We start from the raw sequence: 72,089 nt of genomic DNA, 5'->3' as shown, positions 1-72,089 counted from the left end.
CGCTTTGTCATAATGGGGTATTGTGTGTAGATTGATGAGGGGAAAAAACTAATTTAATCAATTTTAGAATAAGGCTGTAACGTAACAAAATGTGGAAAAAGTCAAGGGGTCTGAATACTTTCCGAATGCACTGTATGAAGTGGGTTAAACTGTATGTAAACATTATTAAAGTGACCAACGTTCATTGACTATGTACATAGGGCAGTAAGGTGCAGGGTTGAGTACCGGGTGGTAGCCGGCTAGTATCAGTGACTAAAGTTCAGGGCAGGGTACTGGGAAGAGGCCAGCTATTGGTGACTATTTAACTGTCTGATGGCCTGGAGATAGAAGCGGTTGATGCACCTGTACTGTCTCTGCCTTCTAGATGGTAGCGGGGTGAACAGGCCATTGCTCGGGTGGCTGAGGTCCTTGATGATCTTCTTGGCCTTCCTGTTGCACAGGGTTCTGTAGTTGTCCTGGAGGGCAGGCAGTGTGCCCCCAGTGATGCGTTCGGCTGAACCACCCTCTGGAGAACCCTGTATCCACTTGTAATATTCCTGTTACTTCCATAGGGTAACAATAACAGCTTGGAGTTAATTTGCGAGATGTCTGTTATTTATATAACCATATCCACCTTTCGTATGCAACCTGCAGATGTTGTTTGTACTGCTAAAATGAAAGTAAGCTAGTATTAGTTTATATTCCTTTGTGCTTTAGCCCAAGGTAATTGACATAAGTGGAATTGTTACAGAGAGCCAAACGTGAGCTATGACCAGAATTCGTATAGATGATAAATGAGTGTGGTGATTTCTGATTGGGTTTGGTATGGGAAGAGTATGCACTGCACATTTTTGCGTGTGAACCTTTGGCACCTGTCCAGGTGTAAGAGCATGCAAAGCAGAGAGGAACTGGTAACAGAATGAGCAGGAATTGAGCTGTGTTAGGTATGTTTGTCTCTCTCTGTGTGCGTGCGTGACGCAAATCCGATGCACCTTCATATTTTACCTAGCAGAGCACATTGACAGCTTGAATCATGCTACTATAAAACGATCAACCCTGCCAAAACAAATACCACATATGAATGCTATAAATCCAATGCTATAAATTCATCTTAATACCATAACTATAAACCATAGCTTTTATTATCATTCACCCTCCAGGAAAAGGGGTGAGACAAAATTCCATTAATGCACTTCTTTTTGATCTACTGCTGGTACACAGTTACAACACATTTCTTGTTTAGAGTGGAAATCTGCTACTGTCATAGGTAGATTTCACAGATCTAGCATCAGCTTAACCCTACTAAATCCTATCCTTAACCATTGGTGGGATAGAAAACAAAACTGACCTGAGACCTGCATCTAGCGATAACTTCATCCTCCTCTGGCTTCATCCAGAGGAAAATGGAAAGTAATTCCCTTTATGTGAACTGCATCAGCAGTTTTTCTCTTATGTCAGTCAATGATAGTCAGTCAGTTAGCCCATGTCAGCTAACATTTTTTAGATTGATAAGTAAGTTTAGCGGCCAGCTATCGAAACTTGTTATCATGGTCGAATTACTGGCTGGGGGGCACCCATTGATTTTGTTAGTCAGTCTGACTCAGATATTATATTGAAAACTGCAAACATTTCTCTCCAGCCTATGGCAAAATGTGTAGAATTGCATGAAATTAGCTGTAAAACTGCTAATTTTCCTCTCCGCCCCATGACAAAATGAGTAGCATTGCATGAAATTAGTTATGGATGTGGGTACGCAGACCCACGAGCAACTGCGGCTCCTCATGATGAGTTCAGATTTTTTGTGGCCCTTGCCCCCATCAAAGTTGTTCATCCCTGAGTTAGGTAAATGAGTAGTCCGTTTGGAGAGGGGGATTGTAAATGCACATAGCAATTGTTTTCGATGATTTTTCCTTATGATCCCTGAAGATGAATGTGCAACCATTCATATGGCAGCAAACTGAAAATCATATCAACATGTATTGTGGCCCCTTTTAAACAGTGAAGTAGGCTATAAATACTTATTCGTTCCTATGTAGAACATAAGGCTTCCACAAGAGAGCGCTACTGCTGCCGATCTTCTGCCTTTTTGGGAATGGTTTTCCATGACAGGCCACTGTCCTTCATCTCCTTCTCCACGGTTCTTTGCCAGGTTTTCTTTTGGGCGGCCACGCTTTCTTTTCCCATCTGCTGTCCAGTGAAGGGCCGTCTTTGGGAGTGCAGACTCATTCATTCGGCATAAATGACATCTCCGTCTTTTGTTTGTTTGGGTTATTGTGATGTTTGTCTTTGAGTGTAGTTCTTCATTTGATATTGTGTTTGGCCAGTAAATGCCCAGTATCTTCCGGAAACATTTGTTTTGAAAAGTCTCTAGTTTTCTAGACAGTCTGGATGTTACCTTCCATCATTCAGAGCAGTACAGAAGCAGACTGAGCGCACATTACTATTGAACAGTCGGAGTTTGGTTTTGATGTTGAGTCGTTTTGATTTCCATATGGTTTTAAACATGCCAAAACTGTAGATTGCTTTGATGATACGGGTGTTGACATCCGTTTCTGAATCTCCATCATCAGTGACCTTGCTGCCTAGGAAGACGAATTCCTGAACTTCCTCCACCACTTCTCCATTTATGTTTAATGTGTGTGTCATAAGCCAGTCAATGGCTATAAAGAGCTGTGCCGTTATTCAGAATTTTTATTGTGTGCCCTCATCATTTGCGTGGATGAATTTTAGAGACCTAAGCTATAGTCTTCTGTAGGGCTGTACCTGCCCAGTTGATGTATGCACTTTAGAATGTTTAATTATATACCCAGGCTTTCCTCCGTTTTATTTTACAATTTGTATTATGTTAAATATTAGCCACTATCGGGAGCCACGGTCAGTAATACAGTGCCTTCAGAAAGTATTCACACCCCTTGACTTTTTCCACATTTTATTGTGTTACAGCCTGAATTTTAAATGGATTAAATTGAGATTTGGTTTAACTGGCCTACACACAATACCCCATAATGTCAAAGTGGAATTATGTTTTTAGACATTTTTTGAAATTCATAAAAGAATGAAAAGCTGAAATGTCTTGAGTCAATAAGTATTCAATCACAATATGTTGCATGGACTCACTCTGTGTGCAATAATAGTGTTTATAATGATTTTTGAATGACTACTTCATCTCTGTACCCAACACATACAATTATCTGTAAGGTCCCTCAATCGAGCAGTGAATTTCAAACACAGATTCAACCACAAATACCAAATACATTTTCCAATGCCTTGCATAGAAGGGCACCTATTGGTAGATGGGTAAAACATTTAAAAAGCAGACATTGAATATCCCTTTGAGCATGGTGAAGTTATTAATTACACTTTGGATGGTGTATCAATACACCCAGTCACTACAAAGATACAGGCGTCCTTCCGAACTCAGTTGCCGGAGAGGAAAGAAACCACTCAGGGATTTCACCATGAGGCCATTGGTGACTTTAAAACAGTTACAGAGTTTAATGGCTGTGATAGGAGAAAACTGAGGAAGGATCAACAACATTGTAATTACACCACAATACTAACCTAAATGACAGAGTGAAAAGAAGGAAGCCTGTACAGAATAAAATATTCCAAAACATGCTTCCTGTTTGCAATGAGGCACTAAAGTAAAACTACAAAACAAATGTGGCAAAGAAATTAACTTTATGTCCTGAATACAAAGCATTATATTTAAGGCAAATCCAACACAACACATCACTGAGTACCACTCTTTATATTTTCAAGCATGGTGTTGGCTGCATCATGTTATGGGTATGCTTGTCATTAGCAAGGAATAGGGAGTTTTTTAGGATACAAAGAAACTGAAAAGAGCTAAGGACAGGAAACATCCTAGAGGAAAACCTGGTTCAGTCTGCTTTCCAACTGTCACGCTCTGGCTCCGGGACTTTGTATGTTGAGCCAGGGTGTGTTCGTTTTGTTGTGTTTTGGTTGGTTGTCTTTGGGTGTGTTGTCTTGGTTGTTCGTGTGACTCCCAATCAGTGGTAACGAGTGTCAGCTGTCGGCTCGTTATCTCTGATTGGGAGCCATATTTAAACTGTGTGTTTTCACCTTGGGGTTGTGGGTTTTTGTTCCATGTTCTGTCAGTGTCACAGAGGACTTCACGTATCGTCATTTGTTTTGTTGTTTCGTGGGTTGCTTTAATTGAATAAAGTCAACATGTTCGCTCAACACGCTGCGCCTTGGTCCGCTTCCTTAGACGATCGTGACAGAAAAACCCACCGTACCAGGACCAAGCAGCGTGTCCAGGAGCCAAGGGTATGGACATGGGAGGTGATTTTGGACGATAAAGGGTCCTGGACTTGGGAAGAAATCCTGGCCGGGATGGATCGCCGGCCATGGAGTGAGGCAGTGGAGAGGCGACGGAGAGAGGAGCAACGGCGTCAGCAGGGCCATCGTCGGAAGGACGAGAGGCAACCCCAAAAAGTTTTTTGGGGGGGGCACATGGCTTGGGCGGCTGGGCAGCAGGAGGCTGCCACAGGGAGACGTGGAGAGAAGGCTACCGGATTACGGGAGCCATTGGCGAGTAGAGGGAGGGAAGTTGTTGTGGCACGGCGTGAGAGACTGATGTGTGTTACCAGTCCGGTCCGGCCCGTTCCTGATCCCCGTTTAAAGCCAGTGGTGTGTGTTCCCAGTACGGTCCGGCCTGTTCCTGCTCTACGCATCAAGTCTACGGTGTGCGTCGACAGCCCTGCCCGGCCTGTTCCTGCTCTACGCACCAAGTCTACGGTGTACGTCGACAGCCCTGCCCGGCCTGTTCCTGCTCTACGCACCAAGTCTACGGTGTGCGTCGACAGCCCTGCCCGGCCTGTTCCTGCTCTACGCACCAAGTCTACGGTGTGCGTCGACAGCCCTGCCCGGCCTGTTCCTGCTCTACGCATCAAGTCTACGGTGTGCGTCGACAGCCCTGCCCGGCCTGTTCCTGCTCTACGCATCAAGTCTACGGTGTGCGTCGACAGCCCTGCCCGGCCTGTTCCTGCTCTACGCATCAAGTCTACGGTGTGCGTCGACAGCCCTGCCCGGCCTGTTCCTGCTCTACGCACCAAGTCTACGGTGTGCGTCGACAGCCCTGCCCGGCCTGTTCCTGCTCTACGCATCAAGTCTACGGTGTGCGTCGACAGCCCCTGCCCGGCCTGTTCCTGCTCTACGCACCAAGTCTACGGTGTGCGTCGACAGCCCTGCCCGGCCTGTTCCTGCTCTACGCATCAAGTCTACGGTGTGCGTCGACAGCCCTGCCCGGCCTGTTCCTGCTCTACGCACCAAGTCTACGGTGTGCGTCGACAGCCCTGCCCGGCCTGTTCCTGCTCTACGCATCAAGTCTACGATGTGCGTCGACAGCCCTGCCCGGCCTGTTCCTGCTCTACGCACCAAGTCTACGGTGTGCGTCGACAGCCCTGCCCGGCCTGTTCCTGCTCTACGCATCAAGTCTACGGTGTGCGTCGACAGCCCTGCCCGGCCTGTTCCTGCTCTACGCACCAAGTCTACGGTGTGCGTCGACAGCCCTGCCCGGCCTGTTCCTGCTCCTCGCACCAAACCTACGGTGCGCGTCGCCAGCCCGGTCCGGCCTGTTCCTGCCACCCGCACCAAGTCTACGGTGCGCGTCGCCAGCCCGACCCGGCCTGTTCCTGCTACTCGCACCAAGCCAGGGGTACGAGTCGTCGGCCTGGTCCAGCCCGTTCCTGCTACTCGCACCAAGCCTAGGGTGCGAGTCGTCAGCCTGGTTCAGCTCGTCCCTGCTACTCGCACCAAGCCAAGGGTGCGAGCCGTCAGCCTGATCCAGCCCATTCCTGCTACTCGCACCAAGCCAGGGATGCGAGTCGTCAGCCTGGTGAGGCCCGTTCGGCTCCACGCATCAAGCCTAGGGTGCGTATCGTCAGCCAGGTCCGGTCCGTTTCTGCCTCACGCGCCAAGCCAGGGGTACGCGTCGTCAGTCCAGATCCTACCAGCTGGGTCGGATCGGACCGGGGCGCTACGGGGGGATTGAGGAAGGGTGGTGGTCAAGCCCGAGCCGGAGCCGCCTCCGAGGAGCAACACCCACCCAGCCCTCCCCTGTTTGGGGTTTTTGAGGCGTGATCGCAGTCCGCGCCTTTAGGGGGGTACTGTCACGCTCTGGCTCCGGGACTTTGTATGTTGAGCCAGGGTGTGTTCGTTTTGTTGTGTTTTGGTTGGTTGTCTTTGGGTGTGTTGTCTTGGTTGTTCGTGTGACTCCCAATCAGTGGTAACGAGTGTCAGCTGTCGGCTCGTTATCTCTGATTGGGAGCCATATTTAAACTGTGTGTTTTCACCTTGGGGTTGTGGGTTTTGTTCCATGTTCTGTCAGTGTCACAGAGGACTTCACGTATCGTCATTTGTTTTGTTGTTTCGTGGTTGCTTTAATTGAATAAAGTCAACATGTTCGCTCAACACGCTGCGCCTTGGTCCGCTTCCTTAGACGATCGTGACACCAACAGACACTGGAAGACAAATTCAACGTTCAGCAGGACAATAACCTAAAACACAAGGCCAAATATACACTGGACTGCTTACCAAGATGACACTGAATGTTCCTGAGTGGTCTAATTACAGTTTTGACTTAAATCTGCTTGAAAATCTATGGTAAGACTTGAAAATGGCTGTCTAGCAATGATCAAAACATTTTTAAAGAGTGATGTGCAAATATTGTACAATCCAGGTGTGCAAAGCTCTTAGAGATGTACCCAGAAAGATTTACAGCTGTAATCACTGCCAAAGGTGATTCTAACATGTATTGACTCAAGGGTATGAATTCTTATGTACAGTTGAAGTCGGAAGTTTACATACACTTAGGTTGGAGTCATTAAAACTCGTTTTTCAACCACTCCACACATTTCTTGTTAACAAACTATAGTTTTGGCAAGTCGGTTAGGACATCTACTTTGTGCATGACACAAGTAATTTTTCCAACAATTGTTTACAGACAGATTATTTCACTTATAATTCACTGTATCACAATTCCAGTGGGTCAGAAGTTTACATACACTAAGTTGACTGTGCCTTTAAACAGCTTGGAAAATTCCAGAAAATGTTGTCATGGCTTTAGAAGCTTCTGATTGTTTTGTTTGTATATTTAGCAGACGCTCTTATCCAGAGCGACTTACAGGAGCAATTAGGGTTAAGTGCCTTGCTCAAGGGCACATCGACAGATTTTTCACCTAGTCGGCTCGGGGATTAGAACCAGGGACCTTTCAGTTACTGGCACAACGCTCTTAACCACTAAGCTACCTGCCTGATAGGCTAATTGAAATCATTTGAGTCAATTGGAGGTGAACCTGTGAATTTCAAGGCCTACCTTCAAACTCAGTGCCTCTTTGCTTGACATCATGGGAAAATCAAAAGAAATCAGCCAAGACCTCAGAAAAGACATGTGTAGACCTCCACAAGTCTGGTTCATCCTTGGGAGCAATTTCCAAACGCCTGAAGGGACCATGTTCATCTGTACAAACAATAGTACGCAAGTATAAACACCATGGGACCACGCAGCCGTCATACCGCTCAGGAAGGAGACGGCGTTCTGTCTCCTAGAGATGAACGCACTTTGGTGCGAAAAGTGCAAATCAATCCCAGAACAACAGCAAAGTACCTTGTGAAGATGCTGGAGGAAACCGGTACAAAAGTATCTACAGTGAGGGAAAAAAGTATTTGATTCCCTGCTGATTTTGTATGTTTGCCCACTGACAAAGAAATGATCAGTTTATAATTTTAATGGTAGGTTTATTTGAACAGTAAGAGACAGAATAACAACAACAAAATCCAGAAAAACACATGTCAAAAATGTTATAAATTGATTTGCATTTTAATGAGGGAAATAAGTATTTGACCCCCTCTCAATCAGAAAGATTTCTGGCTCCCAGGTGTCTTTTATACAGGTAACGAGCTGAGATTAGGAGCACACTCTTAAAGGGAGTGCTCCTAATCTCAGTTTTTTACCTGTATAAAAGACACCTGTCCACAGAAGCAATCAATCAATCAGATTCCAAACTCTCCACCATGGCCAAGACCAAAGAGCTCTCCAAGGATGTCAGGGACAAGATTGTAGACCTACACAAGGCTGGAATGGGCTACAAGACCATCGCCAAGCAGCTTGGTGAGAAGGTGACAACAGTTGGTGCGATTATTCGCAAATGGAAGAAACACAAAATAACTGTCAATCTTCCTCGGCCTGGGGCTCCATGCAAGATCTCACCTTGTGGAGTTGCAATGATCATGAGAACGGTGAGGAATCAGCCCAGAACTACACGGGAGGATATTGTCAATGATCTCAAGGCAGCTGGGACTATAGTCACCAAGAAAACAATTGGTAACACACTATGCCGTGAAGGACTGAAATCCTGCAGAGCCCGCAAGGTCCCCTGCTCAAGAAAGCACATATACAGGGCCGTCTGAAGTTTGCCAATTAACATCTGAATGATTCAGAGAAGAACTGGGTGAAAGTGTTGTGGTGAGATGAGACCAAAATCGAGCTCTTTGGAATCAACTGGGGCGGCAGGTAGCTTAGTGGTTAAGAGCGTTGTGCCAGTAACCGAAAGGTCGCTCGTTCTAATCCCCGAGCCGACTAGGTGAAAAATCTGTCGATGTGCCCTTGAGCAAGGCACTTAACCCTAATTGCTCCTGTAAGTCGTTCTGGATAAGAGCATCTGCTAAATGACTCAAATGTAAATGTAACTCAACTCGCCGTGTTTGGAGAAGGAGGAATGCTGCCTATGACCCCAAGAACACCATCCCAACCGTCAAACATGAAGGTGGAAACATTATGCTTTGGGGGTGTTTTTCTGCTAAGGGGACAGGACAACTTCACCGCATCAAAAGGGACGATGGACGGGGCCATATACCGTCAAATCTTGGGTGAGAACCTCCTTCCCTCAGCCAGGGCATTGAAAATGGGTCGTGGATGAGAATTCCAGCATGACAATGACCCAAAACACACGGCCAAGGCAACAAAGGAGTGGCTCAAGAAGAAGCACATTAAGGTCCTGGAGTGGCCTAGCCAGTCTCCAGACCTTAATCCCAAAAAAAATCTGTGGAGGGAGCTGAAGGTTCGAGTTGCCAAACGTCAGCCTCGAAACCTTAATGACTTGGAGAAAATCTGCAAAGAGGAGTGGAACAAAATCCCTCCTGAGATGTGTGCAAACCTGGTGGCCAACTACAAGAAACGTCTGACCTCTGTGATTGCCAACAAGGGTTTTGCCACCAAGTACTAAGTCATGTTTTGCAGAGGGGTCAAATACTTATTTCCCTCATTAGAATGCAAATCAATGTATAACATTTTTGACATGCGTTTTTCTGGATTTTTTTGTTGTTATTCTGTCTCTCACTGTTCAAATAAACCTACCATTAAAATTATAGACTGATCATGTCTTTGTCAGTGGGCAAACGTACAAAATCAGCAGGGGATCAAATACTTTTTTCCCTCACTGTATATCCACAATAAAACGAGTCCTATATCAACATAACCTGAAAGGCCGCTCAGCAAGGAAAAAGCCACTGCTCCAAAACCGCCATAAAAAAGCCAGATTACGGTTTGCAACTGCACATGGGGACAAAGATCGTACTTTTTGGAGAAATGTCCTCTGGTCTGATGAAACAAAAATAGAACTGTTTGACCATAATGACCATCGTTATGTTTGGAGGAAAAAGAGGGAGCTTGCAAGCCGAAGAACACCATACCAACCGTGAAGCACGGGGGTGGCAGCATCATGCTGTGGGGGTGCTTTGCTGCAGGAGGTACTGGTGCACTTCACAAAATAGATGGCATCATGAGGAAGGAAAATTATGTGGATATATTGAAGCAACATCTCAAGACATCAGTCAGGAAGTTAAAGCTTGGTCGCAAATGGGTCTTCCAAATGGACAATGACCCCAAGCATACTTAAAAGTTGTGGCAAAATGCCTTAAGGACAACAAAGTCAAGGTATTGGAGTGGCCATCACAAAGCCCTGACCTCAATCCTATAGAACATTTGTGGACAGAACTGAAAAGGCGTGTGCGAGCAAGGAGGCCTACAAACCGGACTCAGTTACACCAGCTCTGTCAGGAGGAATGGGCCAAAATTCACCCAACATATTGTGGGAAGCTTGTGGAAGGCTACCCGAAACGTTTGACCCAAGTTAAACAATTTAAAGGCAATGCTACCAAATACTAATTCCCACTGGGAATGTGATGAAAGAAATAAAAGCTGAAATACATCATTCTCTCTACTATTTTTCTGACATTTCACGTTCTTAAAATAAAGTGGTGATCCTAACTGACCTAAGACAGATAATTTTTACTAGGATTAAATGTCAGGAATTGTGAAAAACTGAGTTTAAATGTATTTGGCTAAGGTGTATGTAAACTTCCAACTTCAACTGTAAATGAGATATTGATGTACTTAATTTTCAATAAATTTGCAAACATTTCTAAAAACATGTTTTCACTTTGTCGTTATGGTGTATTGTAAAAATATATTTTATCCATTTTGAATTCAGGCTGTAACACAACAAAATGTGGAATAAGTCAAGGGGTATGAATATTTTCTGAAGGCACTGTATGTCATTGCCCTTTTAAGAAGACATTGCCCCTTTAAGCGCTCTGTTGCAGCTTCACTTAAACCATGCTTCAAACTCTGCATTTGTAAAATAATTGATGCCACACATGCAATTGAAGGAGTAGAGAAATACATTTGGTAGCAATGTAAAACTGGGATCCCCCTCTTTTATAAACAAAGGCCAAAACTGCTTTCAAAGGTGTTTTCCTGCTGATTGCATTAAGAATTGTTGTTCTTTGACTGCTTGTCAGAATACATGTTCCCTCCTATGGCTCTCCCAACTTGAATGAATCTCGAGAGGAATGTTTATCTCGCATAGAACACACAACAAAAAGCAGACGACTAGGCTAATAGGTAAACTATTCTACTATGGGGTTGTCTGATTTTGTTTTAATCATATTAAATGGCAAAAATAGTAGCACTAGAAAGTAACATCCTGAGTGATGAAGTATATGCTTTTAATTACTTTTACATTTATAACTGTTACTTTAGTGTTTGTTTTCTTCAATTTGTAGCTTACATTTTGCATCATTCCATTCCGTTTACCTTTCTTTCCTCTGTCACGTCTGTGTAGTTGTTCCTCAGGGTCGCTAGCATTAGTGGATCACAATTAGGCTAACATTGTGCAATAATTTCGAACATGTAGCCTATTTTAATCATTATAGAACTCAGACCACATCTAGGAGGAGGTTAAAGATGCACTATACAGAAATCGCTCTGCCATTTCCTGGTGTCTAAGATTGAAATAGTTTGCATAATTTCAGTTTGTGACAAACCAAGCAAGTATAGTGTAGAGAATCATTCTACCATCTAAACTGCTGTGAAAAATATTTTCTATAACCAAAAATTGTATTTTCAGCTGTTTGAAGCTGGTGTACAAAATCTAAAGTAAAAGAAACAAAGACGAAATTGAACGGTAAGCATAGAAATAGCACACATAGTCTACAGCTTCTCACGAGTTGCTTTCAAAGAGAATCACAGATCCATAACTCACATTTCTATGTGACTTTGGTCGGGTCACCCAAAAAGTTACATATTGTAGCTTTAAAGGCTATTATAGGAGGTTGACGATGTCCTTGAAATTGAAATGGCTTGCATTTGTCTGGAACGTATACATTGTTTTATGTGATAAATTGACGCTCTCTAGTGGACAAAACGAGAAATATATTTCTCTGAAAACCTACAGCTCCCATGATGCATTTCTTTATTGCCAACAACATTTCCGCATTGACGGCATGCAGAGTAGCTAGCTAGTAACTTGTTTCGCCTTATAAAAGCTTTACTAACATTACATTTCTGTGTAACCTGTTGATAAAGGCTGCAATGAACAGTAAAGGTATTAAGGCGATATTGCTTGACTTGGACAACACGCTCATTGACACAGCGGGTGCCGGTGGAGTGGCCATTCAAAAAGTGAGTTGTCAGGCCATTTCATGACAATTTTTTTTATTTATGTTTTAATTGTGGATTAAAGTAGGCATACAGATACTTGATAAAATTGGCCTTTGGTTTGTTCAAAACATTCCATGGGTTTTTTGGTACACATATTACAACCAGCATTGATTTCCTTATTTCCCAGGTCACGGAGCTCTTGAAGACATTAGGCCATGAACACATCATTGACATTTGTGACAGATTTAAGCACAAGCTCTCTCACGAGACCTTTGACCCAGCTGGTGGTAGGACAATAGATGAGGTGCGGATCGGTCACTGGGAGGAGAGCATCCAGGAGGTTATGGGTGGGAGGCCCAGCTCCAACCCCACCCTTGCCAGTGAGTGCTACTACCAGTGGAAGAACACTCGCCTGGAGCTTCTAACCATAACACCTCCTGTACTTACCCTGCTGAAGCAGCTGAGGACCAGCCACAAACTGCTGCTGCTGACCAATGGAGAGACCCAGACACAGAGGGAGAAGATAGTGGCGTTGGGGTGTCAGGGGCTGTTTGATGCTGTGGTGATGGGGGGAGAGCATGCAGAAGAGAAGCCAGCCCGCTCCATCTTCACCCATTGTTTTGGCCTGCTGGGGGTGCAGGCTCACAACTGTGTTATGGTGGGTGACTCCCTGGACACAGACATTGTTGGGGGGTTTAATGCAGGGGTTAGAGCCACAGTGTGGATTAATAACGGAGGGGTGTGTCCACCTGAGGGATCTGTCAAACCAGACTACACCATTCCCTCTGTGCTGGACTTACCTGAGGTGCTGGCCAAGTTGAAATGAAACTACAGGGAACAATGTCTAAACCAATCACATGAAGATTGTTTCCAAAGGCCTGAGTTAATGAAAACAGGGGTTTCTTGTAAAAGGGATTGTAAAAATCTAAATCAGCTTATTTTCTTTCATATTTGATCTGGATGAAAGACAAATTACTTAACAGCAACAAACATTTTCTTACCTACCAAATTATGTTTAATTGTTTCTCTACTCTCTAATGCAGACATTTATAATAATTCTGTCATATTTTGTTATCTGTTGGGTGTACATTAGACAACGTTGATTAATGTGACCAGTAGGGAAAATGTGTTTTGACATTTAGACTTAATTAGAAGTCGGAATGACAATCAAGACGCATTCAAGTTGATCAGTTGTTTCTGACATAACCAGCACCTTGAACAAGACACTGCTGTGCACAGGGCTTCAGCTTCTTATTTCGAGTAAACTATATGTAATACCTACCCCCCCACCATCAAAGTGTATTTTCTTACAGAATTTCACTCTAAATAGACTGATTTACTAAACAATATGTTTTATGCTGATAAATACTTTGTTGAGGGAAAATGTACTTGATACAATTGTGATGTGTTGTCTCACCTAGCCACCTTAAGATGAATGCACTAATTGTAAGTCGCTCTGTATAGAGCGTCTGCTAAATGACTAATGTAAAAAAAAATATCATTCAACCGTTACTGTGCAATATCTTTAACATTTTTGGAAGATTCCAACTATCCTTTGACTCAAGTCTCTTAACTCAGCCATTATTTATAAATCGGTTAGAGACCATTCTGGACAACAAGAGGGGAATCCTCTCAGGCACTTGGCCATTCTGATGATCATTATGGCTTTGGATTTTAGGTAATTGTGTAAACTATAGTAAGTTCTTGCAATCATAACAAATATCATTACTTTTACATATGTGACAAACACTGAAAGATCCATTTGGAGAGGAAGCCCTTCATTCAATGCAACATAACAAGGTCTAATATTTGTACAAATTGACCACTTCCATTCACACATGGGGGAAGACAATTTCTGTGCACAATATAGCACCACTGTCTGTGGCTGTGCATACAGGGTGGGTAGACTGAACAAACTTCACGTCCAATTTGATGTTCATCGCTGACAGCTCTGCAACAAAGTAGCGGAAGCCGTACAGCACAGACACCGTGTCAATGGAGTCACTTTTGCCGCACAGGGTGCAGACAGTCTTGCGGTGGCGTGTGGCTGACCAGTAGGGTGGTGGTTTCTCCAGTAGAGGGGACAGTAGGCTACCACAGTCCACACACACCTGGGCCACCGAGCGGTCAGAGCACTTGAAGAGGCGGTCGTGAAGCAGGAAGGAGGTCCTGTGCGCCAGCAGGGCGTCGCGCTCCATCTCCCCAAAGCGGATGCCACCCTGGATGTTCCTCCCACCCACCGGCTGGTTTGTCACCTTGTCCCATGCTCCCATGGTCCGCACCTGGAACTTGTCGGAGACCATGTTATGCAGCCTCTGGTTGTAGACCACGCTGAGTAAGATGTCCGCCTCCAGCTCCAGGCCGCTGTAGAGGCGCTCGGTGCCGTAGTGGTTGTAGCCGGCGGCGCGTAGCATGTCGCCGAAATGCTCCAGCGCCGGAAAAGGTGAAGGGCGTGGCGTCACGGCACAGGCCGTGGAGGGCGCCCGACTTGCCGGCCATGCTCTCGATGAGCATGCCGATGGTCATGCAGGAGGCCGTGGGGGTTGAACATGATGTCGGGGGTCATGCCGCTCTCCGTGAAGGGCGTGTCCTGTGCAGGCCACAGGCGGCTCAGGATGCCCTTCTGCCCGTGGCGGCTGGCAAACTTGTCCCCAATGGTGGGGTTACGGGGCACTCGCACTGCTTGAACCGGCCCGAGCCAGCGTCGTTGCTGCACACCTTGATGTTGTCTACCACACAGCTTTCTTGACTCCTACGCAAGTGAGAGAAAACAGCAGGTTATAAATTGCATTAGCAGCTGCATCTGGCCAACTCATTATCATAGAGCAGAGAAAGGCTCAAAACTATGGTATGACAATGGAAAGAACATAGTAAGTTAACTCACTTCTAGAAGTTGACAAAGCTCTGTCCGGTGTTGATGTAGCTGTAGCACGGCTCCGATGGGGGGCAGACCAACAGTGTCCAGTTTGTCCATTACCTTGGGATCACCGGGTAGGACACCAAACACCAGATTGTCCTCGCCCTTCTTCTCAGCCAGGTTCACCAGCTAGCTCTGTCTTGTAAACACAGCCGTGACCAAAGCCCCTCTCCCATGATGACTTGTTCAGGATCTGGTAGGAAAAGACAAACAATGAGCATTCATCTACACATTCCTTCTAAACATGCAAACACATAATTAAATAGAACACATTCATTTATAATATACAGTGCATTCGGACAGTATTCAGACCTCTTCCCGTGGTCCTCTGTAGCTCAGCTGGTAGGGCACGGCGCTTGTAACGCCAAGGTAGTGGGTTCGATCCCCGGGACCACCCATACACAAAAAAATAAATAATGTATGCACGCACGACTGTAAGTCGCTTTGGATAAAAGCGTCTGCTAAATGGCATATTATATTATATATTATTATTATATTTATTATATTATTATTATTATTATATATATATTATTATATTTCCCTTTTGTTACGTTACAGCCTTATTCTAAAATTTATGAAATAAATTTTTGTCCTCATCAATCTACACACAATACCCCATAATGACAAAGCAAATAAAGGTTTTTAGATTTTTTTGCAAATTTATAAAGAAATAAACAGAATTACCTTATTTACACAAATATTCAGACCCTTTGCTATGAGACTCGAAATTGAGCTCAGGTGCATCATGTTTCCATTGATCATCCTTGAGATGTTTCTACAACTTGATTGGATTCAACATGTGGTCAATTCAATTGATTGGACATGATCTGGAAAGGCACACACCTGTCTATATAAGGTCCCACAGTTGACAGTGCATGTTAGAGCAAAAAGAAAGCCATGAAGTCGAAGGAATTGTCCGTAGAACTCAGAGAAAGGATTGTGTCGAGGCACAGATCTGGAGAAGGGTACCAATACATTTCTGCAGCATCGAAGGTCCCCAAGAAGCTCTGTCAGGTTGAATGGGGAGCGTCGCTGCACAGGTATTTTCAGGTCTCTCCAGAGATGTTCGATTGAGTTCAAGTCAGTGTTCTGGCTGGGCCACTCAAGGACATTCAGAAACTTGTCCCGAAACCACTCCTGCGCTGTCTTGGCAGTGTGCTTAGGGTCATTGTCCTGTTGGAAGGTGAACCTTCGCCCCAGTCTGAGGTCCTGAGTGCTCTGGAGCAGATTTTCATCTCTGTACTTTGCTCCGTTCATCTTTCCCTTGATCTTGACTAGTCACCCAGTCCCTGCCGCTGATAAACATCCCCACAGCATGCTGCTGCCACCACCATGCTTCACGTAGGGATGGTATTGGCCAGGTGATGATTTCCTCCAGACGTAACGCTTGGCATTCAGGCCAAGTTCCATCTTGGTTTCATCAGACCAGAGAATCTTGTTTCTCATGGTTTGAGAGTCTTTAGGTGCCTTTTGGTAAACTCCAAGCGGGCTGTCATGTACCTTTTACTGAAGAGTGGCTTCTGTCTGGCAACTCTACCATAAAGGCCTGATTGGTGGAGTGCTGCAGAGATGGTTGTCCTTCTGGAAGATTCTCCCATCTCCACAGAGGAACTCTGGAGCTCTGTCAGAGTGACCATCAGGTTCTTGGTCACCTCCCTGACCAAGGTCCTTCTCCCCCGATTGCTCAGTTTGGCCAGGCGGCCAGCTCTAGGAAGAGTATTGGTGGTTCCAAACTTCTTCCATTTAAGAATGATGGCGGCCACTGTTGTCTTGGGGACCTTTAATGCTGCAGAAATGTAATGGTACCCTTCCCCAGATCTGTGCCTCGACACAATCCTGTCTCGAAGCTCTACGGACAATTCCTTCGACCTCATGGCTTGGTTTTTGCTCTGATATGCACTGTCAACTGTGGGACCTTATATAGACAGGTGTGTGCCTTTCCAAATCATGTCCAATAGATTGAATTTACCGCAGGTGTACTCTAATCAAGTTGTCAGAAGACCGGTTTTCGGGATGTCTGCGCGACATCGGTGGATGCGGTGGATTGAGATGCATCCAGTGCAAAAACCCAAATATCTCTAGTATAAAGACCGATTTTGGGGGGAATGTTATTATTATGCTATTTGGATTTCTGCGGGGGTGCGGAAATCGACTAGGTTTTTTAAATAAAATGTCACATGTTGAGCTGGGCGATATGGCCTAAAAATAATCTCTATTTTTTCAAATTTATGGGTGATTCACGATATATCTAAAAAATAAAAAATGTTTTCCCTTAATAAGCTGTTATACAATTAATGTTCAAATACACTGCATTTGAAACAGTCAGCAATAATCTAATGAATTCAGGGCGTGTGTAATTAGGCTAAATATAAGCCCCACTAATAATGTAATTATTTTATCTTGCTTTTTAACCTGCTTTTTTGCAATAATCACTGATCTGGCTTTCAAGTCTGTATATGAAAATGCCCTTTTTGTAAAAATAAATAAAATACCAGAACTATGCATAATGCAAATTCACTAATAATAACTAACTTCTTGTAGCAGGCGTTATAGAAAATTAACACAGGTCTCAAACAATCTTTCAAGCACAAGCCCACATGCTAATGAGTAGCCAGCTAATCTTTATATTTCAAATTTAGCCAACTTCTATGTACACTACCGTTCAAAAGTTTGGGGTCACTTAGAAATGTCCTTGTTTTCGCAATTTTTTGTCCATTTAAAATAACATCAAATTGATCAGAAATACAGTGTAGACATTGTTAATGTTGTAAATGGCTATTGTAGCTGGAAACTGCTGATTTTTTATGGAATATCTACATAGTCGTACAGAGGCCCATTATCAGCAACCATCAGTCCTGTGTCCCAATGGCACGTTGTGTTTGCTAATCCAAGTTTATCATTATAAAATGGCTAATTGATCATTAGAAAACCCTTTTGCAATTATGTTAGCACAGCTGAAAACTGTTGTGCTGATTAAAGAAGCAATAAAACTGGCCTTCTTGAGACTAGTTGAGTATCTGGAGCATCAGCAATTGTGGGTTCGATTACAGGCTCAAAATGGCCATAAACAAATAACTTTCTTCTGAAACTCGTCAGTCTATTCTTGTTCTGAGAAATGAAGGCTATTCCATGCGAGAAATTGCCAAGAAACTGAAGATCTCGTACAACGCTGTGTACTACTCCCTTCACAGAACAGCGCAAACTGTCTCTAACCAGAATAGAAAGCGTGGGAGGCCCCGGTGCACAACTGAGCAAGAGGACAAATACAGTAGTGTCTAGTTTGAGAAACAGACGCCTCACAGGTCCTCAACTGGCAGCTTCATTAAATAGTACCCGCAAAACACCAGTCTCAACGTCAACAGTGAAGAGGCGATTCCGGGATGCTGACCTTCTAGGCAGAGTTGCAAAGAAAAAGCCATATCTCAGACTGGCCAATAAAAAGAAAAGATTAAGATGGGCAAAAGAACACAGACACTGGACAGAGGAATTGAAGTTTGAGGTGTTCGGATCACAAAGAAGAACATTTGTGAGACGCAGACCAAATGAAAAGATGCTGGAGGAATGCCTGATGCCATCTGTCAAGCATGGTGGAGGCAATGTGACGGTCTGGGGGTGCTTTGGTGGTGGTAAAGTGGGAGATTTGTACAGGGTAAAAGGGATCTTGAAGAAGGAAGGCTATCACTCCATTTTGCAACGCCATGCCATTCCCTGTGGCGGCGCTTCATTGGAGCCAATTTCCTCCTCCAACAGGACAATGACCCAAAGCACAGCTCCAAACTATGCAAGAACTATTTAGGGAAGAAGCAGTCAGCTGGTATTCTGTCTATAATGGAGTGGCCAGCACAGTCACCAGATCTCAACCCTATTGAGCTGTTGTGGGAGCAGCTTGACCGTATGGTACGTAAGAAGTGCCCATCAAGCCAATCCAACTTGTGGGAGGTGCTTCAGGAAGCATGGCGTGAAATCTCTTCAGATTACCTCAACAAATTGACAACTAGAATGCCAAAGGTCTGCAAGGCTGTAATTGCTGCAAATGGAGGATTCTTTGACGAAAGCAAAGTTTGAAGGACACAATCATTATTTCTAACCTTGTCAATGACTACATTGCCTATTCATTTTGCTATATTTCCTATTCAAACTCATTTCATGTATGTTTTCTTGGAAAACAAGGACATTTCTAAGTGACCCCAAACTTTTGAACGGTAGTGTATTTGTTAGCTAACAAGGGAGAACAGTTGAATTGTTATGAACACACCCTTCTGTCTGTCTCCAACTTTTTGAACAGCATGCTAGCCTTTCCACTTTGTTCAGATGTTGAAATCAAGTGGCCTACCTTATTTCTCAGAATGACAATGACTTGTCAATTCCTTCTATAATTGTGTTTTATGCTTGTTGCACATTTATAAAATACAGACTAGACAGCAAGTAGAACAGTCTTTGGCTAAAATGCTGGTAGCGGTACGCAGTACCGCAATGCTGCTCGCAACAAACTGAGCATTCATTTTCCTGAATCAATGTTCATTGATACTCCTGTTTTAGTAGTGTCTGCTCTGCATGCAATTTGAGTAGTTGAGAGATAAAAAGGATATTGTTAGACAGGTTAACTTCTCTATTAGAGTAAAATAATGTCTCAATGTGTTTTGGTGTCCATATGACCGATTCTGTTGAACCAAACCTCAAATGCAAATAGTGAGTTGAAACCGCTTGTCAGAGAGGAAGAAGTGATCTCTCAACTTTGTTGGTGTGAGTGGCAGGGGAGGGGATTGGTGTGTGTGTAAGCAGAGGAAGAGGAGAAGTGCGAGGTTTCACTCTCGCCAAAATCTGTCCAAAATAAGCCCAATGCGTTTCTACAGGCTTATTTTTTACCGAAGCTTGTCGCCTGCCTTCCCGCCATTTGGGACTACGACTCCCATTGTTAGGGCAGCGACATGAGCATCTCGTCATTATATTCAGATCTCTGATGTAAATAGAAAGGTGCACACAGCACAGAAGGAGCGAAAGAGACGAGACCAAAAAGGACATGAGAACAAGCAGACATAAACGCTCATGAAAACTAAATTATTGCGATACAGGCATGTGGAATATCGTGCAAAAACGAATTTGAATTAATCTGATACATCGCCCTGTCCTAGTCACATGTACAGTGGGGAAAAAAAGTATTTAGTCAGCCACCAATTGTGCAAGTTCTCCCACTTAAAAAGATGAGAGAGGCCTGTAATTTTCATCATAGGTACACGTCAACTATGACAGACAAAATGAGGGAAAAAAATCCAGAAAATCACATTGTAGGATTTTTAATGAATTTATTTGCAAATTATGGTGGAAAATAAGTATTTGGTCAATAACAAAAGTTTCTCAATACTTTGTTATATACCCTTTGTTGGCAATGACACAGGTCAAACGTTTTCTGTAAGTCTTCACAAGGTTTTCACACACTGTTGCTGGTATTTTGGCCCATTCCTCCATGCAGATCTCCTCTAGAGCAGTGATGTTTTGGGGCTGTCGCTGGGCAACACGGACTTTCAACTCCCTCCAAAGATTTTCTATGGGGTTGAGATCTGGAGACTCCAGGACCTTGAAATGCTTCTTACGAAGCCACTCCTTCGTTGCCCGGGCGGTGTGTTTGGGATCATTGTCATGCTGAAAGACCCAGCCACGTTTCATCTTCAATGCCCTTGCTGATGGAAGGAGGTTTTCACTCAAAATCTCACGATACATGGCCCCATTCATTCTTTCCTTTACACGGATCAGTCGTCCTGGTCCCTTTGCAGAAAAAACAGCCCCAAAGTATGATGTTTTCACTCCCATGCTTCACAGTAGGTATGGTGTTCTTTGGATGCAACTCAGCATTCTTTGTCCTCCAAACACAACGAGTTGAGTTTTTACCAAAAAGTTATATTTTGGTTTCATCTGACCATATGACATTCTCCCAATCCTCTTCTGGATGCACTCTAGCAAACTTCAGACGGGCCTGGACATGTACTGGCTTAAGCAGGGGACACGTCTAGCACTGCAGGATTTGAGTCCCTGGCGGCGTAGTGTGTTACTGATGGTAGGCTTTGTACTTTGGTCCCAGCTCTCTGCAGGTCATTCACTAGGTCCCCCCGTGTGGTTCTGGGATTTTTGCTCACCGTTCTTGTGATCATTTTGACCCCACGGGGTGAGATCTTGCGTGGAGCCCCAGATCGAGGGAGATTATCAGTGGTCTTGTATGTCTTCCATTTCCTAATAATTGCTCCCACAGTTGATTTCTTCAAACCAAGCTGCTTACCTATTGCAGATTCAGTCTTCCCAGCCTGGTGCAGGTCTACACTTTTGTTTCTGGTGTCCTTTGACAGCTCTTTGGTATTGGCCATAGTGGAGTTTGGAGTGTGACTGTTTGAGGTTGTGGACAGGTGTCTTTTATACTGATAACAAGTTCAAACAGGTGCCATTAATACAGGTAACGAGTGGAGGACAGAGGAGCCTCTTAAAGAAGAAGTTACAGGTCTGTGAGAGCCAGAAATCTTGCTTGTTTGTAGGTGACCAAATACTTATTTTCCACCATAATTTGCAAATAAATTCATTAAAAATCCTACAATGTGATTTTCTGGATTTTCTTTTCTCAATTTGTCTGTCATAGTTGACGTGTACCTATGATGAAAATTACAGGCCTCTCTCATCTTTTTAAGTGGGAGAACTTGCACAATTGGTGGCTGACTAAATACTTTTTTGCCCCACTGTATGTTCCTGTTCCAAATATCACTGCTTCATTTCACCTTCAGTGCAAAGCCTACAGGCAGGAAGAAGAGCTCTATCTGGTAGATGAAGTTGAGCATCACAGTCCCGTTGTCCAGGTAATGCAGGTTCATATTGATAGCTGTGTGCTCCTCCTTCACACAATGCATGGAGATACAGTGGCTTGCGAAAGTATTCACCCCTCCTATTTTGTTGCCTTACAACCTGGAATTAAAATTGATTTTTGGGGGGTTTGTATCATTGAATTTACACAACATGCCTACCACTTTGAAGATGCTAAATATTTGTTATTGTGAAACAAACAAGAAATAATAATAAGAAAAAAATACTTGAGTGTGCATAATGGCTCTACAAAGTCAATACTTTGTAGAGCCACCTTTGCAGCAATTACAGCTGCAAGTCTCTTGGGGTATGTCTCTATAAGCTTGGCACATCTAACCACTGGGATTTTTGCCCATTCTTCAAGGCAAAACTGCTTCAGCTCCTTCAAGTTGGATGGGTTCCGCTGGTGTACAGCAATCTTTAAGTCATACCACAGATTCTCAATTGAATTGAGGTCTGGGCTTTGACTAGGCCATTCCAATACATTTAAATGTTTCCCCTTTCCCCTAGTGTTGCTTTAGCAGTATGCTTAGGGTCATTGTCCTGCTGGAAGGTGAACCTCCGTCCCAGTCTCAAATCTCTGGAAGACAAACAGTTTTCCCTCAAGAATTTCCCTGTATTTAGCGCCATCCATAATTCCTTCAATTCTGACCAGTTTTCCAGTCCCTGCCGATGAAAAACATCCCCACCGCATGATGCTGCCACCACCATGCTTCACTGTGGGGATGGTTATCTCAGGGTGTTGGGTTTGCGCCAGACATAGCGTTTTCCTTGATGGCCAAAAAGTTCAATTTTAGTCTCATCTGACCAGAGTACCTTCTTCCATATGTTTGGGGAGTCTCCCACATGCCTTTTGGCGAACACCAAACGTGTTAACTTATTTTTTTCTTTAAGCAATGGCTTTCTTCTGGACACTCTTCCGTAAAGCCCAGCTCTGTGGAGTGTACGGCTTAAAGTGATCCTATTGACAGATACTCCAATCTCCGCTGTGGAGCTTTGCAGCTCCTTCAGGGTTATCTTTGGTCTCTTTGTTGCCTCTGATTAATGCCCTCCTTGCCTGGTCCGTGAGTTTTGGTGGGCGACCCTCTCTTGGCAGGTTTGTTGTGGTGCAATATTCTTTCCATTTTTTAATAAAGGATTTTAAAATGGTGCTCCGTGGGATGTTCAAAGTTTTGGATATTTTTTTATAACCCAACCCTGATCTGTACTTCTCCACAACTTTGTCCCTGACCTGTTTGGAGAGCTCCTTGGTCTTCATGGTGCTGCTTGCTTGGTGGTGCCCCTTTCTTAGTGGTGTTGCAGACTCTGGGGCCTTTCAGAACAGGTGTATATATGCTGAGATCATGTGACACTTAAATAAAGTCTACCTGTGTGCAATCTAACTAATTATGTGACTTCTGAAGGTAAATGGTTGCACCAGATCTTATTTAGGGTCTTCATAGCAAATAGGGTGAATACATATGGACGCACCACTTTTCCGTTATTTATTTTGTATAATTTTTTGAAACAAGTAGTTTTTTTCATTTCACTTCACCAATTTTGACTATTTTGTGTATGTCCATTACATTAAATCCAAATAAAAATCAATTTAAATTACAGGTTGTAATGCAACAAAATAGGAAAAACACCATGGGGATTAATCCTTTTTCATGGCACTGTACCTGGGAGACATAGCTTTATAATATGCCATTTAGCAGACACTTTTATCCAAAGCGACTTACAGTCATGTGTGCATAAATTTGTACGTATGGGTGGTCCCGGGGATCGAACCCACTACCATCAATCAATCAATCAATTTTATTTTATATAGCCCTTCGTACATCAGCTAATATCTCGAAGTGCTGTACAGAAACCCAGCCTAAAACCCCAAACAGCTAGTAATGCAGGTGTAGAAGCACGGTGGCTAGGAAAAACTCCCTAGAAAGGCCAAAACCTAGGAAGAAACCTAGAGAGGAACCAGGCTATGAGGGGTGGCCAGTCCTCTTCTGGCTGTACCATGGCGTTACAAGCGCCGTGCTCTACCAATTGAGCTACAGAGGATCAAGGTGATAGAATTGTGATAATGAGGGTGGCAGGTAGCCTAGCGGTTAAGAGTGTTGGGCCAGTAACCGAAATGTCGCTGGTTCGAATCCCAGAGCCGACTAGGTGAAGTCTGTCGATGTGCCCTTGATCAAGGCGCTTAGCCCCAATTACTCCTGTAAGTCGCTCTGGATAAGAGCGTCTGCTAAATGACTCAAATGTAAATGTAAAATCAATGTTAAGACTACTTACAGTAGGCTATGTGTCTTAACTACTCCAACACTGCAGTGTTCAGCTCGTACATAAACACCCTCCACATACTGTACATTAACTGCCTTACTTGCCATACTGAGTGTATCCCTGGCCTCTGTTCTTCCACTTGGGTCTTGACATAGCAATAGGGTAGTTCCTCCTTGGCATGATCAGCATGTGAATAACCTTCTCGATCCCATTCCAATAAAATAAACACCCATTTCCTGTTTCAATGAGGATAGAGAGAGCGGTAGAGAAAAGGAGAGATATTGAAATGTAAAGAAGCATGTAAAGTTAGACATAAAATGTGCCTTAATATCTGCTTTGAAGCACAAATTATCAGATTGACTAGTTCCCACAGATGTGCTGTGGGGTAGGAAGCATGCCATTCTCCTACCACAGCCTCCTCGTGGTGCTCAATGAGCTCTTTGGGAGGGAGCCCATGCAGGTTACGCAGCCTAGACTTCACCATGATGGGCACCTGGCCCAGGGACTGCTTGATGATGCCTTTGGGAATCCCATTCACGGACCAGCTGATGTCTGTCTGTGAAGAATCAAAGCACTAAACTTTAATTCATCACAATGTGCAAGTGTTGAGATTGTAGATAGACCTTGTCTTGACAGTCATATACAGTACAATCCGGATTAGCTCTCGAAAACCCTTCTTATTATCTGTAAGGTTTTCAGCGGTTAGCGTCGCCCACAGTTGGCTGAGTGTGAAGTACAATTCCGACGTTGTGTTTTAACGTTTAGAAACGTCAATAATCATCGCTTGCAAAACAGTTTTTGAAACCTATGCTGATATGTCCCTTATCTTACATATCAGCAAGAAATAATATTTCAAATAAAAAATACTGTTGCAGTTTTGCACAGATCCATACACTGTGTTCCTCCAGTTGAAGAACTACAATTCCTCCCCAGTTATAGGCAATATAGTTAGAAGCTCAGGTAGCTTTTAATGTCAAACATCAGCAGCTTGACAGCCTATACAGTAGAAGGGTAAGAATAATGTGCAGACTTAATTCGTTTGAAAAACGATTTATCTTGCCCTAAAACCCACAGGCCTTGACTACATCAGAAATCACCTAGACACCGACTTGGATGATGTCACCAGCGCAAACAGCGGCCTCTCTGATGAAGACGACTTCTTTGCATCCATTGAGTTGGGAAAATCACAAGTAGGAGAGCTGGAGAGGTACCGTTCATGTCTGTCCCCTGCAGGTATGGATCTACTCCACACCTTTCCTCGCATCAAGAAGCTGTCACTCAAAGTCAACACAGGTCTTCCTGCATCTGCAGCCTGTGAGAGACTTTTCAGTCATGCAGGACTCCTGTTCACTGCTAAACAATCACAGCTTCACAGCAAGAACCTTGAGAGCCAGCTACTGTTGAAGCTTAATAGTGACATCACTGAGTGATTCTTTGGTGAAATAGTTTCTTTCTGCATGTTTTGACACACACAGACACACACACACTCCCAGTGGGGCCTTCAATATAAAAGGGTTTTCATGTTACTGTGCCAAAGAGTTCCTGGAGTGTTGACTCCAGTCAACCAGTCAAAGGGCCAGTGTCAGCCTAAAGGTTAGAATATTGCCAAATCTGTTGTCTGTCTGTGGGAGTCTAGATTGGGGAAGCTGCTCCTCTCTCAGCTGCTTTTGAGGTGCTTTGAGCAAAGCGTTTAATCCCCTTAACTGTGTAATGGCTGTGCTAGAGAGCGCAGAGCTATGAATGTATAACTCCATTGTAAAGACACATCATACATGCTTTTTTTTTGTAGGGGGGGACTTTTTTTGTTAGATATTGGAACTGGAAGTAAACATAATGCCCCATCTACAACTACATCACTCTCCTCTGATGCCTTTTAGAGAACATGCATTCAGCTTAATTTGTGTTCTGGGATACTAGGCCTGCAATATTGTTTTATTTGGCCATCTATCATGGACTGGTGCTTTTTCAGTTGATGTGTACTGCTGCTCTTTTCCTCTGCTCAGTGAGATGTGCAGTGTGGCCTAATCACAGATCAGAGTATTAATTTATAGGCACACGGAAAAAGGGCTGTTGCTTGCCATGCAATACAAAGGTACTGAGTAGGCCTAATCAACACCTATTGATTATTTTACGTTGACCGCTTCCTTCTGGTGTGCAGTTTTCTGTTTAGCATGCCTGGTATGAAATGTTTGTGTGTTTCCTTCTGTTGTTCTGTCACTGTGGAGACACACACACACACACACACAGTTTATGAGAGTTTATGGGCTGCCTCGTTCTAGTTCTGCCTGGTAAAAAAGTATAAAGGTTTGGAAATTTGTGTTACTTGTGCTTATTTATTTTTTATTTTTTATTATTTTATTTTTTAAGTACTTGAATTTACCTGAATTATTTTAATTTAAGCTATTTTGTAATTAATTTTAATTTATTTTATTGATTGGATGAACTATAATTTGCCTAAAGATGATTATTTTGTATTTTTGTCTGTCTGATCGTTGTCTTGTGTTAAAAAATAAATCAGACGTTACTCAACAGTTACTCAGTACTTGAGTAGTTTTTTCACCAAGTACTTTTTTACTCTTACTCAAGTAATTATTTGGATGACTACTTTTTACTTTTACTTGAGTCATATTATTCTGAAGTAACAGTAATTTTACTTGAGTACAATTTTTGCCTACTCTACCCACCTCTGGTGGTTGGGTCTGCAGGCAATCTTACCACAAGCTTTCCGCGGTAGGAGCAGCGTCTCCCTCTGCTGGGAACACCCTCAGGTCCGGGCAGATGCGCCCTTTGACCACCACTGGTTTATAGATGGTGGCCTCCACAAACGCCAAGCTGATGCGGTCATTTCTAAACATAAACTCCAAGGGAGGGATGGCCTGAAAAGGAAAATGGAACACAAACATTTCACATTAACTCAACATCTAACCCCATGGTTTTGTATGACAGACACGAACTTTAACAAAGTTCCTGCAGTGATGTAACTAAGCAAACTAGAACACATTGAACAACAGCTCAAAGACGGAAGTGAACAGTAATTGTGGCAGATTTTGTGGTGTACTGGAAAGAATGACAGCAAGTTGAATGGAAGTCCTAAAAAAGTATTAAATTAAAGACAATCAGCTAGGTAACATTAACTAGGTCACTCTCGCAAATACATATCAGTGACTTCCTCGAACAAAACCAACATTTTGTTTTCTTACGTTGGTGCTTCAGGACACTCATATCAGTAGGCCTAACTATTGTATTAGTTAACCGCTAACGTTAGCTACTTAAAACATTGTGGCTTGGAGGGGCATGGCTTACACAGCACTGACTTTCCCACGTGAGAGTTCCCACTGCACCTAACGTTACCTGCACAGCACGACACAGACCATCTGAAACTGCTTGGTCAAACGACTCAATATGAGCCTTCGTTAGGTCCTGAACAGCGGCATGTCGTTTTTCCTTAGGTATGCCAAAACCTGGTTCTGTTACATTTTTAAGGCTTGGACTTGTTGGTAAACCACTCCACTTCGCCGCAAAATCCATGCTTTTTCTTGTTTACCACATGCGCATAGTGACCGAGGAAGTACACTCGTCGTAACAGGAAGTGACTGAAAGGTCAAGTAATTTAAAGTGGCAGCTTGCAATTTTCTGATAAATCAGTGAGTGAGCTATCAAACAAAATCCAAACTGTCTTTTTGAAAGTGATGGTATTAGTTTGGTTGACTATTCATAGAAGTGAGAAATATGTTGAGAGAAATTGAATGACCAGTATCAAAGATCATTTACACCTGTAACCAAATAGCTAGAGTTCTATATATATCAGATCTCAGTGGCTCTATGTATTGATTTTGGCCAAGTTCGAGAGCATCACAACTGTGATGTATTATGGGTAAATTGTGACTGACATTGATAATATTGAATCGTTATTTATGCGAGATGATTTGTAGATCAGTCAGTCTCGACTAGCCTTTAAAGTCGGCTGCAATGTGGAACACACCCTTTGTGTCAGTGGGCTATTGCTGAGTCAGCATGACTGTCATTCAGTTGGTTAAGTCAATGTTGGCAATTATGTACAAAAAAATTATGCTACAATTTCTATATGATTTTCTTTCATGTTATATCTAGTGTACATCCCTGGGTCTTATATCAGTTTACACCACAAGCGATGTCAGGAGATTCACATCAACGATACATTTTATTCTACATGATATTATTTTATACAAACAAGTTTTCATGCAAGAGTTTGAGAAACATTAGCTAAAGAAAACACAACATAGGCATTCCTCTGACTACATACAGTTCAGTAAAATCTTGTTGACTGGAGGAGAACTTAACATTTCAAATGTGCCAATGTTGCGGTTATGTCTTATATGGATTTCTTTCTTCTTGGCTGCCTTGGTTTGTGAAAATGTTTGATAATGACCGATTTAAGTTGCAATCTGCAACTTCATTGTCTCCCATGGCAATGGTGGTACACTCAAAGGAAGTTACAGATAGCTCTTTAACGGCTTTGAAATACCTAAAACCCACATATTCATAGCTAGAGAAGTATTACTAAGGGGGAAAAGAATGACATTGATTTTAGACATACAAGCAAGTTTTCTTTGGTAAGAAATAGGAATTCATAAAATACAATGATGAAGAATCAGGTAAATAAAAATGGGAAAAGTTAATTGCAAATAAACTGAGGAGAACCAGATGTTACAAAAGATTGTTAATTGTTCAATCTTTTGTGATTGTTCAAACAGTCACACAGACCAGATAGCAATAGCCAAATGTATCTCTTTACAATCAAACTAATGAAAGGTGCATTTATATGCAGGTCTATTGCTTCTTCCAAACATCAAGAGGCAATTCCCACTAAGGCACCCCTTCCCTTTGATTGAAAGACATTTCCCTAATTTTGATAATAATACTGATAATTGTCATTGGATGATTTCCAATGTGTTGAATAATACAGTTTAGCTCTTTAAAAAAATACAAAAATAATAATCTAGAAACAAAACCCTTTTTATGCCCCTCTGATATACAATCTAACCGAACATTCAACCGCAAATACTTTATAATATAATGAATAGCCATTGTATGCTTTGACCATTTGCATATCAAATAGATTATATTTTAGCAGTTTTTCACTTGTCCGTACTTCATTCCCCATAACAATCTTGTAAACATAAGATAGTGATTAAAATATATGTGCCAATGTTGTCCCTTAAGTGGTGTTTCACTCAAAACATGTTGAAGCATAACCTCAACTACAATATTTGAAAATGTGTGATAATGAAGAGAAGAGGTAGTGGTTAAAGGGGCAATCTGCAGTTGTACCCATTGATTTTTGAATAATATAACTTGTACATGCCTCATGAGCTTAGCTCAACTGCCGTACCCCATCAGAACCCAAAATACACTATATATACAGAAGTATGTGTACACCCCTTCAAATTAGTGGACTTTGCTATTTCAGCCACATTCGTTGCTGACAGGTGTATAAAATTGAGCACACAGCCATGCAATCTCCATAGACAAACATTGGCAGTAGAATGGCCTTACTGAAGAGCTCAGTGACTTTCAACGTGGCACCGTCATAGCATGCCACCTTTCCAATAAGTCAGTTCGTAAAATGTCTGCCCTGCTAGAGCTGCCCCGGTCAACTGTAAGTGTTGTTATTGTGAAGTGGAAACGTCTAAGAGCAACAATGCCTCAGCCTTGAAGTGGTAGGCCACACAAGCACACAGAACGGGCCCGCCGAATGCTGAAGCGTGTAAAAATCGTCTGTACCTCGGATGCAACACATACTACCGAGTTCCAAACTGCCTCTGGAAGCAACGTCAGCACAATAACTGTTCATTGGGAGCTTCATGAAATGGGTTTCCATGGCAGAGCAGCCGTACACAAGCCTAAGATCACCATGCGCAATGCCAAGCGTTGGCTGGAGTGGTGTAAAGCTCGCCGCCATTGGACTCTGGAGCAGTGGAAACGTGTTCTCTGGAGTGAAAAATCACGCTTGACCATCTGGCAGTCCAACAGACGAATCTGGGTTTGGCGGATGCCAGGAGAACGCTACCTGCCCAAATGCATAATGCCAACTGTAAAGTTTGGTGGACGAGGAATAATGGTCTGGGGCTGTTTTTCATAGTTCAGGCTAGGCCCCATAGTTCCAGTGAAGGGAAATCTTAATGCTACAGCATACAATTACATTCTTGACAATTCTGTGCTTCCAACTTTGTGGCAATGGTTTGGGGAAGGCCCTTTCCTGTTTCAGCATGACAATGCCCCTGTGCACAAAGCAAGGTTCATACAGAAATGTTTTGTCGAGATCGGTGTGAAAGAACTTGACTGGCCTGCACAGAGCCCTGACATCAACCCCATCGCACACCTTTGGGATGAATTGGTACACCGACTAATTTCCCAACATCAGTGCCTGACCACACTAATGCTCTTGTGGCTGAATGGAAGCAAGTCCCAGCAGCAATGTTCCAACATCTAGTGGAAAGCCTTCCCACAAGAGTGGAGGCTGTTATAGCAGCAAAGGCGGGACCAACTCCATATTAATGGCCATGATTTTGGAATGAGATGTTTGACGAGCAGGTGTCCACATACTTTTGGTCATGTAGTGTATAAGCTTGGTTTACTCCAATATTTGTAAACAAAGTAAATGTAAACAAACAAAAGCCTATATAGCCTCAAAACATGGTAAAAACTATAATGTTGATATCATGGATGGTCAGTCCTTGCATCCATAGCTCAGTCTATGAATTTGAGAGTAGTTACATTTTTCCAGCCCCATCCCTTAGCTTTTTACTGAAACAGAAGCGCTTTGTTATTGTTTCAACTGCGGATTGCCCCTTTAAAGGACTAACTCATTCTTAAAACAAAGTTTAACATATGCCAAAGTAACTTAATCTAAGAGTTAACTGTGGGTGATAATGCTACAAAGCCTCTGTAAACTGAATGTGGTCAGGTGGTCAACACTGAATATTACAGTTTAACACAAACAGACAAGGGCAGGGAAAACTACTTTTTAGCATGCAGGTATCACAACTCCACGTAATATCATGGAAGCTGTGCAACACCATAACCGACAGCATTAGTAGTCTAAAAATACTTTAAAAATAAAAATAAAAACTTACATTGACAAAGTAGTTTGTGGGGTTGAAGCTACTACATTTACTACAGGTTTTAAGGAAGCAAGCAAAAACTAACAAGACATTCACTTTCTATGAAACAGACCATTTTAAAGGCAGCTCTTGGCTAAGAACTCTCAGTATTAGAGGCAAAAGGGGAGAGTGGGCCTACTTGCATTAGGACACACAACAGACACTGTAACATGCTTCCACACCAACATGCAATCTCTCTTAAAATCACAAACAAAAATGGATCTACAGCTGTAGTGGAGATCCCCATGCGTAACCTTTAGAAGGTTCAAATGGGTTGAAATGTTCTGAAGTTGCAAAGCTAGTCTCAAATTAACAGGGGAGGTTTATCTCTAGTCATTCCACAAATGCTCTTTGTTGACAGAGAAAAAGGAGTCATCTGTCTAGGAATCTTTTCTTATACAGTGTGAATGAACAACAGACTTAAACAACACTGACTAAATGAACTTGAATAAAAGTCTGTCAAAAATTGAAGACCTAACACTACACAGCGTGCATGGAATAATAGCTATCAAATAGCTATAATACAATTTCAGTAGCAATAAAATGTAGCCTAATTTCTGATTTAATCCTCTTTTAAATTACAGTACAAAACTCTCTGGGGCTTTGTGAATAACCATGATATGAAGTATGCCTGTAATCAACGTTTTTTCCCCTCACAATGCTAACTTTTGTGGATAAAATCCAAAAATCTCCAAACCCAGAGAAAGAAACTAGCCCACACAGACATACACACTTGCCTGACCGACAATACACAGGCTCACATAACACACACAGTAGCAGAGGCGCTATGCTAAATCGACAGGTTGCATCTTTAAGGGGGTATGGGTGGAGATGTAAGGCACTAAAGTCTGTATAATAAGTGAAGCGTCCCCTCCATCTTCAGAGGTCGTCCATACACAGTCTAGGGGCGCCTCAGTGGCAGCACGGGATCACAAGGGCATCTATTCTTGTTCTGGGACCCCCAAATACGTCATCAGTCAGTCTGTCGCCCATTTATCTTAATCATCATCACCATCCGAACATTCACCAAGTCTCCACACATTCATATACTGCATGCCTGTTCAGGCTTTCCTCTGAAATGCACTTCCGCTGTGGGGTATGGGAGAGAAGACTGTGGTAGCACATACGAGAAAGTAACACAATCTTCAGTCAATCACAAGGGTAATCCCCTTCGAGACAAAACTTGCCATGCAAGAACCAATGAGATGGCAAAGCTTCCTGGCCTGTGGGACATCTCGGGAAAAGCGTAGGAGTGAGGAGCAGAGGGCGGAGGTTGGAACTTTTGAAGCAGAGGAGGAGGGACTTACAATCGGGTGAATGGGCCCACGTGGAGGGGTCCTCTCAGTTTCGGAGAGGAACAGGATGAGGTAAGAGTGGAAAAGGAGGGGGAGGAGTAAGGAGCGGGGGAGGAGGAAGATGATCGTGGTTCGGAATCATTGTTCAGTGGGAAGACACTGGAGATGGCTACGTCCACGATCCCTTGGCATAGCTCCGGGTAGAGTTTCCTAGAGGAAGGAGAGATAACAGTGCAATTAATAAGATGCCCCTTAAATCAGGCTTAGATTATACCGGGAAGAATGAATGATTCAAAGGACAATTTTACAAGCACATTTAGGTTCACCAGGAAGTCAGCGATCCAAAGACAAAACATTAATTAAGCCTAACATGGGAGGTTATCATAGCCCTCTCAGCTTTGGACAATGAAACAAACATTTTCAAAATAACTTAAACTAGCGTGAACTAACAAATAAATAACTGCCGGTCGGTCTGAGTAGAACAGAGCACACGCCATGCACAGGACTCAGGGCTCATTTGAGATAAATGGCAAATAATTAAATCACATTGTCTCACACTTTAATTTGGGAGTGAGGCCCTTTACTCTGAATGCAAAATGTAATGGAAAAATAATAAAAGGGGAAGTAAGGTGTAGGCCCTTTTGTGAAAATAAGAGTTGAACAAAAATGGTATGAATAAAATGTCATGAAAAACCTGCAACAGTATAACAGACGTAAAGAGAGGATGAACCAACTGAGTGCAGGCAAGAGGAAGATGATGAAGAGGAAGATAGAGACAGCAGGTAGAAATAGGCTATAAATACAGTACATTCGCAAATTGTTCAGACCCCTTGATTTTTTCCACATTTTGTTACGTTACAGCCTTATTCTAAAATGGATTAAATCGTTTTTTCCCCCTCATCAATCTACACACAATACCCCATAATGACGAAGCAAAAACAGGTTTTTATAATTTGTTGTACATTTATTTTAAATAAAAATCTGAAATATCACATTTAGATAGTATTCAGACCCTTTACTCAGTACTTTGTTGAAGAACCTTTGGCAGCGAATACAGCGTGAAGTCTTCTTGGGTATGATGCTACAAGCTTGGCAAACCTGTATTTGAGGAGTTTCTCCCATTCTTCTCTGCAGATCCTCTCAAGCTCTGTCAGGTTGGATGGGGAGCGTCGCTGCACAGCTATTTTCAGGTCTCTGCAGAGATGTTCGATCGTGTTCAAGTCCGGGCTCTGGCTGGGCCACTCAAGGACATTCAGAGACTTGTCCCGAAGCCACTCCTGCGTTGTCTTGGCTGTGTGCTTAGGGTCGTTGTCCTGCTGGAAGGTGAACCTTTGCCAGAGTCTGAGGTGCTGAGCGCTCTGGAGCAGGTTTTCATCAAGGATCTCTCTGTACTTTGCTCCGTTCATCTTTCCCTCGATCCTGACTAGTCTCCCAGTCCCTGCCGCTGAAGATAATCCCCACAGCATTATGCTGCCACCACCGTGCTTCACCGTAGGGATGGTCCGAGTTTCCTCCAGACGTGACGCTTGGCATTCAGGCCAAAGAGTTCAATCTTTGTTTCATCAGACCAGAGAATATTGTTTCTCATGGTCTGAGAGTCCTTTAGGTGCCTTTTGGCAAATTCCAAGCGGGCTGTCATATGCCTTTTACTGAGGAGTGGCTTCTGTCTGGCCACTCTACCATAAAGGCCTGATTGGTGGAGTGGTGCAGAGATGGTTGTCCTTCTGGAAGGTTCTCCCATCTCCACAGAGCAAATCTGGAGCTCTGTCAGAGTGACATCGGGTTCTTGGTCACCTCCCTGACCAAGGCCCTTCTCCCCTGATTGCTCAGTTTGGCCGGGCGGCCAGCTGTAGGAAGAGTCTTGGTGGTTCCAAACTTCTTCCATTTAAGAATGATGGAGGCCACTATGTTCCTGGGGACCTTCAATGCTGCAGACATTTTTTGGTGCCCTTCCCCAGATCTGTGCCTCGACACAATCCTCCCTCGGAGCTCTACGGACAATTCCTTCGACCTCATGGCTTGGTTTTTGCTCTGACATGCACTGTGGGACCTTATATAGACAGGTGTGTGCCTTTCCAAATCATGTCCAATCAATTGAATTTACCACAGGTGGACTCCAATCAAGTTGTAGAAACATCTAAGGATGATCAATGGAAACAGGATGCACCTGAGCTCAATTTCGAGTCTCATAGCAAATGGTCCGAATACTTATGTAAATAAGGTATTTCTGTTGTTTATTTGTAATACACTTGCAAAAATGTCTAACAACCTGTTTTCGCTTTGTCGTTATGGGGTATTGTGTGTAGATTGAGGAGGGAAAAAAAACATTTCATCAATTTTAGAATAAGGCTGTAACGTAACAAAATGTGGAAAAAGGGAAGGGGTCTGAAAACTTTCCAAATGCACTGTATATGTATATGACCACTGGGAGGAGAAGGACATAAAATAGTACTGACTGTGCGCAGGCCGGAGCTCCATTGATCTCGATCAGCCACACCTTGAAGCTCTCGTCCACCATGAAGTCAAATCCAAAGAGCTGGAAGCTCTGATAGGACAAGTGCCTAGTGCTGATGGCTGGCTCAATGCATGTCAAACAGCTCCTAGGAGACCAGACAGAACCACCATTGTCAGGAGTCTAAGTAGAGTAGTTGTGTAGCAAATCCCTGTACATAGCTATTTGTAGAACTATGTATGTTAGGGAAAGGTCATATTTGCAAGGTCATCTGACAAAAAAGGGTATCTTTCCATCTTCAATTAAGTAAACACAAACATCACAGCATAGGACAGGAAAATAAGTAGCTACCTTATGATCTGCTTGATCTGAGGTAAAACGCTGGTCTCCAGTGCTACGTTGTGGGTGCTCAGCAGGTACTGCCGGAACTCGTCGAAGAACATCTCGTTGCCCTCCTCGTAGCGGCCGTAGTTCTGTGAGTGCTCTTTCTGGATGCAGTGGTTAGTCAGGTGGCTGGTCATGTCCTGGAAGTTGGAGCTGTTGTAGGGCTCTGACGCCGTCCGCAGCACACCCTCCCGGTAAAGGTAGATGTTGTACTGATGGTCCACGAGCACCCAGCTCCTAAGAACAACAGCAAACCCGCAGAGTCAGAGACTACTGGGCAAAACACCAGCGATAACATTGCTTCTGTTACTATTCCTGAATTGTGTATTATAAGGCTATATGTTATTTTGTTGGTAAGAAATATGTAATAAACACACTAGATGTGCAATCACTCACAAAAATATTAGTATCAGCTGCTTACCTGATGTCAAATTTACGGTTGCCAGGTTGCAGCAGTAGTGGTCTTTCTAGGTACTTCTGAATGACATGAACCTGCCCTTGATTATCAATGAACTCCAGCAATTGATTTGCATCGTGGGATATCAAAATTCCAGCACCTGGAACAAGAAAACCAAGCCAAGCCTCATCTTTGTATACAATCCTTGGTAAACATATTTTGCCAACAAAGAGTTTGTAACTCCCTGGGTAGTCCAAGGAAACTTCCAAAAACATGAGGCAACCATTAGCTTAAAAAGAGAGATTCTTTAGGCAACAATACTATCATATTTCCCCCATAGTGCCCAATGACTACAGTAAAACAGTATCTAGCAGTACCAGCCGTCAATAGAAACCCAAGCCTTCAGACGTGATGATTGGGATGTACCTTTTGCTCCAGAAGATGACTTGGCGATCCACACTGTTCCCTCTCCACTTTCCTTCCTTGAGTGATAAGAGGCCAGGAAAACTTCTCTTTCATCTGTCTTGGGGTTACTTTTCAGGTGGCTGATGCCATTCTTTGCAGGAGCAACGGGGGTGTTGAGGTTAGTAGGATAGATGATGTAGGATTCAGGCAACCAGTTGCTGGGGTCTGGAAGCTCTGGGCTAGTCTTGATTAACCTGCACAATGTAAAGAAAGACAATATTGATGATATTTACAGCATCAGTGTGAATTACAGTGAAAAGTACAGTATCAGAGTGAACATTATTACACAAACCTTTTCAATACCAAAGTTCAAATACCTACTTGACTAAAGATGCTTTGCGGCACAACTTGTCTGCTCCTCTGTAATAATTCACTAATTGCATCAGTCCTGGCTCATGACCTATGGAGGATAAACAAACACATGCAAAAAAAAATTGATGACAATAGGGTGGAGTAAACACAGGAAAGCATTTTGCATGTGTCTGGTCCTTTTCCCTCTCTGTGGTCAAACTTCAACGTGTCCAATAGGGCCTACTTGTGGCATCCTCTTACTCATCCGCAGAGGATGTGATTCAGTGACCAAGGATGCATGTGGATACAGTGATGTCACCAGGATAAGGTTTAAATGTTGTAAACGAAGTAGCCAATAGAGTCTAGACTATAGGCTCCAGGATAGTCAAGCCCAAAATATGAATCATAAAGTGAAACAGGGGTGGGCCACGAATCAATAATTAAGGAACATTATCAGTGGTATAAGGGAGTAACTTTCTTATACATTGCATAATGCAGAAAATGCAGCTGTCCACCTTAGACTCCCAAGAAGGAGGCTGGGATCGATGCAGTGAGTGCCATAATAGCACTGGTGGAGTGTGTGTATCAACTATGGGCCTCCATCAGAGGTCTACATAAGCTGTTTCATGCGACACAATTCATGGGTTCAACTTGAGGGTGAGAACAAGAATATTGATACTCCAACAAAAGGTATTCAAAGCCATGCAAGACTATTTACTGAGTATGCCAAAAGTGCTACTCTTACCAAGCCGTCCAAATGGCAGTCTGTTCCGTTCGCCGAACATCAAATTGAATCGGGGATTATCCCTTTTCAGTCTCTTCCATTGTCCAGTTGCGACGAGAATTTTGGAAACTTCAGCATAAATGGTGCTGTTGTCGTCTCTTGCGACAAATGTATACATCGGTGCATTCATATTACAACAATATTATATGTGCAAAAGCACACAACAAAACGAATTATTAGCTAGCTAGCGCAGGTGTAGCTAGTGAATTTAGCAGACTGGCTGGCAAGCGCTATCTCGCGGACGGCTGTGTCTGTGGCATGATGATGAGACAGTCATATCCAGGTTCTGAAAAAAAGTGCTTCGCGTGTTCTTGTTGCTAGTGAATGTCTTTCATGATCACAAAAGTCCTAACTACTTCATGTTGCATGACTCTGGTCTAACGTTACATTTCAGCCATGGGTGCCCAGATTAGGGTGTGACTGACTAACGTAACGTTACTTGGTCCCACGTCTGGCTGAGGACCTCTGGCTGAGATCCTCTGGCTTGTCCTCTCTGGCTTGCTAGCTAATGTTACGTTGCTAGCTAACTTGCTGTCGTTTCCTGGTAGCTGAATATATTTCTTAATTGTTGTTTAAATGGTTATCTATGTAAACTGCTACTTTCCTAAGATATTTGTTGTTTAACTTGGGAGGGAAAAAAACGACCAATGATAAGAAATTAAAATGTTCCTGTAACGGTTATGTTAAGGAGCTTTCACGACAACTCGGAACTCGAAAAATAAGAGCTAAAATCATGACGTCAGTGATGTTCAGGTCGGAAATACGGAGCTCTAGAGAGATGCCCGATTTTTTAAATTGGAAATCCGACTTCGATGACGGTTCAAAACGATTGTTCCCAGACGGAGCTCGTTTTTTTCCCCCGAGTTCCCAGTGGTCTTGAACGCGCTGGAGTAAATTGGAGACTTCCGAGTCCCCAGTTGTGGTTATTGTAGTCTTTATATTCTGGTACCTCACTTAAGGTGATCAAATGAAATACCTTCTGCAGAGTAAAAAGCAACAGTTAAATGTTTTTTTAAAAATTCAACGGTATATTTCCTCATCGTAATGGCATAGCAATTCATAACATCGGCAATTTCGGTATAACGGAAATGTTGATATCCTGCATATCCCCGATATCCCGGTGCGGACGCCCCTTCTTAAAAGGGTCCTCGCGCTCAGTATCTATATGGACAGCCCTGCCCAAATTGTTGATGTGTCGCGCAGCTGAGAGTCCAGTGTGGAAAGTGAGACCACTGAGCTATAGACAGGTTTTTGACATTTTAGTCATTTAACAGACGCTCTTATCCAGAGCGACTTACAATGAGTGAGTCCATACATTTTTCATACTGACCCCCCGTGGGGTTGTTAAACAACAAAACCGACGTGTGCGCAACTATGGGGCAAAACAGACAGGGTTGGCTTAGATTGTTGACAACAATCAATGTTTATTGAAAAAGCAATAGGAGGACAGGCTCATTGTAATGGCTGGAATGGAATCAATTGAACGGTATCAAACACATGAAACATATGGAAACCATGTGTTTGACTCCGTTCCATGGATTCCCACACCAGCAGTGTCCTGATGAGCCCTTCCCAGTTAGTTTATATGCTGGCCACAACAACAATATGGTTCTAGTTAAAACCTGTAAAATAAAGTGATGTTCACCATCTGGATTTGGTCACCATCTCCAATTGCAGTCTACACGAGAAATAACTTGTAGGCTAATATTGGTAGTAACCATATGGATGTCACGTGATACAGTCTACACCGCTCAATTGGGAGAGTTTGCGCTGCAAGCCGGCAACACAACAACACTGGGCACAGTGTCCTTCGCTCCGCTTGCCGCAGTAAAGAGAGGGAAGCAGGGACGGCTTGTTCAATAGGGCGATATGGGCGACGCACTGCCAAACGGGAAAAGGAAGGGATTTTTTTTCTAATCAATTATAAAAAAAAAAAAAAAAAAAAAAAAAATATTAATAAATTTATAAAAAATTATATCACGGCAACAGCAGTTATCAGTGTTCACGTCTGATCTGCCAGCCACTAAATGTCAAATCAGGCTAAAGTCGTGCTTCAAATGGCCCCGCCCGTTTTTTGGGCGATTTCAGTCAGGTTGAAAATCGCCCAGAAGTCTCTCATAGCCTGTCATGTAAAATCTATTTTTTTCACATTTCAAAGCTTTCAATACATTCTCTATGGGTGTCTGTGTGCATGCACTTACGCGCTTTCGTCATACGTGACGTAACGTTGAACGTAACTAAGACAATGGCGGCTATCAGCGTCTATGTTGCGACCTGCAGTGTGGCGTTATTTTATGTTTTTAATTTGTAGACTTAGTTTACAAACATTCTGCAAACATTCTGCTTTGGACTGATCTTCGGTTTTGGACTGATCTTGTTGATCGTGTACATACCCGCTACGAACGGACTAAATAATGAAAACGCTGCTGGCAGAGAGGTGGAGCCGGCCACCTTCACCCTGGTCAGAGCGGACCGCGATCCTGGTAAGAGAGCGACTGTACCCCGACATTGAACTGCTTTCTGTGTCATTGAACCTTACTATTGTTGATAAAACAAGTTTACTGGAGAACGGAGAAAAAGTAGAGACTTTTGGACAAGGTGGATAATTGTATAATATAAGGCAGTTTATTCAGAGGTAAAGATATCTGCAATCGCGTTCACGGACCCGTTCGTCAAACTCTTAGGGAGCTATAAATCAAGCCCCATTACTTACCATATCAGATAAGAGAAATTGCTGCAGCTACATATATTTTACATCCTGGCCCTACATAGTTCACTATTTGCATCACTTACCAAAATATTACATGTGGTCATATATGCTTGGAAAGTGGAGATGCCATAGAACGTCAAAAAAGTAAACATTGCTGGAGACACATTGCGTTTGCTAGCGAAGAGATTTGTTGTGGCAAATGAACTTGGGCTGGGAATTGCCAGGAACCTCACGATAAGATATATGCATCAGCATTGCGAGTCTCATGATTCTATACGTATTGCGATTCGATACTGTGATTTTATTGCGCACCATATGTCTGTTGCAGAGGGATCAGAAAGCCATGAGAACGAGTTTTGATCAGTCATGGAAATAAAAGTGCTGAAAACAAATTGGCTCCCAATGTGAAAAGATTGAGAACAAGCTATGAAGGAACAATAATGGTGTTTTGGTGCAGGTACAGCCAACTAGCGCTAAAATATTGCGATATTGTCAATACAGTATATCGTAAAGTATCACTATGTAACTCGATTTCTTTCACCCCAATCCCTCAAATTAACGGTAAATAACTGAATTGTTTGCCCCACATTTAGCTAAGATGATTAGCTAGCCAGCTAAAATGTTTTATTTAGTTAGCAGTCACATCTACAATAGTTTACTGTCAATAACATGTCTCCAAAAATGACGTGGTGTCTCCAATTGTGTTGACATTTTACAATTGCAATGCGCATCCATGAGTATCCACTTTCTGTAGCTCAGCTGGTAGAGCATGGTGCTTGTAACGCCAAGGTAGTGGGTTCGATCCCGGGACCACCCATACACAAAAATGTATGCACGCATGACTGTAAGTCGCTTTGGATAAAAGCGTCTGCTAAATGGCATATTATTATTATTATTATTATTATCTGAAGAGAGCCCCGAAACATTGTGTGCAGACATTTTATGCAATAAATGAAGTAGGTTCAATCTAGTAGTTCTGATCTTCTGATTGGTCCTGATGAGTTGGGCGAGGTCCCCTCCAGGCTACTGTCACTGTTGCATTGGCTCTGAGTCGGGTTCTCTGTCTTCAAATGTTCAGCCTAAGAGAGGGGATTTTTGTGTGTGTGTGTGTGTGTGTGTGTGTGTTTAACAGTGATGATGTGTGTGTGTGTGTGTGTTTAACAGTGATGATGTGTGTGTGTGTGTGTGTGTGTTTGTGTGTGTGTGTGTCCTCAGAGCAAGAACTCGTGAGTTGGAAGAACTGAGAGGCCTATGGCGTGGGTGTTGTCCTTGGCCACCTGCTGACAAGGCTGACAAGATAGGACCCTTTTGTCCATTGTTATTGGATAGGAACATAACTTATAACCAGCTCCTGACCTAAATAGATCTTAGCACAACATTTTACTCAACATATCATATTCCATATTCACTATAACAAATATATTTACTACGACATTAGCAAGAACCGCCACATCCTCAGCCGGCTAATCCAGTGTGTGAAGTTTTATGGAGTTTTTGAGTTAGCTTTGCGAGGCAAAGATGAAACTGAGGGCTCCACCAACCCTGGTAAGCCAACACTTTTGAGATCAGTCAATAAATGCTTCTGGTATTGACTTATATGCTGCCCCTGTCTTCATGTTGTTGCTGGACATATCTTTTTTTAAATGTGTGTAGGTCACCTAAATCATCAGAAAAATTGCCCCTCCTGAGAATTTTTTCAGGAGCCGCCACTGGAGGGAAGTAGCTAGATAGTTTAGCCAGGCCAGGTTGACAGCTAAAGCACATTTATTGAAGTGATTTTCACATAAATGTACAACTACGGCATTAACGTCTAACGTTACATTTTCGTAAATAATGCTGAGCGATTAGTGCTTTTCTAGGTTGTTCGGTCAAGGTTTTCGATTTTGATAATTTTTTTAAATGTTAAATGCATTATGAAAGAATGACATTAACATACTTTTTTTTCTCCTTTATAATGGAAATTCCAAAGCCAAAAATAGTGAACATTCAATTGCCAAAACATTGAAAATATTCCATTGTCTCTGTCAGGTCCACATTGGGTAGACATCAATAGAAAAATAGGACATTACTATGAAATAATAAAATATTTCAGTTGTGTATATTAGTTTGAGTTTATTTATTCTTGCTCACAGATAAAACTGAAGAAATGCTGAATTTACATTACTAATAATTGCAAAACACTCATTTAAAATATTTACTTGACATAAATAGAATACAGAACACTTGAAACATTACAATACATTTTTCATGATGGAAATTGAAATATTAAAATGTGATTGTAAAAAATAGAATTTTTAGGAAAACCATTTAAGAGCTAGAGTTATTATACAGTAGTTTTGATCATCTCATCTCTGCTAAGGCTAGCTAACAAAAAGCCAGACAACGTTATCTCTGTACTCCCCATACTGTTCTGTCTTTAATCATCCTATTTAGCTAGGCTAGCTGCAGAGCTGTCTGACTAAATAATTGTACTAGTTCTTCAAAGAAGTTAAGGCATACTTTCACGAAAAAGATTTAGTCATTTAGCAGACACTCTTATCCAGAGCGACTTACAGTTAGTGCATCACTTTTTTTTTCATACTGGCCCCCCGTGGGAATAGAACCCACAACCCTGGCGTTGCAAGCGCCATGCTCTACCAACTGAGCTACACGGGACTAATAACGACTCATTATTATTTGTAGATCAGTCAATCAGTCACAGTTTACCCATGATACGTTGCAGTTTTGATCCTCTCGAACATGGCCGATGTCATGGCAACGTTTGCTAGCTAATGCCAAATATTTTTTTCTAACTAAACCAAGATAGACCACAGCCTGTCGTTTCCAACGGGAACAAATTAGTAATATTGGGCAGAACAAGCAAGGAGGTGGGCAGAGCAAACCACGAGCTAGCGAGATCCTATTGGCGGGTTTTAGCAGACATCTGCATATTTCCGTTAGGGAACGCCTACTCTGAAGTGCGCGTGTGCAATAACTAAATTCGCCTCAAAAACAACGCGATTTTTAAAAACTTTTGCAAAGGGTAAAGTCTACAAAACTTTGTCCACTCTGTTCATAACATATTCACATTTTAGGAACAGAAAACTCTATTGAGATCAAATGTTTCATCGATGACAAAGTTAGCAGAATATCGGCCAAAATCCATATCGTTCCATCTTCTCCCACTCCGCCAGTGGGCTTCCTCATATTTGGTAGTGAGTGGAAATGCCAAGCGGATTCTTCACATTTATACATCCGGTGAAATATCTGTCTCATTGTTCTAGCTGAACCAGGAAACTCTGAAATGTCCGACTTGCTGATTCGTTGAACGCGGCACTTGTATAACTACAAGCAGTTAGCAAGTCGAACATTTCAGAGCTTCCTAGTTCCGACTAGTACAAAAGCAGTCGTCACTAGTTACCACAGCCACAAATTCAACCAACCGGCTTGCAGGGGCAGACGAGAGATGCATGTCTTGTATCTAGTGATCATCAATTATTTTGTTATTTGTTAGCTATAATAAAACCAATCATTCTAAATGCAAAGTGATAATCGATGTCTTATTCAAACTTAGCTTGCAAGTTTATCATGATGTTTGCCCTTACTCATAGTAACTTGTCTTAACCCAAAATACTGTAGGTTTAAGTGGCTCTTTCCTTGTAGAATGTTGACAGCTGTATAGAACACATTGTATTGCTAAGATGCTCAAGCTTAACTTAATAGTTGCACTCACCGACACAGGATAAATGTATCCCTCATGCTGGCCCTGACCAAACCGGTAAATTGCCCCTCACTATAGCTGCACTTTTAGTGGTCTTCTCCACTTTTAATGCTCTTATGCTCATCCTTGAAAAATGCCATAAGGTCTGAAATAGACAAAGTCAACATACTCTACAAACAATTATCTAGGCTAAGTAACACAAAATTATTTTTTTGATCTACTGCTCTGCTAACTAGTTATAGTGTAGTCAGTGGCTAGCCAAGACAGAGAAATGGGATGTAATCAAATCAAATCAAATTGTATTGGTCACATACACATATTTAGCAGATGTTACTGCAGGTACTGAAATGCTACATGTAGCGAAATGCTTGTGTTCCTAGCTCCAACAGTGCAGTAGTATAACAATTCACAACAATACACACAAATCTAAAAGTATTCATTTCAATACAGCACATGGATTCAACATGGATTAGGCACAGGTCTCTGATCGCACTGGTGAACGGTAGCTGACAGTGTCAGCTAGAGATGACATGCAGGAGCTTCCTGCAGGAATTTGTAGTCTTGCTGAGGTCTTCTCTGTTGCTAATTAGCTTTTCAAACTTTGGAGGGTAAATTAAGGCGAATATATTGATAAAACTCACCATGTCCGAGAGAGAATTACACCAAACACATACTGTACATAATTTGAAATGTTTCTAAAAATCACTATGTAAAAAATGAATGGTGGAAAGACAATTGGAAACATTTCCGTGTTTGGCCGTTAGGTTTTATGGGTATGATGATGGGTATGATATGCAGAAGATAGCCTTATTTGGTAAAAGACCAAGTCCATATTATGGCAAGAACAGCTCAAATAAGCAAAGAGAAACGACAGTCCATCATTACTTTAAGAGATGAAGGTCAGTCAATACGGAACATTTCAAGAACTTTTAAAGTTTCTTCAAGTGCAGTCGCAAAAACCATCAAGCGCTATGATGAAACAGGCTCTCATGAGGACCGCCACAGGAATGGAAGACCCAGAGTTATGTCTGCTGCAGAGGATAAGTTCAATAGAGTTACCAGCCCAAAGAAATGCTTCACAGAGTTCAAGTAACAGACACATCTCAACATCAACTGTTCAGAGGAGACTGCGTAAATCAGCCCTTCATGGTCGAATTGCTGCAAAGAAACCACTACTAAAGGACACCAATAAGAAGAGACTTGCTTCAGCCTAGAAACACAAGCAATGGACATTAGATGTGTGGAAATCTGTCCTTTGGACTGATGAGTCCAAATGTGAGATTTTTGGTTCCAACCGATGTGTCTTTGTGAGACGCAGAGTAGGTGAACAGATGATCTCCGCATGTGTGGTTCCCACCGTGAAGCATGGAGGAGGAGGTGTGATGGTGTGGGGGTGCTTTGCTGGTGACACTGTCAGTGATTTATTTAGAATTCAAGGCACACTTAACCAGCATGGCTACCACAGCATTCTGCAGCGTTACACAATCCCATCTGGTTTGCGCTTAGTGGGACTATCATTTGTTTTTCAACAGGACAATGACCCAACACACCTCCAGGCTGTGTAAGGGCTATTTGACCAAGATGGAGAGTGATGGAGTGCTGCATCAGATGACCTGGCCTCCACAATCACCCGACCTCAACCCAATTGAGATGGTTTGGGATGAGTTGGACTGCAGAGTGAAGGAAAAGCAGCCAACAAGTGCTCAGCATATGTGGGAACTCCTTCAAGACTGTTAGAAAAGCATTCCAGGTGAAGCTGGTTGATAGAATGCCAAGAGTGTGCAAAGCTGTCATCAAGGCAAAGGGTGGCTACTTTGAAGAATCTCAAATATAAAATATATTTTGATTTGTTTAACACTTTTTTGGTTCCTACATGATTCCATATGTGTTATTTCATAGTTTTGATGTTTTCACTGTTATTCTACAATGTAAAAAAAATAGTAAAAATAAAGAAAAGTATATGATAGGCTATATTACTATTAGAATGAAATAATTTTAGGGAAACTAACAACGTTGCTCTATCAAATAGAATAACTATGTGGTTGGAATGGAATCCATGCTAGTTAGCTAGCTCATTTTAGATGAGAGTTGCAAGTTAGCTGTAACTAGTATATTAGTTATCTAAAAAAGAAAAGACAACTTACCCTTTTGTCCAAACTTTTGTCCTTTCTCAATGTTGTGAACTTTAATGATGTTGCCAATTCTTGTTCCCGAATGTATTGGTGGTTCCCAGTTGTCTTAAACTGAATATATTTGAATTCCCACAGAACACTAGCAATTTTCTGGTATTAGCTATATCTTCACCACCAGATGGCACCATGGACTTGCATTGAGCTCTGTAAGAGGGGAGGGCTCAGGATTAGGCCCAATTTGAGTATAGTGCTTTACACCTATCCTACACAAGTGTTAAACAGAAGTCCCATCTAGCCCTCCGCATAGCTACATAGATCTACAAATCACTGCTTCATTGAGGGACAAGAGTCGTGAGGACCTGACGTATGCCAAGCTTATGGGCATGTTGCAGCAGTGTGTAGGAAGGACTGATTCCTTGATGTAAGAAGTGTGCAGGTCAGGAGGGCATGAGACAAAGGAGTGTGTAGAATCATTGGAAAAAGCTGTGTGTCAACTGTGGGGGTTCCCTGGGGATCAGAAGTGTCAGGTGCAAGAGAGACAGGTCGAGGTTGTCAGGGTCATAGTGCAGAAGGTGTCGTATGCTGAGGCATGGAAGAGAGTAGAGGATGATGGGCCAAGGATAAGGAATCAGCTCCCTGTGAGTAGTAGGCCAATACAAAGTGATCCGAATAATATGTGATTCAGTAAGGTTGGCTTCTTAGCGTTATGTTTTTATAGGATAGTGGGATATAGGTGCAGGGTTAGTAACTTCCCTTTTCACCACAGCCAGCACTCTGTTTTTTGTATCACAAAGTATGTGTAACGTGATCGACTACACCAGTGGAGGCTGCTGAGGGGAGGACGGTTCATAATAATGTCTGGAATGGAACGAACGGAATGGCATCAAATACCTGGAAACCATGTTTTTGATGTATTTGATACCGTTCCACTAACTCTGCTTCAGCCATTACCACGAGCCCGTCCTCCCCAATTAAGGTGCCACCAACCTGTGGACTACACACTCCCGCACAGTAGGTAGCGGCATGCACATTCCAATTGTTGCGAACGCCATTATATCAAAGAAGAAGACGAAGAAGAAACCATAGAGATGGATAGAGGACTCAACCTCTATGTAACCCGTTTTAGCATGGAAATTGCCATTGAGGGCTTCCACCATTTTAAAGTAGTCAACTGGGTGAGGATTTCTATGGGTTGGGAGCAATCAGCCAATGATCAGAGCATTGTCATCTTCTTCAAATTTGGTGCTATGGTTTGTAAATTGCTTTAACACTGCAAACCGGTGGCCACAATAAATTAATGACACAAAAACAATCTTGTTCACCACCCCATACAGTCAGGGCTGGCTCCAGGCATAAGCAACTTAAGCGGAATAGTAGAATACACAAGGTGCAAGTTCGACATTTGGTTATGTCAGTCAATGACAGTCACCCAATTAGCCATGTCAGCTAACACATTTTTTGTTGTTGTAAATTAGTCTAGACAGCTATCTAAACTTGTAGTAATCATGGCCGAATACCGATCGGTCACGCATGGCACTTGCCCAGGGGCCCTGACCTCCAGGGGGCCCCTATTGATTTTGTTAGTCACTCTCACTCAGATACAGTGAGGGAATAAAGTATTTGATCCCCTGCTGATTTTGTACGTTTGCCCACTGACAAAGAAATGATCAGTCTATAATTTTAATGGTAGGTTTATTTGAACAGTGAGAGACAGAATAACAACAATAAAATCCAGAAAAACACGTCAAAATGTTATAAATTGATTTGCATTTTAATGAGGGAAATAAGTATTTGACCCCTCTGCAAAACATGACTTAGTACTTGGTGGCAAAACCCTTGTTGGCAATCACAGAGGTCAGATGTTTCTTGTAGTTGGCCACCAGGTTTGCACACATCTCAGGAGGGATTTTGTCCCACTCCTCTTTGCAGATCTTCTCCAAGTCATTAAGGTTTCGAGGCTGACGTTTGGCAACTCGAACCTTCAGCTCCCTCCACAGATTTTCTATGGGATTAAGGTCTGGAGACTGGCTAGGCCACTCCAGGACCTTAATGTGCTTCTTCTTGAGCCACTCCTTTGTTGCTTTGGCCGTGTGTTTTGGGTCATTGTCATGCTGGAATACCCATCCACAACCCATTTTCAATGCCCTGGCTGAGGGAAGGAGGTTTTCACACAAGATTTGACGGTACATGGCCCCGTCCATCGTCCCTTTGATGCGGTGAAGTTGTCCTGTCCCCTTAGCAGAAAAACACCCCCAAAGCATAATGTTTCCACCTCCATGTTTGACGGTGGGGATGGTGTTCTTGGGGTCATAGGCAGCATTCCTCCTCCTCCAAACACAGCGAGTTGAGTTGATGCCAAAGAGCTCCATTTTGGTCTCATCTGACCACAACACTTTCACCCAGTTCTCCTCTGAATCATTCAGATGTTCATTGGCAAACTTCAGACGGGCATGTATATGTGCTTTCTTGAGCAGGGGGACCTTGCGGGTGCTGCAGGATTTCAGTCCTTTACGGCGTAGTGTGTTACCAATTGTTTTCTTGGTGACTATGGTCCCAGCTGCCTTGAGATCATTGACAAGATCCTCCCGTGTAGTTCTGGGCTGATTCCTCACCGTTCTCATGATCATTGCAACTCCACGAGGTGAGATCTTGCATGGAGCCCCAGGCCGAGGGAGATTGACAGTTATTTTGTGTTTCTTCCATTTGCGAATAATCGCACCAACTGTTGTCACCTTCTCACCAAGCTGCTTGGCGATGGTCTTGTAGCCCATTCCTGTCACGTTCATTAAGGAACGGGTCAGACCAAGGCACAGCGTGATATGCATACATGTTTATTTGAACTGAATAAACAATGACAAAACAACAAACGAAACGTGAAGTCTAAGGTACACAAACAACATACCTAACACGGAACAAGATCCCACAACCCACTAGTGCCAATAGGCTGCCTAAGTATGGACCCCAATCAGAGACAACGAGCTACAGCTGCCTCTGATTGGGAACCACACCGGCCAACATAGATCTACACATAATAGAACACCAACATAGAAATACACAATATAGAACATACACACCCTGACTCAACATATGCGAGTCCCCAGAGTCAGGGCGTGACAGTACAGTACCCGCTGACCGGAGCTGGACCGGGCACCGTTGGAGCGGACTACTCAGGCGCCGGACTGGAGCCGCTGACCGGAGCTGGACCGGGCACCGGTGGAGTGGACTGCTCTGGCTCCGGAGTGGAGCCGCTGACCGGATCTGGACTGGACCCCGGTGGAGCATACTGCTCTGGCTCCGGAGTGGAGCAGCTTACCGGAGCTGGATCAGGCACTGGTGGAGCGGACACGGGCCGTGCCGGACTGGACACACTCACCACTGGCTTGGTGCGAGGAGCAGGAACAGGCCGGGCCGGACTGGCGACACGCACCACTGGCTTGGTGCGAGAAGCAGGAACAGGCCGGGCCGGACTGGCGACACGCACCACTGGCTTGGTGCGAGAAGCAGGAACAGGCCGGGCCGGGCTTGCGACGCGCACCACTGGCTTGGTGCGTGGGACAGGAACAGGCCGGACCGGGCTGGCGACGCGCACCACTGGCTTGGTGCGAGGGGAAGGAACAGGCCGGGCCGGGCTGGCGACGCGCACCACTGGCTTGGTGCGAGGGGCAGGAACAGGCCGGGCCGGGCTGGCGACGCACACCACTGGCTTGGTGCGAGGGGCAGGAACAGGCCGGGCCGGGCTGGCGACGCGCACCACTGGCTTGGTGCGAGGGACAGGAACAGGCCGGACCGGGCTGGCGACGCGCACCACTGGCTTGGTGCGAGGAGCAGGAACAGGCCGGGCTGGCGACACGCACCACTGGCTTGGTGCGAGGGGCAGGAACATGCCGGGCTGGCGACGCGCACCACTGGCTTGGTGCGAAGAGCAGAAACGGGCAAGACCGGACTGCGAAGGTGGACTGGAGGTCTGGAGCGGAGAGCTGGCACAACCCGTCCTGGCTGGCTACCCACTTTCGCACTACACGTGCGGGGCACTGGCACAGGACGCACTGGGCTGTGCACGCGTACTGGCGATACAGTACGTAGAACCGGCGCAGGATATGCGGGACCGAGGAGGCGTACTGGAGACCAGGAGCGTTGACCTGGCACACCCCATCCTGGCTGGATGCCCATCTTCACACGGCACGTGCGTGGTGCTAGCACAGGACGTAGAGGACTGTGCCGGCACACTGGCGACACAGTACGTAGCTCCGCATAACACGGAGCCTGCCCAGTCACACGCCTCCTCGCGTGAGTACGGGGAGTTGGCTCTGCTCTAACGCTAGGCTCCGCCAACCACCCTTTTAGCCCCCCAAATGTTTTTTCTTGGGGCTGTCTCTCGGGCTTCCTCCTCGACCGGCGTCCTCTGTGTTGCCGTTGCTCCTCTCCTGCCTGGGTATCTACCTTCGCCCATGGCCCTTTCCCCGTGAATATCTCTTCCCATGACCACAATTTGCCCACCTGGGACATGGCTATTCGCTCCTCCTGGGCACGCTGCTTGGTCCTCGTTTGGTGGGATCTTCTGTCGCGTTCGTTAATGAACGGGTCAGACCAAGGCGCAGCGTGATATGCATACATGTTTATTTGAACCGAATAAACAATGACAAAACAACAAACGAAACGTGAAATCCAAGGTACACAAACAACATACAGTGGGGAAAAAAAGTATTTAGTCAGCCACCAATTGTGCAAGTTCTCCCACTTAAAAAGATGAGCGAGGCCTGTAATTTTCATCATAGGTACACGTCAACTATGACAGAACAAATGAGGGGAAAAAATCCAGAAAATTACATTGTAGGAATTCTTATGAATTTATTTGCAAATTATGGTGGAAAATAAGTATTTGGTCAATAACAAAAGTTTCTCAATACTTTGTTATATACCCTTTGTTGGCAATGACACAGGTCAAACGTTTTCTGTAAGTCTTCACAAGGTTTTCACACACTGTTGCTGTTTTTTTGGGCCCATTCCTCCATGCAGATCTCCTCTAGAGCAGTGATGTTTTGGGGCTGTCGCTGGGCAACACAGACTTTCAACTCCCTCCAAAGATTTTCTATGGGGTTGAGATCTGGAGACTGGCTAGGCCACTCCAGGACCTTGAAATGCTTCTTACGAAGCCACTCCTTCGTTGCCCGGGCGGTGTGTTTGGGATCATTGTCATGCTGAAAGACCCAGCCACGTTTCATCTTCAATGCCCTTGCTGATGGAAGGAGGTTTTCACTCAAAATCTCACGATACATGGCCCCATTCATTCTTTCCTTTACACGGATCAGTCGTCCTGGTCCCTTTGCAGAAAAAACAGCCCCAAAGCATGATGTTTCCACCCCCATGCTTCACAGTAGGTATGGTGTTCTTTGGATGCAACTCAGCATTCTTTGTCCTCCAAACACGACGAGTTGAGTTTTTACCAAAAAGTTATATTTTGGTTTCATCTGACCATATGACATTCTCCCAATCCTCTTCTTGATCATCCAAATGCACTCTAGCTAACTTCAGACGGGCCTGGACATGTACTGGCTTAAGCAGGGGGACACGTCTGCACTGCAGGATTTGAGTCCCTGGCGGCGTAGTGTGTTACTGATGGTAGACTTTGTTACTTTGGTCCCAGCTCTCTGCAGGTCATTCACTAGGTCCCCCGTGTGGTTCTGGGATTTTTGCTCACCGTTCTTGTGATCATTTTGACCCCACAGAGTGAGATATTGCGTGGAGCCCCAGATCAAGGGAGATTATCAGTGGTCTTGTATGTCTTCCATTTCCTAATAATTGCTCCCACAGTTGATTTCTTCAACCCAAGCTACTTACCTATTGCAGATTCAGTCTTCCCAGCCTGGTGCAGGTCTACAATTTTGTTTCTGGTGTCCTTTGACAGCTCTTTGGTCTTGGCCATAGTGGAGTTTGGAGTGTGACTGTTTGAGGTTGTGGACAGGTGTCTTTTATACTGATAACAAGTTTAAACAGGTGCCATTAATACAGGTAACGAGTGGAGGACAGAGGAGCCTCTTAAAGAAGAAGTTACAGGTCTGTGAGAGCCAGAAATCTTGCTTGTTTGTATGTGACCAAATACTTATTTTCCACCATAATTTGCAAATAAATTCATTAAAAATACTACAATGTGATTTTCTGGAATGTTTTTTCTCAATTGGTCTGTCATAGTTGACGTGTACCTATGATGAAAATTGCAGGCCTCTCTCATCTTTTTAAGTGGGAGAACTTGCACAATTGGTGGCTGACTAAATACTTTTTTTCCCCACTGTACCTAACACGGAACAAGATCCCACAATGTGTGGACACTCAATCACTATGGTATTTTCTATAGGTAAATTTACAAACATATATTATGATAAATAGATTTGAAACTTGTATCTCATTATGGTAAGTGGTGAAATAAGTATAGCCAGTTATAATTGTAATGGCTTAGCAGACAATAACAAAAGAAGAACAATATTTACATGGCTCAAAGAGAAGGAATATAATATCTATTGTTTACAGGAAAGTCATTCAACAATTCTAGATGACGTTGTATGGACAAAGGACTGGGGGGGCAAAATATACTTCTCCCATGGGCAAAGAAACTCAAAAGGGGTGATGATATTAATTAACAGTAATTTCGATCCAAATGTGCAAATTGTCCAAACAGATCCGCAAGGTATGGTGTTCTTTGGATGCAACTCAGCATTCTTTGTCCTCCAAACACGACAAGTTGAGTTTTTACCAAAAAGTTCTATTTTGGTTTCATCTGACCATATGACATTCTCCCAGTCCTCTTCTGGATCATCCAAATGCACTCTAGCAAACTTCAGAGGGGCCTGGACATGTACTGGCTTAAGCAGGGGGACACGTCTGGCACTGCAGGATTTGAGTCCCTGGCGGCGTAGTGTGTTACTGATGGTAGGCTTTGTTAATTTGGTCCCAGCTCTCTGCAGGTCATTCACTAGGTCCCCCCGTGTGGTTCTGGGATTTTTGCTCACCGTTCTTTTGATCATTTTGACCCCACGGTGTGAGATCTTGCGTGGAGCCCCAGATCGAGGGAGATTATGAGTGGTCTTGTATGTCTTCCATTTCCTAATAATTGCTCCCACAGTTGATTTCTTCAAACCAAGCTGCTTACCTATTGCAGATTCAGTCTTCCCAGCCTGGTGCAGGTCTACAATTTTCTTTCTGGTGTCCTTTGACAGCTCTTTGGTCTTGGCCATAGTGGAGTTTGGAGTGTGACTGTTTGAGGTTGTGGACAGGTGGCTTTTATACTGATAACAAGTTCAAACAGGTGCCATTAATACAGGTAACGAGTGGAGGACAGAGGAGTTACAGGTCTGTGAGAGCCAGAATTCTTGCTTGTTTGTAGGTGACCAAATACTTATTTTCCACCATAATTTGCAAATAAATTCATTACAAATCCTACAATGTGATTTTCTGGATTTTTTTTCTCAATTTGTCTGTCATAGTTGACGTGTACCTATGATGAAAATTACAGGCCTCTCTCATCTTTTTAAGTGGGAGAACTTGCACAATTGGTGGCTGACTAAATACTTTTTTCCCCCACTGTATATGGAATCATGTAGTAACCAAAAAAGTGTTAAACAAATCAAAATATATTTTCTCTTTGAGATTCTTCAAATAGCCACCCTTTGCCTTGATGACAGCTTTGCACACTCTTGGCATTCTCTCAACCAGCTTCATGAGGTATTGAATGCATTTCAATTAACAGGTGTGCCTTCTTAAAAGTTAATTTGTGGAAATGTCTTAATGCGTTTGAGCCAATCAGTTGTGTTATGACAAGGTAGGGGGGATATACAGAAGATAGCCCTATTTGGTAAAAGACCAAGTCCATATTATGGCAAGAACAGCTCAAATAAGCAAAGAGAAACGACAGTCCATCAGTACTTTAAGACATGAAGGTCAGTCAATACAGAACATTTCAAGAACTTTGAAAGTTTCTTCAAGTGCAGTCGCAAAAACCATCAAGCGCTTTGATGAAACTGGCTCATGAAGACCGCCACAGGAATGGAAGACCCAGAGTTACCTCTGCTGCAGAGGATAAGTTCACTAGAGTTACCAGCCTCAGAAATTGCAGCCCAAATAAATGCTTCACAGAGTTCAAGTAACAGACACATCTCAACATCAACTATTCAGACGAGACTGCATGAATCAGGCCTTCATGGTCGAATTGCTGCAAAGAAACTACTACTAAAGCACACCAATAAGAAGAAGAGACTTGCTTGGGCCAAGAAACACGATCAATGGACATTAGACCTGTGGAAATGTGTCCTTTGGTCTGGAGTCCAAACTTGAGATTTTTGGTTCGATCCGCCATGTCTTTGTGAGACGCGGTGTGGGTGAAGGGATGATCTCCGCATGTGTATTTCCCACCATAAAGGAAGGAGGAGGAGGTGTTATGGTGTGGGGGTGCTTTGCTGGTGACACTGTCTGTGATTTATTTAGAATTCCAGGAACACTTAACCAGCATGGCTACCACAGCATTCTGCAGCGATACGCCATCCCATCTGGTTTGGGCTTAGTGGGACTATCATTTGTTTTTCAACAGGAAAATGACCCAACACACCTCCAGGCTGTGTAAGCGCTATTTTATCAAGAAGGAGAGTGATGGAGTGCTGCATCAGATGACCTGGCCTCCACAATCACCCGACCTCAACCCAATTGAGATGGTTTGGGATGAGTTGGACCGCAGAGTGAAGGAAAGGCAGCCAACAAGTGCTCAGCATATGTGGGAACTCCTTCAAGACTGTTGGAAAAGCATTCCAGGTGAAGCTGGTTGAGAAAATGCCAAGAGTGTGCAAAGCTGTCATCAAGGCAAAGGGTGGCTATTTGAAGAATCTCAAATAGAAAATATATTTTGATTTGTTTAACACTTTTTTGGTTACTACATGTTTCCATATGTGTTATTTCATAGTTTTAATGTTGTCACTATTATTCTACAATGTAGAAAATAGTAAAAATAAAGAAAAACCCTTGAATGAGTAGGTGTGTCCAAACTTTTCACTGCTAATATATATATATATATATATATATATATATATATATATATATATATATTATAAAAAAAATTGCATTATCTTTAACTCTGCATTGTTGAAAAAGGACCCGTAACCATTTCACTGTTAGTCTAAACCTGTTGTTTATGAAGAATGTGACAAATAACATTCGATTTGATTTGAAACAGGAGCAGTGATTTATGTGTACAGTGAAAATATACCAATAAATGTATATTTGACAATAGTATTGTATTATGGTTGCTTTAGCCTTGCCACTCAAACACGCCCTGTGTGTACTAGCTAGCTGGCAAGTGTGTACCAGCTAGCTAACTAGCTGGTGGTGTACCAGCTTGCTAACTAGCTAGCTAGCGAGCATCTTCTTCTCTGATATCACGGCGGTCTGCAAACAATCATTTAAGTGCATTTTGACACCTACTCTGCTGGAATGTACGACCAATCATGATCTGCTCAAATCTGTACATCCATGAAAATAAAATAAAAACCAAATCAATCCCTACTAAGTTCTACCCCCCCCCAAACCCCCTCCCCAACCCCAACCCCAACCCTCTTACCCCATTAAACTTTATCTATATCATGCTGAAACACTCTACCCTTAGGATTGTTCAGCATGTCAACAACCATTTCAGCAGTAACATCTGTTACCCCAAACTCTCTTTTGCAGTCTCCACAATAACCTTCAACCTGGCATTTCTGCTTTCCACAACCCAAGTCGTATTGATAACCTTACCAATATTAAGCTATGAAGTCAACTTTATTCATTATCAAAGTGTCCTTTGACATCACACATTCATGAGTGCAAGATTCTGAACAGGCCTCAAAACCATGCCAGGACCAGCAGAAACACCAGCCCCGACATTAGGTCCACTTAGTACAGGAGCAGCCATGGAATCTCCATCATTCCACGCTGTAGTTCCACCAATCTGTCTTACAGCCTCTGCATACAACACATCATTACTAATTATATATCTATGAGCCTCCATAGCCTCTCTCTGCACTATGTTCCCCTCCACAAATACAACACGTAACCTTCACATTGTTCCCACATTCACCGTAATCATGTTCCCCTCCACACTTGGCACATCTTTTCCTTCATTTACATTGAACAGCTACATGTCCCATTCTTTGTTATTTAAAACACTGCAATGTGGATGGGACAAATTCTCTGACATTAAAACTAAGGAATTCTATCTGTACTTTTCCAGGCAAAACAATCTCAAACTTCAGCAGCACTAATATGCTTCACATCTTTGACCCTCTTTCCTACTGATCAACCTTTTGGCCTCAATTGCGCTTCCTCCCTTAACATTTTCTTTAATATCATCTGTGGACATAGATATTGAGACCCCAGTGATGACTCCCCTGAATCTAGCATAAGCACCAGGGACATGGCTTGTAATATTCTTCCCATTAAACTTTTCCATTTTCAGAATCTTCACTTGCTGAGCCTGGCTACCACAAAATATTAACTATCTACCATTTCCATTGAACCGAGCTAATTTGACTTCAAATACTTATTTCTCTACGGCATTAGTTAGTTGGATAGGGTGTAAATGAGGCCCTGTGGTCTCATCGAACACCATCACCACTTTCCACGTCAACACATTATTACTCTTGCTTCCTACCTTGGCCCTCTTTATGCTTTCTTAACTAAACTATGGCTGGGCTCCCTGCCTGTGCCATTAAACCCCTACAACTCATCCAGAATGCCGCAGCCCGTCTAGTGTTCAACCTTCCCAAGTTCTCTCACGTCACCCCGCTCCTCCGCACACTACACTGGCTTCCAGTTGAAGCTCGCATCTGCTACAAGACCATGGTGCTTGCCTACGGAGCTGTGAGGGGAACGGCACCTCCGTACCTTCAGGCTCTGATCAGTCCCTACACCCAAACGAGGGCATTGCGTTCATCCACCTCTGGCCTGCTGGCTCCCCTACCTCTGCTGAAGCACAGTTCCCGCTCAGCCCAGTCAAAACTGTTCGCTGCTCTGGCACACCAATGGTGGAACAAGCTCCCTCACGACGCCAGGACAGCGGAGTCACTCACCACCTTCCGGAGACATTTGAAACCCCACCTCTTTAAGGAACACCTGGGTTAGGATAAAGTAATCCTTCTAACCACCCCCTTACCCCACCCCACACCCCCACAAAAAAATAAATAATAATAATAATAATTGTAAAGTGGTTATCCCACTGGCTATAAGGTGAATGCACCAATTTGTAAGTCGCTCTGGATAAGAGCGTCTGCTAAATGACGTAAATGTAAATGTAAACGCTCCACTGCTTTCTGTATCATGGTCTCGCTTCTTCCTATGTCTTTCCACTACCGAACATTCCGGTCCTTGACCCTCATCCTCCCACTCCATACCATCAGAACTGACACCCGTATTGTTCGCATTCCAGCACAGCTGTTACTTCACCAACTTTTCTTCCTTTTCGTCCGCACTACTCGCCGCCATTTCCGACTCTCCAACGTAACAACCTTCCCCCAATCCGCTCCTTCTCCACCAACCTGGGAATGGCCTAGCTCTTAACCAGAAGCCAAATGCAACCTTCCTGTCTGCGTGTCCTGGCAGTCCGAGGAGGAACCATTGTGAGCCTCTCTTCCAACAACAAACACTAGGTGGCGACAATGCAACCTAGCTAGCTAGTGTGTACTAGCTAATGTATACTTGCTAGCTAGCTGCAAAAGCAAGTGGTTAACATAACGCCCTGGACCAGTGTACCGACTGGTATGTGTGTAGTGCACTGATATCCTGGAACAAAGCTACTGACTCAGGCGATACACGTGACCAACACACGTCTACAGGTTGCGCGAACATACCATCTGAGAAGCAAAAATACAATCTGAGACGCACACACATGCGCTTTGAGGTTCGCAGACCAGGCGGCCCAAAGATTGCCTATTATATTGACAAGGTAGTAAAGTGACCGCTCTAACAATGGAAATACATGTCCTCAAAGATGGAAGGCAAGTGGGAGGAGGCGATATCAGTGGGACCATTCTAGCCAATGAGAGGGCAGATAAGTGTGTGAACAACAGGCCATAGAGATAGAGGACTCATCTTTGTATCTGTGCCATTATAGCATCTGTTACAGCATGGGCAGCGCCATTGAGGCTTTCTCAAATTAAAAGTAGCCAATTTTCTTCTTCTTTATTGGCTGATTGCTCCCAACTCATAGGAATCCCCACCCAGTTGACTACTTTAAAATGGTGGAAGCCCTCAATGTCAATGTCCATGCTAAAAGGGGTTATAGCCATGATGAGTCCTCTATCTATTGCTATGACAACAGGCTAGAAAGTCGTTTTTTTCCCCAAAGTTGCAAAAATGCCACGTGCGTCCATTTATATCAGTGCATTCTTAACAACCTAACCATTACGAAACTTCTATTCGATCAAATAAACCTAATGTAGGAAATTAGCAATATATTTTATTGTTGAGCAAATTCGACACTCATTGACCTCCATACAAAATGTTGTCACATCGTGGGCTTATTTTCGTGGACAGATTTTGGGTGGAGTAAAACCTCATGCTTAGCCTCTTCCTCTATGGACGGACTCAGCGCCCATAATATTGCACCTGGATGCTTGTCAATGCTGATTTGCTGATTCAGTATAAACAAGCACAAGCAGTAGTAAGGAGGATCATTAGGACAGCTAAGGGGGAGTATTGGCGCCGGTTCTGTGGAAACATAGGCAGGACCACTCCTGTGGGAGAGGTATGGGGGATGATTAAGTGGATGAGTGGGGTCCGAAGAGATTGGGATCTCCCTGTGCTGAAAAGTGGGGAGATTGTTGCAGTGAGAGATATGGAGAAGGCAGAGATGTTAGCCCAGGCATTTGTGAAGGTGCACAGCTCAAATAATCTGACAGAAGAGGGTCAGGGGAGAACATCCGGGGGTCCTAGATCAGAGAGAGATGGTGGGGGATACATTGAAAAGCCCTTTTACGTTGGCTGAGATGAAGAGAGCATTAGCTAAAGCTGGGGTAACATCTCCTGGGAAGGATGAGATGTGTTACATCATGATGGCTCATCTCAGTGACACTGCAATGGAGAAAGTATTGGGCCTTTACATTAAGGTGTGGTAGGAAGGGAAACTGCCTGGAAGTTGGAAGCAGGCAGTAGTGGTGCCAATACAGAAACCAGGGAAAGACCCTACTAGTCCTTCAAGCTATAAGCCGATATAACGTTGACATCTCATGTATGTAAACGTATGGAAAGGATGATAAAGGAAAGGCTGACTTACTTTCTGGAGAGTAGAGGACTAATGTCACCAGATCAAAGTGGGTTCAGGAAAGGCAGGGGAACAATGGATCCTGTACTGTGCCTTGAGTACCTGATATTGGGAGGTCATTGTTTGCAGATGATGGAGCACTGTGGAAGAGAGGGAGAAATATTACCCATACAGCCAGAAGAGTTCAAGAAGCGATTAGTGAAGTAGAGCAGTGGTCCCTCAGGTGGAGCTTCAAGTTTTCAGTTGAGAAAACACAGACTGTGTTTTTTTCTAGAAGGAAGGTTGGGGAAGAAATATACTTGAAGTTCTATGGAAGGAATAAGGAGAGGGTGGGAGGGTTTAGGTTCCTGGGGGTCTGGTTTGACACTCGCATGACATGGGCAGAGCATATTAACAGAGTAGTTGTCAAAGGAAAGAAAATATTTAATGTGATGTGTTGCTTGTCAGGAATGGAGTGGGGGGCAGATAGAATGGCGTTGAAAATTATATATATAGCGCCGTTAAGGCCATCACTGGATTATGGAAGTATAGCATATGGATCAGCAGCTCAGACATCTTTTAAAAAGCTAGATGTAATCTAGGCCCAAGCCCTAAGAATATGTTGTGGAGCACTCAGGACCTCCCCGGTGGCAGCGATGCAGGTAGAGTTGGGAGAGATGCTGTTAAAGTTAAGAAGACAACAGCTAACCATGACACATTGGGTAAATCTACAAGGACATAAGGATACACATCCTACAAAAAAGGTTATCCTAGAGTGCTGGGAACATGAATGGAATCTGAATACAAGCTTTGGGTGGATAGGCAATGGCATGGCGAGAGAGATGGGGTTGTTTGGGAGGGAGTTTACCCCCTCTGTGGTTCTTCCTGCTATCCCACCTTGGTTTCTCCCACAACCAGTGATATATCTAGGGTTGCTTGAGAGGGTAAGAGATGTTGAGGAAGGAGTAGATTCAGTTGTAAGTGAACATTTAAGAACACAATACTATGCTTTCTTGAATATATTCACAGCTGGATCTAAGGACCCTAAAACAGGGAGGACAGGAGCAGCTTTTAGTGTTCCTGAGTTTAAGGTGGCAGTGACGAAAAGAGCAACAGATCATTTATCTGTTTACACAATGGAGTTGTTGGCCATACTATTGGCTGCAGAGTGGGTGGAGGAGGTGAGGCCAGACAGAGTAGTCATCTGCTCTGACTCCAGTGCAGCATTGATGAGCTTAAATGCATGTGTGTCTCAGAGCAGACAGGATGTATTGTATGAGGTTTTGCAGTGTTTGTATAGGGTGAAACAGATGGGGGTATTTGTGATGTTCCTCTGGGTACCAGCTCATGTGGGAGTAGAGGGGAATGAGGAAGTGGATATTATTGCCAAGCAGGTTCTTAAACATCCTAATGTTGAGATGGAATTGTCAATCAGCAAAGCAGAAGCCAATGGATTAATAAGAACAGTGGTTAAAAATAAGTGGCAAGAGTTGTGGAACAGGGAGAGTAAGGGAAGAACCCTGTATAAGATCCAGGAAAAGGTGGAGGCAGGGAGGTCCTCAGGCCGAGAGAGAAGGGAGCAAAGTGTAGTCACAAGGCTGAGACCGGGACACACAAGACTAAATAGTACATTGAAAGTGGTGGGGAAACATCCGACTGGGAGGTGTGATCATTGTCAGGAGGAGATGGAGACAGTGGAACATGTTCTATTTCAGTGCCAGAAATATGTGAGAGAAAGGGAGTGATTGTTATTAGATTTGAGGAGTAATGGGGTCGAAGAGCCAGGATTAAGGGAACTGCTGGGGAAATCTTCAGGGGATGTAGTATTTAATTATGTATTTCGTTTCCTTAGGGAGACGAGATTATTGGGTAGTATTTAGATCTTCACTGTCTCTGGACCACACTCCAGTCCAGGTGGTGGCGGTAATGCGCATTAAAGTTGGTTGCCAACCGCCATATAAAATCCACAGAAGAAGAAGAACAATTCTGATTTGGCGCGGCGGGAAGCATTTTTGTGCTGCCAGTTGTGCCTGTGAATGGGATATAACCACTTTTCCATTGTGCAAAAAGTTATTTTCTCTATTTTTCCAGCTACAACTGTTTGTTACTTATCTGTGGTAAGTCGAGATCTGTCTAAGACGCCAGTTAGGTTGGTAACTTAGCTAGCTAAGCCAACTAGCTAGCTAACTTGCCAGAAGATACCGACCCTACTGCGATTGTTTACTAGGTGCACTGGGTCGGAACGCAATCATTGTTACATTAAGACACCGTGGAGCCGGCGCGAGATATTGTTCGGAAAACGTACCTCATTGCAGGGATGGGATATGCCACACTTCTCCATCGAGAAGATTGAAATACTGCTAGTCACTATGTGAACAGAACAAGCAGTTATTTTTGATAAAGCTGTCCATTTTCCTAGGCCGGTTGCCTGCAAAATGTGGCCGCAATATTTACAGTTGTCATTTGTGTTCCAGGTCGTCTTGTTTCAGTCGCGTTGCACTTAGTTATCCAGCCAGGTGTTATGAAAATATGCTCAGAACGAGTAAAAAAAAGACAACATTGAACACAAATGACAACAGTAATGTAGGGGACATTGTCCAGGGGGTAAATATTTTCCTAAAACATTATCTTCCACTTTCGGACGTTATATTCATAATCCCAACTGGAGTTGGTAATGTGCCATATGGCTAAGAATATGTAAATTTCGCTACTTGACATGACTGACATTGAATAAGAGAAGTTATGTGATGATCTCTTCAACACCAACTAGACTCGGGGGTAGGTCCAGCACACTCAACAACAACAAAATCCAGGACACTCAAATTAATATGATATGTTATGTTTGGTATACTCAGTCAGATATTAGACAGAACGTCTCCGCCCCGTCCGCCTTGGGGGGAAAACAACCCATGCCATGGTTACCTTGGCTCACAGCAAAAACTTGACCTTTTTCAAACACCATTTTCTTGTCTGCTGGTTTGGAAATGACACTTCCAAATACAGGCAGAAGCATGTCTGTTCTACGAAATATATTCCAAATAAATATATTCTCAAATATTTTATTTTCTCCGCATGATTGTTGACACTCCAATGTTCCGATGAAGGGACTTAAATAGTCTTTAATAATGCGCTCTACAGCAGAGTTCAACTCAGACAGCGGTGTGTAGCCTACTGTAGCTGCTGGCAAAGTAATTAAAAGCCTATACTTTATCACTCAGGATGTAACTTTACAGTGCACCTATTTTTTGCCATGTACTGTTATTATTAAAACAAAATCAGACAACTCCATAGTAGAATAGTTTACCTATTTACCTTGTCGGCTTGTTGTGTGTTCTATGCGAGATAAATATTTATCTCGAGACGCATTCAAGTTGCTAAAGTCAATGCACAACTATTCTTAATTCAAACACCAGGCAAACACGTTTGAAAGCAGTTTTGGCCTTTGTTTAAAAAAAGAGGGGGATCCCAGTTTTACATTGCTACCACGTTTATTTATATACTCCTTCAATTGCGCGTGTGGCATCGATCGTTTTACAACCGGAGTTTGAAGAATGGTTTAAGGCGGCTACAAGCGCCACTCGGTTGATCTATGTATGTGGGTGGAGTCGGGTTTTTTGGGACAGCGGACTTTTTTCGTTGCGTTCCACCCAGAGAGGAAGTATGCCTTGTGTAGTGTATATCCACTGGGGGCTTGGGGAGCCAACGTAGTTTACCAAGCAAGAGGGGCGGTGTCACTCTTTTTGACTCTAGCTAGCGATGGCGTTTGAACTTCCGGATCCGGTATTATATGCCTGTTTACAAATGCTAGTTACATGTCAGGCTAGTCTGGTGTTCTATGCTTTACGACACAACTTTTTAGAAGCAAACATGTCTCTATTTGAATTGCTAGAGCTTGAACTACTATTACTACTCAGGAGAAGGGGGGGGGGGAAGCGAGAGAAAATGGCAAGTTCATCCACTGAACACTTAGAGGGGACGATGCGATGGAGAATCTTGTCCAACCTCTGCGAAGCATTGACGTGGAAATACATGTTCAATACTTTCGGATGTCGGTTGCCAGATTTGACGACTTTACTCACAGCTTGCCCATAAGTGCTGCAGAAAGGATGTCCGTGACCCTTCGGTGTTTTAGCGAGTGGCAGCACACAGCAAAGTATCGCTGCGAGGTATAATTTATAAGTTAGGAATCTCGACAGTTGTGCCATCGTCATGGAAGTGTCCCACGCTATCTGTCATGTCCTGAAGGAAGATTTTGTTCCTTATCCCTCTGTGGCACAATGGGCAGAAATCGCCAGAGATTTGGGGGATTCTTGAAATTATCCGTTTTGTGCATGAGCTGTCTACAGACAACATGTTCGGATCCGAGATCAGGCAAACTCTGGCAGCGATTTCTGCAACTACAAGGGATTTTTCTCAATGGTCCTGATGGCAGTCTGCAATGCAAGGTACCGACCATATCCAGGAAAGATACGCTAAATACATGTGACTACATACATATGATGTGAACATTATACCAATATAGACATTGTAATGATATGCCTCACAAAAGTGATATGGCAACCCAATAAGAGGATGGGGGGCCTTTTTCCAAAGTATAGGCTACACAGTTATGACAGTACACAATTGAAAGCTTTCATGTTCCTGTTCAATACTAATGGGAACGCTTTTATTCAAAGGTTCTTCTGGCCTTGATGACGCCAAGAAGATCTACAACTACCGCCACTCAAGAGCCAGAAGGATTTCAGAGAACTTCTTTGGGATCCTTGCTGCAAGATGGAGGATCCTGGGATGAGCCCTTGAGGTTGCCCCAGAGAAAGCTGAGACCATTGTGAAGGCCTGCGTGGCCCTCCACAACTACCTTTGCACCACAGACACTGACAACACAGATTCATCAACAAGGTACATCAACCCCACATTTGTTGACCACTCCACACCCACTGGGGACCTACTTCCAGAGGAGTGGAGACAGGTGGTACAAGGGTACACCAGCTTCCTGGACCCAAGAAACATTTCGGCAGACAGGGTAACCAGAGTTGCAATAGACGTATGCAACAACACAAAGGACTACATCCTCACACCAGCTGGTCAAGTGTCTTTCCAGGATGCTGCTATCACAGGTGGCACCCTACAGTAAATGTTGGAGTGTGATGTGGAAAACATGTGCACACATACATTCTCTTCTTCTGGTTGATGACTGTTTGTGTCATGTTGTGAGCTACACACTTGATTTTGCTGTTTGGATTGAGTTGTTTTTATTATTCACACTTTACAAATCACAATAAAGAGTACTATAATGAGTCACTTCATCCTTGTTTTAGTTTTTCATATATTTTTTGGGAGGCTAGACCCTCAAGATATTTACCTGATCTTGTCGTGTCGTGGCCTTTCAATGAGAACTTTCCTGCTATGGTAAATGGGTGAGAATGACTGTCCAGCTGTAGACAATAAGGCTAGACCCCCAAGACATTAACCTCATCTACATAGCTCATGTACAAAGCAGTACAAGTTTACTGAGTGACTGATTCAAAACCGTAATATTTTCAGCCACAAGTACAAATATCCAGACAAATACATTTGCAGACCTTTTAGATATTTATTTACTATCACAAGGAAAATAGTGCAATGTAAAACACAGGTGAAAACTGTGATGAAAGGGGGAAAAAACAAAGTAAAGCCTACATAAAGCAGAGCCTTGTCTGGTAGCAAAACAGTTCATTCAGCCTCATTTTCTGTCTTAAAAAAAACTAACATAGCTGACTTGCCTAAACAAATGTGGTTTCTACTGGCAATTGAGATGTACAAACTCTGGCATAAGGGAACGACGAGCGGATAAGAGGCAAGCCGTAATTTCGATTAAGACATTAGTGAGCGAGCTAGGACGGACGTAGTCTATAACTTAGTTCAGCACTTTTGAAATGTACAGCGACAGAATTCAGAACATGGGCCATTCTTACAGTATTCTCCCTGTACAACAAGTCAGAACCGTAGGATAAATAAAGGAGGCATATAAGCAGACAATGAAAGCGTTTACAATATTTGATGATTACATTTCTCTAAAACAGGCTATAGGCTACATGGGCTACTAACAGCTTACTACACAACATACACTTAGTATTGCTTTCTTAGCTACAGTATACATATCTCCCTGGCATACAGTGGCTTGCGAAAGTATTCACCCCCCTTGGCAATTTTGTTGCCTTACAACCTGGAATTTAAATGGATTTTTGGGGGGTTTGTATCATTTGATTTACACAACATGCCTACCACCTTGAAGATGCAAAATATTTTTTCTTGTGAAACAAACAAGAAATAAGACCAAAAAACTGAACTTGAGCGTGCATAATTATTCACCCCCGCCAAAGTCAATACTTTGTAGAGCCACCTTTTGCAGCAATTACAGCTGCAAGTCTCTTGGGGTATGTTTCTATTAGCTTGGCACATTTAGCCACTGGGATTTTTGCCCATTCTTCAAGGCAAAACTGCTTCAGCTCCTTCAAGTTGGATGGGTTCCGCTGGTGTACAGGAATCTTTAAGTCATACCACAGATTCTCAATTGGATTGAGGTCTGGGCTTTGACTAGTCCATTCCAAGACATTTCAATGTTTCCCCTTAAACCATTCGAGTGCTGCTTTAGCAGTATGCTTAGGGTCATTGTCCTGCTGGAAGGTGAACAGCCGTCCCAGTCTCAAATCTCTGGAAGACTGAAACAGGTTTCCCTCAAGAATTTCCCTGTATTTAGCACCATCCATCATTCCTTCAATTCTGACCAGTTTCCCAGTCCCTGCCGATGGAAAAACATTCCCACAGCATGATGCTGCCACCACCACACTTCACTGTGGAGATGGTGTTCTCGGGGTGATGAGAGGTGTTGGGTTTGCACTAGGGGTGTAACGATTCGTTTTAACAACGATTCGATTTGTATCACGATTCGTGGTTGTCGATACGATTCAAGGACGATATTGGTTCATTTAGAACGATCCGAAACGATTCAGTGACTTGAAATCGATTCAGTAACCTTTTAGCCAAAAATTCAACCAGTGTGACTGAAATAAATACCTGGATACTGGACAGTGCAGGTGAAGTTTCCTAGATTCCTGTTTCTTGTAAGGACCGCAATGGTGGCTTGATAATTTCTTGCTCGTCGGCTTCTCCTCTGTCGTCCGCCATGCTATGTTTTGTTGTCTTTGCGCTGCTGCTGGCGCGGGGCGATGACGTCACGGATAGGCAGACTGAATCGAGTAATGTTTAAAGCCTTTATCATTAAAAGTGCTAAGAAAAAACATCCATATAATGTCTGACGTGCTTAAATCCAATGGGTTATTTCCTAGTATCGATACAATCGATTTATTACATTTTAAAACGATGTTAGATTGATATATGTTGTCCAAAAGGCCAACTCGCCGAGCACAGATCGATGTAGTTGGATCATAGGAATATAAATCGATACATCGTTGTAGTAGATGGATCGTTACACCCCTAGTTTGCACCAGACATAGCGTTTTCCTTGATGGCCAAAAAGCTCAATTTTAGTCTCATCTGACCAGAGTACCTTCTTCCATATGTTTTCGGGGAGTCTCCCACATGCCTTTTGGCGAACACCAAACAGGTTTGCTTATTTTTTTCTTTAAGCAATGGCTTTTTTCTGGCCACTCTTCCGTAAAGCCCAGCTCTGTGGAGTGTACAGCTTAAAGTGGTCCTATGGACAGATACTCCAATCTCTGCTGTGGAGCTTTGCAGCTCCTTCAGGGTTATCTTTGGTCTCTTTGTTGCCTCTGATTAATGCCCTCCTTGCCTGGTCCATAAGTTTTGGTGGGCTGCCCTCTCTTGGCAGGTTTGGCCATATTCTTTCCATTTTTTAATAATGGATTTAATGGTGCTTCCTGGGATGTTCAAAGTTTCTGATATTTTTTTATAACCCAACCCTGATCTGTACTTCTCCACAACTTTGTCCCTGACCTGTTTGGATAGCTCCTTGGTCTTCATAGTGCCGCTTGCTTGGTGGTGCCCCTTGCTTAGTGGTGTTGCAGACTCTGGGGCCTTTCAGAACAGGTGTGTATATATACTGAGATCATGTGACAGATCATGTTACACTTAGATAGCACACAGGTGGACTTTATTTAACTAATTATGTGACTTCTGAAGGTAATTGGTTGCACCAGATCTTATTTAGGGTCTTCATAGCAAAGGGGGTGAATACATATGCACGCACCACTTTTCCGTTATTCATTTTTTAGCATTTTTTGAAACAAGTAATTTTTTTCACCACCAATTTTGACTATTTTGTGTATGTCCATTACATTAAATCCAAATAAAAATCCATTTAAATTACAGGTTGTAATGCAACAGAATAGGAAAAACGCCAAGGGGGATGAATACTTTTGCAAGGCACTGTATTACATTATTTATGCAGCAGCATACAATACATTTTTGGACCTTGTTGTGCTGTGCTCACTTGAACAGGAATCAATCAATCAATCAATTTTATTTTATATAGCCCTTCTTACATCAGCTAATATCTCGAAGTGCTTTACAGAAACCCAGCCTAAAACCCCAAACAGCTAGTAATGCAGGTGTAGAAGCACGGTGGCTAGGAAAAACTCCCTAGAAAGGCCAAAACCTAGGAAGAAACCTAGAGAGGAACCAGGCTATGAGGGGTGGCCAGTCCTCTTCTGGCTGTGCCGGGTGGAGATTATAACAGAACCATGCCAAGATGTTCAAAATGTTCATAAGTGACAAGCATGGTCAAATAATAATCAGGAATAAATCTCAGTTGGCTTTTCATAGCCGATCATTAAGAGTTGAAAACAGCAGGTCTGGGACAGGTAGGGGTTCCATAACCGCAGGCAGAACAGTTGAAACTGGAATAGCAGCAAGGCCAGGCGGACTGGGGACAGCAAGGAGTCACCACGGCCGGTAGTCCCGACGTATGGTCCTAGGGCTCAGGTCTCTCAGTTGGCTTTTCATAGCCGATCATTAAGAGTTGAAAACAGCAGGTCTGGGACAGGTAGGGGTTTGAACCGCAGGCAGAACAGTTGAAACTGGAATAGCAGCAAGGCCAGGCGGACTGGGGACAGCAAGGTGTCAGCATGCCCGGTAGTCCTGACGTATGGTCCTAGGGCTCAGGTTCTCAGAGAGAAAGAGAGAACGAGAGAATTAGAGAGAGCATACTTAAATTCACACAGGACACTGGATAAGAAAGGAGAAGTACTCCAGGTATAACCAACTAACCCCCAGCCCCCGACACATAAACTACTGCAGCATAAATACTGGAGGCTGAGACAGAGCGGTCCGGAGACACTGTGGCCCCATCCGAAGAAACCCCCGGACAGGGCCAAACAGGAAGGATATAACCCCACCCACTCTGCCAAAGCACAGCCCCCGCACCACCAGAGGGATATCCTCAACCACCAACTTACAATCCTGAGACAAGGCCGAGTATAGCCCACAGAGGTCTCCACCACAGCACAAACCAAGGGGGGGCGCCAACCCAGACAGGAAGATCACGTCAGTAACTCAACCCACTCAAGTGACGCACCCCTCCTAGGGACGGCATGAAAGAGCACCAGGAAGGTGGTGGTGCGGCGGTCCTTCTCGCGGGCAAATTTTGTCATCAAACATTGTCATCAAAGTCTGGCATTCTCTGGATTTATGGTGCTTTCAAGACAACTGGGAACAAGGTCGAATCATGACGTCAGTGATCTTCAGGTTGGAGCTCTAGAAAGAGGCCCGAGTTGGAATTCCGAGTTGGATGACTGTTCAAAACGTATTTTCCCAGTCGGAGCTCGTTTCTTCCCCAAGTTCCCAGTTGTCTTGAACTCACTGAAGTCTGAGATTTCCCAGTTCCGAGTTTCCAGTTGTTTTGAACACGACAGAAGTCATGCTGGATTGATAGCATGGCCAATGTATTCAACCTTTTCTGGCCCATGGTGTGTTGCGAGTGAATGTTTATCCTTGGAAAAGAGAACCTTAAACCCAGACTTGGACTACACACCCTCTCCACTGAATAGCAGGCTAGTGATTGCTTTGCAAAGCTTGCGGTTAGCCACTGATTCCTTCCAACCACTCATTGTTGAATTTGCTATTTCCAACTTGTTGTGTAATGTTTATGTCCAATGGCCGATGAGCACCGATACGTTTTATCAATAATTTCTATTCATATGTCAAAGATTGAAAAGGATTTGCCAGTAGATTGTCGACTTGATTCATGATGATGACTGCTTGTCTACCTTGCTAGCTAAGATTTTGAAAGTATCATGTTGACATGATCAGTCCAATCAAAGCTATGGTAGATATAATGTGATTTGACGTCATTTTATCTGTGGCCAATGACCTTGAGCCTTCTTGGATGGGCACTTCTAATGTAACTCTATGGCAGCACCCAAGGGGCTTGAATTTACGAGCTCTCCCGTAGATTTTGCGGGGACGTAGTGTCCCCATGAGTGACAGAACACTGAGCCAATCAAAGCGCAACTAGAGAACATTACTAACCCCTACGCTATGTATTTTCCGCTGGCTGCCCCACCATCACAGAAATCACTGAGCTAGGCTGAAACACCTGCATTTTGGAGCTGCCTTACTCAAGAAAGCAAAAAAGAGACCATGTTTGTATGCGGATTTATTAAGCCAAGGACTCTTTTTTTTATATTGTTTGCAAACTGATATGACATGTATTAATGCCAACATAACATACAAAACAGGCAAAAAAATAATAATAAACATATACAGTATCAGTCAAAAGTTTGGACACACCTACTCATTCAAGGGTTTTTCTTTATTTTTACTATTTTCTACATTGTAGAGTAATAGTGAAGACATCAAAACTATGAAATAACACATAAGGAGTCATGTAGTAACCAAAAAAAGTGTTAAACAAATCAAAATATATTTGAGATTTTAGATTCTTCAAAGTAGCCACCCTTTGCCTTGATGACAGCATTGCACACTCTTGGCATTCTCTCAACCAGCTTCATGAGGAATGCTTTTCCAACAGTCTTGAAGGAGTTCCCACATATGCTGAGCACTTGTTGGCTGCTTTTCCTTCACTCTGCGGTCCAACTCATCCCAAACCATCTCCATTGGGTTGAGGTCGAGTGATTGTGGAGGCCAGGTCATCTGATACAAATCAAATCAAATCAAATTGTATTTGTCACATGCGCCGAATACAACAGGTGTAGACCTTACAGTGAAATGCTTACTTACAAGCCCTTAACCAACAATGCAGTTTTAAAAAGAATACCCCCAAAAAATATTTAAAAAATATTAAATAATCCTAAAAGTAACAAATAATTAAAGAGCAGCAGTAAAAGTAACAATAGTGAGGCTAAATACAGGGGGTACCGGTACCGAGTCAATGTGCGGGGGCACCGGTTAGTCGAAGTAATTCACTCTCCTTCTTGGTCAAATAGCCCTTTCACAGCCTGGAGGTGTGTTTTGGGTCATTGTCCTGTTGTTAAAAACAAATGATATTCCCACTAAGCGCAAACCAGATGGGATGGCGTATCGCTGCAGAATGCTGTGGTAGCCATGCTGGTTAAGTGTGCCTTGAATTCTAAATAAATCACTGACAGTGTCACCAGCAAAGCACCCCCACACCATCACACCACCTCCTCCATGCTTCACGGTGGGAACCACACATGCGGAGATCATCTGTTCACCTACTCTGCGTCTCACAAAGACACAGCGGTTGGAACCAAAGATCTCAAATTTGGACTCATCAGACCAAAGGACATATTTCCACCAGTATAATGTCCATTGCTCGTGTTTCTTGTCCCAAGCAAGTCTCTTCTTCGTATTGGTGTCCTTTAGTTGTGGTTTCTTTGCAGCAATTCGACCATGAAGGCCTGAGTCACGCAGTCTCCTCTGAACAGTTGATGTTGAGATGTGTCTGTTACTTGAACTTGAATTTCTTTGGGCTGCAGTCTGAGGTGCAGTTAACTCTATTGAACTTATCCTCTGCAGCAGAGGTAACTCTGGGTCTTCCTTTCCTGTGGTGGTCCTCATGAGAGCCTGTTTCATCATAGCGCTTGATGGTTTTTGCGACTGCACTTGAAGAAACTCATGTCTTAAAGTAATGATGGACTGTTGTTTCTCTTTGCTTATTTGAGCTGTTCTTGCCATAATATGGAATAGGTATTTTACCAAATAGGGCTATCTTCTGTATACAAACCCTACCTTGTCATAACAAAACTGATTGGCTCAAACGCATTAAGGAAAGCAATTCCACAAATTAACTTTTAAGAAGGCACACCTGTTAATTGAAATGCATTCCAGGTGACTACCTCATGAATCTGGTTGAGAGAATGCCAAGAGTGTGCAAAGCTGTCATCAAGGCAAATGGTGGCTACTTTGAAGAATCATAAATATAAAATATATTTTGATTTAGTTAACACTGTTTTGGTTACTACATGATTCCATATGAGTTATTTCAAAGTTTTGATGTCTTCACTATTATTCTACAATGTAGAAAATAGTAAAAATAAAGAATAACCCTTGAATGAGTAGGTGTGTCCAAACATTTGACTGGTGCTGTATATACACTGCTCAAAAAAAATAAAGGGAACACTTAAACAACACAATGTAACTCCAAGTCAATCACACTTCTGTGAAATCAAACTGTCCACTTAGGAAGCAACACTGATTGACAATAAATGTCACATGCTGTTGTGCAAATGGAATAGACAACAGGTGGAAATTATAGGCAATTAGCAAGACACCCCCAATAAAGGACTGGTTTTGCAAGTGGTGACCACAGACCACTTCTCAGTTCCTATGCTTCCTTGCTGATGTTTTGGTCACTTTTGAATGCTGGCGGTGCTTTCACTCTAGTGGTAGCATGAGACGGAGTCTACAACCCACACAAGTGGCTCAGGTAGTGCAGCTCATCCAGGATGGCACATCAATGCGAGCTGTGGCAAGAATGTTTGCTGTGTCTGTCAGCGTAGTGTCCAGAGCATGGAGGCGCTACCAGGAGACAGGCCAGTACATCAGGAGACGTGGAGGAGGCCGTAGGAGGGCAACAACCCAGCAGCAGGACCGCTACCTCCGCCTTTGTGCAAGGAGGAGCAGGAGGAGCACTGCCAGAGCCCTGCAAAATGACCTCCAGCAGGCCACAAATGTGCA

General features: G+C 43.4%; 3 protein-coding genes and 1 pseudogene across 5 annotated transcripts in view; 2 read left to right on the top strand and 2 right to left on the bottom strand.

Moving 5' to 3' along the window:
- The first annotated feature begins 11,775 nt into the window (after positions 1–11,775).
- Positions 11,776–13,228, top strand: LOC121569075 (N-acetylneuraminic acid phosphatase). Its single transcript, XM_041879701.1, has 2 exons — positions 11,776–11,968; positions 12,135–13,228. The coding sequence occupies exons 1-2, from the start codon at positions 11,879–11,881 to the stop codon at positions 12,771–12,773; spliced, it is 729 nt and encodes a 242-aa protein (XP_041735635.1). The 5' UTR covers positions 11,776–11,878; the 3' UTR covers positions 12,774–13,228.
- Positions 13,229–13,704: 476 nt separating this feature from the next.
- LOC121569081 lies at positions 13,705–27,511 on the bottom strand (annotated as a pseudogene).
- Positions 27,512–30,727: 3,216 nt separating this feature from the next.
- Positions 30,728–38,222, bottom strand: ttl (tubulin tyrosine ligase). The gene is made up of 7 exons (XM_041879690.2): positions 37,135–38,222; positions 36,420–36,498; positions 36,060–36,292; positions 35,658–35,793; positions 35,204–35,473; positions 34,857–35,000; positions 30,728–32,610 (listed from the first exon to the last, which is right to left on the bottom strand). The coding sequence occupies exons 1-7, from the start codon at positions 37,301–37,303 to the stop codon at positions 32,409–32,411; spliced, it is 1,233 nt and encodes a 410-aa protein (XP_041735624.1). The 5' UTR covers positions 37,304–38,222; the 3' UTR covers positions 30,728–32,408.
- A 22,738-nt stretch (positions 38,223–60,960) lies between these two features.
- fignl1 (fidgetin-like 1) overlaps positions 60,961–72,089 on the top strand; it is a 19,176-nt gene continuing 8,047 nt past the window's right edge. The window contains exons 1-3 of one of the 3 annotated variants that reach the window (XR_006001326.2): positions 60,961–61,087; positions 63,256–63,415; positions 63,647–64,268. The gene's annotated coding sequence lies outside the window, so the exon portion shown is untranslated. Of the gene's footprint in view, positions 61,088–63,255; positions 63,416–63,646; positions 64,269–72,089 lie in introns of those variants that run through there. The other 2 variants (XR_006001327.2, XM_041879671.1) reach the window with 2 other exon arrangements.

This window comes from Coregonus clupeaformis, chromosome 1 (genome assembly GCF_020615455.1).
Source record: "Coregonus clupeaformis isolate EN_2021a chromosome 1, ASM2061545v1, whole genome shotgun sequence".
In the NCBI taxonomy this organism is placed as follows: Eukaryota; Metazoa; Chordata; class Actinopteri; order Salmoniformes; family Salmonidae; genus Coregonus; species Coregonus clupeaformis.
This window is presented reverse-complemented; position numbering and strand designations above follow the sequence as displayed.

Bases quoted from the DNA above. Each gene is read 5' to 3' on its own strand.
- LOC121569075 (XM_041879701.1), top strand. From the start codon at position 11,879: ATGAACAGTAAAGGTATTAAGGCGATATTGCTTGACTTGGACAACACG. The intron at 11,969-12,134 runs GTGAGTTGTCAG...CTTATTTCCCAG, and splicing joins GTGGAGTGGCCATTCAAAAA to GTCACGGAGCTCTTGAAGAC.
- ttl (XM_041879690.2), bottom strand. From the start codon at position 37,303: ATGAATGCACCGATGTATACATTTGTCGCAAGAGACGACAACAGCACC. The intron at 36,499-37,134 runs GTAAGAGTAGCA...TATCCTCCATAG, and splicing joins ACTGCCATTTGGACGGCTTG to GTCATGAGCCAGGACTGATG. The intron at 36,293-36,419 runs GTAGGTATTTGA...TACATTGTGCAG, and splicing joins CGCAAAGCATCTTTAGTCAA to GTTAATCAAGACTAGCCCAG.